Source organism: Schistocerca nitens, chromosome 5, assembly GCF_023898315.1.
Source record: "Schistocerca nitens isolate TAMUIC-IGC-003100 chromosome 5, iqSchNite1.1, whole genome shotgun sequence".
Taxonomy (NCBI): domain Eukaryota; kingdom Metazoa; phylum Arthropoda; class Insecta; order Orthoptera; family Acrididae; genus Schistocerca; species Schistocerca nitens.
Window position 1 is genome coordinate 766155214 of NC_064618.1, and position 72089 is coordinate 766227302.

The 72089-nt window shown below is 40.0% G+C and overlaps 1 protein-coding gene across 1 annotated transcript; it reads left to right on the forward strand.

The window, feature by feature from the left end:
- Positions 1-3269: 3269 nt before the first annotated feature.
- LOC126260942 (3'-5' exoribonuclease 1-like) lies at positions 3270-41207 on the forward strand. The gene is made up of 3 exons (XM_049958450.1): positions 3270-3459; positions 17301-17611; positions 40982-41207. The coding sequence occupies exons 1-3, from the start codon at positions 3433-3435 to the stop codon at positions 41028-41030; spliced, it is 387 nt and encodes a 128-aa protein (XP_049814407.1). The 5' UTR covers positions 3270-3432; the 3' UTR covers positions 41031-41207.
- The last annotated feature ends 30882 nt before the right edge of the window (positions 41208-72089 follow it).

The following is a 72089-nucleotide window of genomic DNA, read 5'->3' on the forward strand; positions in this document are numbered from 1 at the left end:
AAAGGACATGAACAGTTTAGAAGCTTTTGAAATGTGGGCATATAGAAGAATACTTAGAATTAGTTGGGTGTCGAGGATTACTAATCAAGATGTCCTAAGAAGAATGGGAAAGGAAAAAGAATTAATTAAAATTATTAAAGTAAGGAAGCTACAATATTTAGGCCATGTTATTAGGGGAGTAAATTACAAAATATTGCAAATAATACTAGAAGGGAAAATTTGTGGGAAGAGAACGAGGGGTAGAAGACGGACATCCTGGATTGACAATTTAAAAAATTGGTACAACTGTTCAACGTCAGAACTCCTTAGATCAGCCAAATCAAGATCAGAAATTGCCATGATGACAGCCAACCTTCTTAGAGGAGACGGCACATGAAGAAGAAGATGTATGGGGCAGAGGCATTAATTTTTGCAGGTATTCATATGCCGCTGGTGAATAAAAGTACACAGTCATAGCAAACATTTTCACATTTGTTGTGTATCTATTACGCTTTGACGAGAGAGAGGTGTTCACTAAATTGCACACTAATTCCACTTGTGTTCCTTTCTGATGATTGAGGAAGTTATGTAACTTCTCAGGAAGATGCCCCTTCTCCTTCAATGAACTTATGATGTCATCCATGGAAAACACTTACTTCTTCGAAGTTTTTCACGGACACACTTCAGTTTACGTTTTAATTCGTGCACAATGTCTGAGGGGAAAAAAAAAAAATAATGCGTCGCCATGTCTTCCATTTCTACTTTCGACTGTATACCACAAGAGGAAGAGGATGTAGATGAAGACGAAATGGGAGATAAGATACTGCGTGAAGAGTTTGACAGAGCACTGAAAGACCTGAGACGGAACAAGGCCCCGGGAGTAGACAACGTTCCATTAGAACTACTGATGGCCTCGTGAGAGCCAGTCATGACAAAACTCTACCATCTGGTGAGCACGATGTATGAGACAGGCGAAATACCCTCAGACTTCAAGAAGAATATAATAATTCCAATCCCAAAGAAAGCAGGTGTTGACAGATGTGAAAATTACTGAACTATCAGTTTAATAAGTCACAGCTGCAAAATACTAAAGCGAATTCTTTACAGACGAATGGAAAAACTGGTAGAAGCCGACCTCGGGGAAGATCAGTTTGTATTCCGTAGAAATGTTGGAACACGTGAGGCAATACTGACCTTACGACTTATCTTGGAAGAAAGATTAAGAAAAGGCAAACCTACATTTCTAGCATTTGTAGACTTAGAGAAAGCTTTTGACAATGTTGACTGGAATACTCTCTTTCAAATTCTGAAGGTGGCAGGGGTAAAATACAGGGATCGAAAGGCTATTTACAATTTGTACAGAAACCAGATGGCAGTTATAAGAGTCGAGGGGCATGAAAGGGAAGCAGTGGTTGGGAAAGGAGTGAGACAGGGTTGTAGCCTCTCCCCGATGTTATTCAATTTGTATATTGAGCAAGCAGTAAAGGAAACAAAAGAAAAATTCGGAGTAGGTATTAAAATTCATGGAGAAGAAGTAAAAACTTTGAGGTTCGCCGATGACATTGTAATTCTGTCAGAGACAGCAAAGGACGAAGAGCAGTTGAACGGAATGGACAGTGTCTTGAAAGGAGGATATAAGATGAACATCAACAAAAGCAAAACGAGGATAATGGAATGTAGTCAAATTAAGTCGGGTGATGCTGAGGGAATTAGATTAGGAAATGAGACACTTAAAGTAGTAAAGGAGTTTTGCTACTTAGGGAGTAAAATAACCGATGATGGTCGAAGTAGAGAGGATATAAAATGTAGACTGGCAATGGCAAGGAAAGCGTTTCTCAAGAAGAGAAATTTGTTAACATCAATTATAGGTTTAGGTGTCAGGAAGTCGTTTCTGAAAGTATTTGTATGGAGTGTAGCCATGTATGGAAGTGAGACATGGACGATAACTAGTTTGGACAAGAAGAGAATAGAAGCATTCGAAATGTGGTGCTACAGAAGAATGCTGAAGATAAGGTGGGTAGATCACGTAACTAATGAGGAGGTATTGAATAGGATTGGGGAGAAGAGAAGTTTGTGGAACAACTTGACTAGAAGAAGGGATCGGTTGGTAGGACATGTTTTGAGGCATCAAGGGATCACAAATTTAGCATTGGAGGGCAGCGTGGAGGGTAAAAATCGTAGAGGGAGACCAAGAGATCAATACACTAAGCAGATTCAGAAGGATGTAGGTTGCAGTAGGTACTGGGAGATGAAGAAGCTTGCACAGGATAGAGTAGCATGGAGAGCTGCATCAAACCAGTCTCAGGACTGAAGACCACAACAACAACAACAACCACAATCAATTACTGAAGGACCAACTGCACTCTGAAATAAAGAAATAATTTCGTTATATATGGTTGAAATAACTCAAGGCTTGATGAAGAAATATTATAAGAAAACGATGGGGCTGTGGAAACATCCTTATACTAACGTTTTCGACACAATTCGCAGCTTCTGCATTGGCTAAGTGGGACATGCTTTCCACGGAAGAATTCTCATTGACAACATTCTCCACGCAATCAGTAGCGTCTGCAATGGGCAAATCGAGCACGGATTCCATGACAGAACGCTAAAAACAAAAATATGGACCTGTATTACAACATTGCTTAGACCTATGTAGCGTACGAAATAAATTCACAAAAGTAAAAAGCACACACATAGCAAGGAAATTAATTAGCTACCTCAAATGAAGAATCATCGTTGTCACTCAAAATCCTAACAACATGTCGTCGTGGCTGTTTATTTGGTGGCATCAAATGTGTCGGAAAGTCACTGCTTCGGGTTTGAGACGTTTCTTCCACGTTCCAGGGCTCACTACGTAATCATCTTATCGGAAATGGTTTCCGCAAAGAAAACTGCAAGACGTAGGATTAAAATCTTTCCGCTTCACGTAAGTAATCCACGTCTTTAGTAGCTCTGGGTGCTTTAGAGGAAACCTGGTCAAAAACATCGAATTAGCAAACGCACTAAGTCTGTATTTTTATCGCATTGTATCGGTAGTCCTATTACCTGTGAAATGGTAAGTCACTCTCCTTACTCCACCGCTTCGTACAATTGAAAGCGGAACAAGAAATCACCATTTCGATAATCCGTAATTCCTTATACACCGTACAGACCGACAGAAACTTCTTGCCAAATTCGAATATGGCGGGCAATACAGACGACAGTAATCAGCTGGTAGAGCCATCTATCGGTAGGTCCGGTAGTTGAGCATCCCTCATTTCGCTAGCTTTAGACGCCTGTGTGTCGGAAATCGGAGGGAGCGATGAACGGCAAATGTTTACATTGAAATTGAAGTTGATGTAATGTTGTGTACCACGATAACTCCCATTTCGGCCGGGTTGTTATGGTTCAGATTTTGTTGTTGAACAGTGATTGGGTGTTGTGTTCTACATAGTACAACGAGCTGCTGAGATGGCCAATTCTACAAAAGCTTCTAAGGTAGTAGGATGCAATGATTTTTCTTATATTTCACTGTTGAAGCTACCTGTGGTTTTAATAATATAATTTTGGTTAAGAACAGACTACATAAAACTATTAGAAAGCTGGTGCTGTGGAGTGCAGCCACGGTATTTAAACACTTTTGAAAGGTACACAGAAAAGAAACAGAATTGGCTGTGCAGTTCACTTACCTGCAGTACTGTAAAAGGCCAAAACGTTGGAGTGTAAAGTTAATTGAAACCAAGGAAATACACACGTTTTTTTATTAACGCTGCTCGCTGTTGGGTCAGTAATTTGCAGCACTTGAGGGACATAATATGATACAAGGTTATGGTGCTGCAATGTTGTAAATAGTTTATGAACACACCATTGAATTAATATGTAATGCAAAAGACAGTAGGTGCAATGAGAGTTCAAGAGCTGTTTTCTGATATATCATTCTTGTACGTATGATGAACAAGTAAATTTGACTTTGTGTGAGAACTGGCAGTGCACATTGGTTTTAACATAAATGTTGTGTATTTAATTGAATGTGGTCAGATGTAGGCCAGTGTTAATGCTTTGATTGAAAAATGATGGAATACTGGTTTCACTTGTTATTTAGGTGTTTTAAATTTTTTTCCTGGGACTTTTATGAAATCATGTAAGAAAAAGCTACCTTTTCCTGGAACGTGTCAATACATAACTCAAAAAATGCGTATACAAATTTGATAATGACAATTCTTTTGATCAGTAAGTACAGGTTATGCTAACGAAGTGCAAGATATGAACAGTACCTATGCTAGTTACATCATAATACACATAAAGATAATCTTTATAGAGACAGATTCAGTGTATAGAGTTTTTAATAGTTGCACATGAAATGATATGGTCTATTGTGTGATAAGTAATGTATTTTATTGGCGAGACATCAGTTGTTAACTCATATAAATGCCTTAATTTTGTGTAAGTTGTGATTCAAAGTAATATGGCTTCTTCTACTGGGTGAGGATGGAGTGGGTGAGTATTTGGAATGTGATTTTGTACAAACATATTTAAAAATCTGTATTATTATGCAGATGATGTGCATTAGAACAACAGTAATAAAATAACAGCATTAATAGTACATAAAACAGTTAGACTCGCAGTCAAAAATTATAATGAACAACACATGCTAAGCAGTTATTATGACAACCAAAGAGCAACAATAGAATGTCTTCTAGATGGATACGTTAGATTTAAATTCACAGAACATAGTACAAAAGCACAGACAAAAATGTTTTAAAAATCTTGAGGGTTTTTAAAATATTGTGTGGACAGAGGTGTTTTAATTTCAAATTTAAGTTAGAGATCAAATTTGAGGAAATTCTTTGGGATGCTACTGCTAACAAGTATGGCATGTAATGAATATTTTGGTGACTCAGGAGGCTGAGATATAAATCCCCATCCAGTCACCCATGTATATCCATACATTTCAGGCTGAAGAATATTCATAGTTTCAACTGTCAGCTAATTTTCTAAACAGCTCTTCATGAGATATATGGAACTTTTATTAAATTATTTGTCACACATGATTTTCAGCTACTCTTTCATCTGTCAAAAAATACTGTGACCATTCCTGCCACCCTTGTTTGTGTTCAATCGTTTTGCCTTCTTTGTCTGACCTGATCCTGATCCAACACAATGCTGCAATTTCCTGTAAGTGCTTAAAAGCAATATATTTGGTAAACAAACTGCAGTTTGCCAGTATCCTATATACACTACTGGCCATTAAAATTGCTACACCAAGAAGAAATGCAGATGATAAACGGGTATTCATTGGACAAATATATTATACTAGAACTGACATGTGATTACATTTTCATGCAATTTGGGTGCATAGATCCTGAGAAATCAGTACCCAGAACAACCACCTCTGGCCGTAATAACGGCCTTGATACGCCTGGGCATTGAGTCAAACAGAGCTTGGATGGTGTGTACAGGTACAGCTGCGTATGCAGCTTCAACACGATACCACAGTTCATCAAGAGTAGTGATTGGCGTATTGTGACGAGCCAGTTGCTCGGCCACCATTGACCAGACGTTTTCAATTGGTGAGAGATCTGGAGAATGTGCTGGCCTGGGCAGCAGCCAAACATTTTCTGTATCCAGAAAGGCCCTTACAGGACCTGCAACATGCGGTCGTGCATTATCCTGCTGAAATGGAGGGTTTCACAGGGATCGAATGAGGGGTAGAGCTACGGGTCATAACACATCTGAAATGTAACGTCCACTGTTCAAAGTGCCGTTAATGCGAACAAGAAGTGACCGAGACGTGTAACCAATGGCACCCCATACCACCACACTGGGTGATACGCCAAAATGGCGATGACGAATACATGCTTCCAATGTGCATTCACTGCGATGTCACCAAACACGGATGTGACCATCATTATGCTGTAAGTAGAACCTGTATTCATCCGAAAAAATGACGTTTTGCCATTCGTGCACCCAGGTTCGTCGTTGAGTACACTATCGCAGGCACTCCTGTCTGTGATGCAGCGTCAAGGGTAACCGCAGCCATGGTCTCCGAGCTGATAGTCCATGCTGCTGCAAATGTCGTCGAACTGTTTGTGCAGGTGGGTATTGTCTTGCAAATGTCCCCATCTGTTGACTTAGGGATCGAGACCTGGCTGCACGATCCGTTACATCCTTGTGGATAAGATGCCTGTCATCTCAACTGCTAGTGATACGAGGCCGATGGGATCCAGCACGGCGTTCCATATTACCCTCCTGAACCCATCGATTCCATATTCTGCTAACAGCCATTGGATCTCGACCAACACGAGCAGCAGTGTCGCGATATGATAAACCTCAATCGTGATAGGTACAATCTGACCTTTATCAAAGTCGGAAATGTGATGGTACGCATTTCTCCTACTTACACGAGGCATCACAACTATGTTTCACCAGGCAACACCAGTCAACTGCTGTTTGTGTATGAGAAACCGGTTGGAAACTTTCCTCATGTCAGCACGTTGTAGGTGTCGCCACAGGTGCCAACCTTGTGTGAATGCTCTGAAAAGCTAATCATTTGCATATCACAGCATCATCTTCCTGTTGGTTAAATTTTGCATCTGTAGCACGTCATCTTCGTGGTGTAGCAATTTTAATGGCCAGTAGTGTATAAACAAAAACTGCTATTTCGGTTACCTACGCGTGAGCTTATGTGATAATTCCACTTCACTTATCTGTCCATTGTTACAAGTCTGTTTATAAATGCAACTCATTTCGTATACAGTCAGGTGCTATTATATTTGTACATCCTATAAGACATACAACACTGTATTATGAAGTAGTTATGAGTCATTGCTTTTGACTGACGCTTTCTCAAGTTCTAATGGGGTAACACTATTTTTCTAAGGAGATAATATTTCCTTGTAGATAACTGTTTGATATACAAAACTCTGAGATGGCTCGAACTTCTTTCCAATGAATCATTCATATGTAATGGTCCTGTTGCATTTCTCTAACACTGCTTTCGCCTCTGCATTGATAGATGACACTCTATTGGGGATACCATGTTGAATTCTGCATGGTAAGAAATTTTCAGTCTAATTGTGATCCTGGTTAATCAGTCCATAAAAATGTCTCATATGTTATTGATGTCATTGAATCCACCTAGTAACCCTCTGCCCATAAGCATCAAGACATTATTCACGGAAAAGCATGATTAAGGATTAACATGACAGGCATATCCGACATAAAAAATAAAAATGAAAAACACTCAGAAAAATTTAGCATGTAAGCTGCTTAACAACATGTACAAATAATTTTGCAATGTGAATGTAAAATGACTCACTCCACATAACTACAATTTATCGTGCAAAATTATCAGTGGAACTAACTACATACTGGTGGACACAGATAACGTCATTTTGCTCCAGATACATTGATCCCTGAAAACATTCTAGAATTTTAGTGTAAATGGAAATGAGTGCCAGCATGTTTTTAGATGGGTGTGATCTGAAGAATATTATGGTCAAGAGTGGATTTAATCATAAATTTTGTATATAACTTGACAGGCACACTGTCAGGCCCTGGGAGATTTAAACTTTTTTAACACTACTAGTGCTACTTACTGTGTCACTTATACACACATTGATACAGCAGCTGAATGCTGGAAACTATCCTTGATTTTTCTTTGATGGAACAAATAGTGAGATCCATTACATTTTTGGCATACTGCCACATACACTCTATTTTGTCTCCTTATATTTCTGCTGTATAACTTTCAGCCAAAACATTAGGAGAATAAATATAATTTAAGTGTCTGCATTCCTGAAATTTAAAGGAGCAGTCATTCCAAAATGCAATGATTGACGGATCAAGTCAGAATTCAACATTTTGGCCTTTGTTTCTGGTGAACATTGGTCGCTGTCTGGTTGTGAAGTATCCACACACAAATTTCCGTGCTCATAGGGCTTTTGGAGAAGCACCATGATAGTGTTGTATTCCAGTACTTATTGTAGTTTCACACATTGTCCTACTTGTCCTTTTGGTTAATGTTAGGCCTAATCTATATTTATATTTGTGCTACACTTTGTAGCTGTAGTGCAGTAAATATCATTTCTTAAAGAAACTTCCTGGTATTGATTCTATGTCAAAGGGGGTCTGTATTCTGCCAGGTGTATACGTAAGTATGTGGAGTTTAACTGACTCTTCACTTGAGCCACAGTCCCACCACATGTTCTTTGCTCAAACTGAATGATTCTAGTAGCTGCCTGAGAAACGAGGTAGTCTCTACCAAGTCCGTTTTAACAAACATGATGACATTTTTGTAGCCCTGTGTGCCTTGGTGCTCATTGTTGATACAGATTTGTCTTGATCAGTGAGCCAAGTTTCTATGTGAACATACTCAAAACAATATAGTATGAAACATACCTACAGATAGCTATGACCAGTCACTTATTTGGTCACAGCTGTCTGTAGTTATATGTAATTTAATATACAGTCATAGTGTTCAGTGATATCTATGATGGATAAGCTCAATTTGAAGTAGGTCCCTAGATCACCTTGTTTGTTGTTTATGATGAACAGTGTTGTGAACGATCTGTTCTGTGTAGGTTTTTGGAAGCTTTTTTGTACAGTTAATGTGGACATTGGAGTGCTTCAATTATTCCATATATTTTCTGAAGTATAGATTGGCTTTTTAGCTTCTTCTGCTCCCAACCCCCCCATGAACCATGGACCTTGCCGTTGGTGGGGAGGCTTGCGTGCCTCAGCGATACAGATGGCCGTACCGTAGGTGCAACCACAACGGAGGGGTATCTGTTGAGAGGCCAGACAAACATGTGGTTCCTGAAGAGGGGCAGCAGCCTTTTCAGTAGTTGCAGGGGCAACAGTCTGGATGATTGACTTATCTGGCCTTGTAACATTAACCAAAACGGCCTTGCTGTGCTGGTACTGCGAACGGCTGAAAGCAAGGGGAAACTACAGCCGTAATTTTTCCCGAGGACATGCAGCTCTACTGTATGATTAAATGATGATGGCGTCCTCTTGGGTAAAATATTCCGGAGGTAAAATAGTCCCCCATTCGGATCTCCGGGCGGGGACTACTCAAGAGGACGTCGTTATCAGGAGAAAGAAAACCGGCGTTCTACGGATCGGAGCGTGGAATGTCAGATCACTTAATCGGGCAGGTAGGTTAGAAAATTTGAAAAGGGAAATGGATAGGTTAAAGTTAGATATAGTGGGAATTAGTGAAGTTCGGTGGCAGGAGGAACAAGACTTTTGGTCAGGTGATTACAGAGTTATAAATACAAAATCAAATAGGGGTAATGCAGGAGTAGGTTTAATAATGAATAAAAAAATAGGAGTGCGGGTTAGCTACTACAAACAGCATAGTGAACGCATTATTGTGGCCAAGATAGACACAAAGCCCATGCCTACTACAGTAGTGCAAGTTTATATGCCAACTAGCTCTGCAGATGATGAAGAAATAGATGAAATGTATGACGAGATAAAAGAAATTATTCAGGTAGTGAAGGGAGATGAAAATTTAATAGTCATGGGTGACTGGAATTCGTCAGTAGGAAAAGGGAGAGAAGGAAACATAGTAGGTGAATATGGATTGGGGGGAAGGAATGAAAGAGGAAGCCGCCTTGTAGAATTTTGCACAGAGCATAACTTAATCGTAGCTAACACTTGGTTCAAGAATCATGAAAGGAGGCTGTATACATGGAAGAAGCCTGGAGATACTGACAGGTTTCAGATAGATTATATAATGGTAAGACAGAGATTTAGGAACCAGGTTTTAAATTGTAAGACATTTCCAGAGTCAGATGTGGATTCTGACCACAATCTATTGGTTATGAACTGCAGATTGAAACTGAAGAAACTGCAAAAAGGTGGGAATTTAAGGAGATGGGACCTGGATAAACTGAAAGAACCAGAGGTTGTAGAGAGTTTCAGGGAGAGCATAAGGGAACAATTGACAGGAATGGGGGAAAGAAATACAGTAGAAGAAGAATGGGTAGCTCTGAGGGATGAAGTGGTGAAGGCAGCAGACGATATAGTAGGTAAAAAGACGAGGGCTAATAGAAATCCTTGGGTAACAGAAGAAATATTGAATTTATTTGATGAAAGGAGAAAATATAAAAATGCAGTAAATGAAGCAGGCAAAAAGGAATACAAACGTCTCAAAAATGAAATCGACAGGAAGTGCAAAATGGCTAAGCAGGGATGGCTAGAAGACAAATGTAAGGATGTAGAGGCTTGTCTCACTAGGGGTAAGATAGATACTGCCTACAGGAAAATTAAAGAGACCTTTGGAGAGAAGAGAACCACTTGTATGAATATCAAGAGCTCAGATGGCAACCCAGTTCTAAGCAAATAAGGGAAGGCAGAAAGGTGGAAGGAGTATATAGAGGGTTTATACAAGGGCGATGTACTTGAGGAAAATATTATGGAAATGGAAGAGGATGTAGATGAAGACGAAATGGGAGATATTATACTGCGTGAAGAGTTTGACAGAGCGCTGAAAGACCTGAGTCGAAACAAGGCCCCGGGAGTAGACAACATTACATTAGAACTACTGATGGCCCCGGGAGAGCCAGTCATGACAAAACTCTACCATCTGGTGAGCACGATGTATGAGACAGGCGAAATACCCACAGACTTCAAGAAGAATATAATAATTCCAATCCCAAAGAAAGCAGGTGTTGACAGATGTGAAAATTACCGAACTATCAGTTTAATAAGTCACAGCTGCAAAATACTAACGCGAATTCTTTACAGACGAATGGAAAAACTGGTAGAAGCCGACCTCGGGGAAGATCAGTTTGTATTCCGTAGAAATGTTGGAACACGTGAGGCAATACTGACCTTACGACTTATCTTGGAAGAAAGATTAAGAAAAGGCAAACCTACGTTTCTAGCATTTGTAGACTTAGAGAAAGCTTTTGACAATGTTGACTGGAATACTCTCTTTCAAATTCTGAAGGTGGCAGGGGTAAAATACAGGGAGCGAAAGGCTATTTACAATTTGTACAGAAACCAGATGGCAGTTATAAGAGTCGAGGGGCATGAAAGGGAAGCAGTGGTTGGGAAGGGAGTGAGACAGGGTTGTAGGCTCTCCCCGATGTTATTCAATCTGTATATTGAGCAAGCAGTAAAGGAAACAAAAGAAAAATTCGGAGTAGGTATTAAAATTCATGGAGAAGAAGTAAAAACTTTGAGGTTCGCCGATGACATTGTAATTCTGTCAGAGACAGCAAAGGACTTGGAAGAGCAGCTGAACGGAATGGACAGTGTCTTGAAAGGAGGATATAAGATGAACATCAACAAAAGCAAAACAAGGATAATGGAATGTAGTCAAATTAAGTCGGGTGATGCTGAGGGAATTAGATTAGGAAATGAGACACTTAAAGTAGTAAAGGAGTTTTGCTATTTAGGGAGTAAAATAACCGATGATGGTCGAAGTAGAGAGGATATAAAATGTAGACTGGCAATGGCAAGGAAAGCGTTTCTCAAGAAGAGAAATTTGTTAACATCGAGTATAGATTTAGGTGTCAGGAAGTCGTTTCTGAAAGTATTTGTATGGAGTGTAGCTACGTATGGAAGTGAGACATGGACGATAACTAGTTTGGATAAGAAGAGAATAGAAGCTTTCGAAATGTGGTGCTACAGAAGAATGCTGAAGATAAGGTGGGTAGATCACGTAACTAATGAGGAGGTATTGAATAGGATTGGGGAGAAGAGAAGTTTGTGGCACAACTTGACTAGAAGAAGGGATCGGTTGGTAGGACATGTTTTGAGGCACCAAGGGATCACAAATTTAGCATTGGAGGGAAGCGTGGAGGGTAGAAATCGTAGAGGGAGACCAAGAGATCAATACACTAAGCAGATTCATAAGGATGTAGGTTGCAGTAGGTACTGGGAGATGAAGAAGCTTGCACAGGATAGAGTAGCATGGAGAGCTGCATCAAACCAGTCTCAGGACTGAAGACCACAACAACAACAACTGCTCCCAAAACTTTTTCAGCTTTCTGAAGTGGCTGACCTTCCTTCATCAGCTATGTTACTTTGTTTAGGTTTAAACCTTATATCTCTGTTCCAAATAATTGTCTGTTTTACTCTGTTTTTAATTTGTTGCATTGTTATTTGTAACTCTTATAATCATCCTGGACTTCTTTAAACCAGTTATTCTTGGTTTTATTTTTTCGAAAGTAGTTGAATAATTTTTTTGGTAGTCTTGATATATGGCAGAACACTTTGTTAAGTTGATTACTGATCTGATGATTCTTTGCTCTACTTTCTGGAGTTTGTCTGTTGTTAATTTGGTGTTCAACTTAAATAGTGTTTCAGTCGCATATGTTGCTTCAGGTTTAACAATGCTGTTGTAGTACTTGACTTTGGTGTTCACTGAGAGAGGAACCAAAATGCAGAGGTCATTCTGAGTAATCTGCCTGTCTTCATTTATGGTTTTATCGTGTACAACAAGTTGCCAGTCGGAATCTCACAGCCATTAAAAATCCCCAAGTATTTAAACACAAAATGAAAGAATACCTCATTACCCACTCCTCCTACAGTTTATCTGAATATTTGGATTCATGAATGTAAATTCTCCTGTCTAATACTTACATTGCATTGTTCCTGATTTTGCCATTATAAAGACTGCTAATTGTGATCTGTGTAAAGTTAAAATGCTTTGTTTGAAATATTAGATAATAGTACCAGCTGAGTAGTATCAGAGGAGTAGTACTGTCTTTTTCAAAATTCTAACACACATGAATAATATAATATGGGAGTAATTACCTTAATTATTAGTTTGGGTACATTAGCACTTGTCATAATTTGTTTCTAGTATATTTTACAGAAGTAGCCAGCAATTGTTGCTTCTGCCTGTATAACTTGACCCGTTACACATCCCATCATTAGAGGACTGATGGAAAATGGTGTGTGAATGAATGAATGCCACTTCGTGACTGTTTTGTCAGAAATTTACGATCTCCCACTTCTTTGTTCCTCATAAATACAACCAACTATAAACACTACGCCACTTGCAAACACTTTTGACATCCATGCACAACTCCCTATCAATTGAAGCTTAATTTTGGTTGTTTCTCAACACCTTTTGCATTCAAAACCTAAACAACTACACAAATGTTGCAGTTGGCAGTAGTGTCCAATGGGAGCTCTCTTCCCAATGACTGCCAAGCCAAGACTGAGTGTACCAGCAAGGTGTGCATGTGCTTGTTTGGAAATGTGGGAAGCACCATTTGCAACATCACATGGAAATAGCTGTATAACAGTTTTTCTGCATCCGCATCATTTTTGAAGACTTTTGATTTCGGATTACTCTTGTTATTAATTCTGCTACTTGTATGACAGCGTCTGCCTTTGTGACTGAGCAACTTATGAGTCTGACTATCCTGTAGAGAACCTATGTCCAAATCCTGCTACTTCCAGGGATTTTTCCAAGGTGGGAGTATGGGAACAGGGTGCACTCAGCCTCATAATGCCAATTGAGAATTAGCAGCTCCAAGGTGTGGATAGCTGACAATGACCAGGAGAATGGTGTGCTCGCCCCATGTTCCACCACACTACATCCATATGACATCTCATGGCAGAGGAAAGCAAAGTGGCTGTTCGGTATTGAATGGTCCTCTGAACACCAAGGGACTGTACTTAACAAAAGTTACATTCCGTTACTGGGTGCCTCAAACATTTTGTTATTTGCTTTTGATTAATAGCACACAGCAGTGATTGGCTATTGAGCCATGAAAATTTTTCTTGGAAGCTTGTATAAATTTAGCCCATCATCATGAGTGAGGTTCTATGTTTGAAACCATGTAGCTTATGTGAAAGTAAATGTTATCCAATTTTTCTCTTTCTGAGAGCGGTGTTTTTTTGTACCCAAAAAGCCAATTGCTGGCTGCAATTTATTATATTGTGAGGTGTTCATTTAACGATTCTGATTGATTTGCAATGCAGTGAGAAGTCAGAGTATTGTACAAATATGTGGTCTTATGGCAATGTAAATGAATAAAATCTTCTAGGGTGTCAGGCCATCTCAAGTGATTGTATGTCCATGAGCATTTTTCCAAACTCTCCTTGGAAATTTTGTCAGGTAATAAATGTGTGCCATGTGCTTTTACTGATTTCATCCTTATACAGCTGTGGTGTCGGCCGTGATACTACAAGTGCTCTACCCATTGCTATATAAGGTAATGTTTCTGTCCCGTGTCAGCCATGCACACATTAACCTCTATGGCGGCATTCCGTTCTATGAACAGCTGCAAATTGCCTTCTTTATTAATCACTATAGCTTCCTTCATTGTGCTAGCCCAGAAACTATTAGGCCTACATTATTTTTATGTGCAGGTACTTCATGAAATTGCTTGCCATATTTGTTTGTTATTACAACCATTCTTCAGAAGACTTCTCATATGTGGTTCAGTTGTTTTGGCTAGTTTGCATCATTGAGACTGTTTCCGCTCTATGAACCTAGATTCTTAGACCCCTCCGCTTTTGGGCTGAATGGTGGTGCTAAGTGAAAGAATGTAGGTACATGTTCTTATGAGTAGCCTTTCTTTATCCACTGTGGTTGAGACACTGGTTGGGTTTTCAGTGAATCAAGGAGTCAAAGAAGGGTAAGGTAAAATCTTTTTCAATCTCCGTCCATGAAATGAAATGTTTCATCAACTGGTTAAACTACACATTAAGTTTTTAGTCTCTTCCAGTTCAGGAAAATGCTACAGAAAATGAAAAAGGCAAGTGCATAACAATTTTCATTATTAAATTTGTGAGGAGTTCTGACTAATCACTTTTTATTTGTTTGTTAAGGGGAGCTGGAATAATGAAAATGACAAAATTAATGTTTTTTGTTTTTTTTTTTTCATTATAAAATTATTTGGAGTTTTCTGAATAAAACCAATCAAGTTTCACCATTCTAAGTGAATTCTAAATGTGTTTTTTATCGCTGCAAAGTTGACGCACTGCATAAATGGTTGTAGCGACTTGGTGTGTCACCTCTGACAGCGCCGCTCGCTGGACTGCAAGCAGGGTATCTTTGCAGAATTAGACAGTGTTTTGTTTTCCAACGTTGTATGGCTTTATCTCTGTGACAAGTGACTGTTCATATCGGTAAACATAAATGCTATACCGTGTGTGTTGACTTGTGGAGTTTGCTTTGTGTTGTTTAGCTGTTCAATATTGCATATTTGACGAATTTTGCTCATACCTGTTTTATGTATTTGGTTTGTGGATGTCAATATGCCCCATTTCAGCAATCGAGTGTTTAAGAAAAGGCACAATGAGTGGAAGAAGAAATCTTTTGTTGTTTTGAAGGGAGATGCTGCTCAGACTGCTTCACCAACTACTCCAAATGAATGTGATAGAACTTATTCCAGCAAGAAACTTTGTGACAGCAAAGAAAAATTTGAAAACTATGAAAGTGACAGTAATGAAGTGAATGAAATAATTAACATTTCCTTGCTTTCTAATAATGTGAAACATAATGTATTATGCCAAGTTTGCAAAGAAAGAGGACTGGAATTGAAAATAACTTCACACATTGGTTTGGCATGTAAAATGTTATTGAAGTGTAACAAATATGCTGCAGAAGTTTTGTTTTCTAATTCCAGCAGTATTCCTCGTAGTGGTATTAGTGGAAAGAAGGTGTATGATATAAATGTTAGGCTAGTGTATGACTTGCATTGCATTGGCAAGGGGAGTGCTGTAGGGACAATGTTATGTGGAATTATGAACTTGTCAAAAACCACCAACCAAGTTTGGATTTTATGGTGAATTGGTGGGATCTTCTGCTGAAGATATTGCTCAAGCAACAATGAAGAAAGCAGTTCAAGAAGCTGTGACAGATAATGGGAATTGTAGAGATTTAACTGTTGCTTTAGATGGATAATGGCAACGTAGAGGTCATAAATCTCTAAATGGAATTGTGACAGCTACCAGTGGAGACAGTTGCAAAGTATTTTATGTTGCTATTCTCTCAAAACATTGTAGATGTAAGGGCAATACCAAGGACGAACATAGTGAAAGTTGTGGAGCAAATTTTCACGGCACAAGTGGAGCGATGGAAGTAGAGGGGGTGAAAGCAATTTTTTCCAGATCACAGGAGTGGTATAATGTACAACACACTAACTGTGGTATGTACAATACACTAACTATCTAGGAGATGGTGATTCTAAGGGATATAAAGTTGTAGAGGAACTCAAACCTTATGGCACTGAAATTCACATTAAGAAACAGGAGTGCATTGGGCATGCGCAGAAGCGCATGGGGACTCACTTGTGCAAACTAAAGCAGACATTAGGATCCCAGAAGCTTAGTGATGGTAAGACCCTTGGAGGAAGAGGAAGATTGACAGATGAAGCAATTGATAGATTGCTGAGGTATTATGGGTGTGCAATTAGGCAAAATACAAGAAGCGTTGAGCATATGGGGAGAGGAGTATGGGCATTATTTTTTCATACTGCATCAACAAATGAGCACCCACAACATGCACTGTGCCCTCAGGGTGTAACTACCAACCAGGAAAGGAATATGCCCATAAAAACAGTTTGCCAAATGATGTAATTGATGTTATTAAGCCCATATTCAGAGAGTTGTCACAGCCAAGTTTATTGGAAAAGTGTTTACATGGGAATACACAAAATCCAAATGAAAGTGTAAATAATTTAATTTGGATTAGGATTCCCAAAATTGCATTTTGGAGTGTATGATGCAATGGCAACATACAGTGAAGGAAATTTTATCAAATGTGATGTGCTGAAAAAAAAAGGGAAGAAAAGACCAGTGAAAAGGAAACTAACACTGGAAAAAGAAGAGGATGCTGAAAATCCATCATATGAGGCAGGAATGTATTAAAAAACTTTGGAAGCCATTTCCTGTAACTTTAATAAAATTTTCATCTTTGAGGAACATTTTCTCAAAAACTTGTAACAGCATATCAATGAAATTTATACACAATGTTGTTTACTTCTTTTCCTTCATTTTTATAACAAATTGTAAAAAAAAATTGTATAATTCAAGAGTTGTAGACGAAAAAGTGCAATATTTTAGGGAAAAAAATAAACATTTGTTTAAAAAAAAAATTGTAAAACAAAAACCAATAAATATTTCTTAACATGGCATTATAACTTTGTAGAGAAATATTCACTGAACATAGTCCAAATTTCAGAGCAATATGTTTAATTGTTTTAGAAAATATGTTCCTTCTATTTACTAAAATTAATATGGAGGAGATGGATCGTTCCAGCTCCCCTTAAGTACTGGTTTATGAATAATTTTGCTATTAATCTTGTACTGCATAATACTTATCAGTTCGCTGAATTTCAAGAAAGTTTGTTTATTTGCAGGCTAATGATGCTAAAGAGCCCATTCCTAAGACACTGGGAAGCTCTCCTTATAGTGATGCAGTGTATCATGAGCTGTCGAGGTTAAACGGCCAGGTTAATAGAATGAACAAGCAGACACTAATACAGAAAATGAGGAGCCTACGACTGAGCACAGAAGGATCAACAGATGTTCTAAAAAAGCGCCTGAAGAATTATTATAAGAAAAGGAAGCTGGCTACAATCAATGTGACTTCTTCTCATAAACTTTACCCATATTATGTAATTGTAGATTTTGAAGCTACGTGTGAAGAAGTAAATCCACCAGATTATCCGTAAGTTAACAAGTCATCTTCTTTGGCTGTACATTTCATTGTGAACCTTGGCCTCTTAAAACAGTTCTGTCAGTTACTACGATCCAACACTCTAGCAGCCCATTTTTGCAGGCCTCCCATGACTTATCTATCTATCTGGTCTTCAATGAGGTTGATGGACCTCTGGATTTTCATCTTAACATCCTCTTACTTACTTTCTTCCATATCACTCATCAGTGCCAAGTGCCTCACCAATCACAATCTGGATGATTTCATTATTTGTGTGATATGTGGGTATCTAAAGTGTACAGTTCATGATTATACCCTCCTTCACAGCTTGGATCAACAATTATTCGAATTACTTCTCTCTCTCTCTCTCTCTCTCTCTCTCTCTCTCTCTCTCTCTCTCTCTTTTGCTCTCGCTCTCTCTCTCTCTTGCTCTCGCTCTCTCTCTCTCTCTCTCAAAGACATTTAGCATTCCAATATTGTTCGATGTTAATGACCAAGTTCGAGGCATTACAGAAAATAATTTTTTTGGTACGTGGTTTTATTTGAGGTTGGGGAGTGTCAGTCCCAGACATTTAGCCCAGTGTTATTGAGGGTGGTTTGTTCTTGTGGCAGTCATATATTTTGCTTCCTGTTAGTTGCTATGCAATCCCATATTCCTGCTGACTTGCTCAAGACAGAGTTCTTGTATCTATACTATGTCATCAGTATAAGTGAGTATCTGCACTGATTTATAAAAGATAATTCCCCTGTTCGGCAGGTTTGTGTTCCTCGTGACCTCCAAGACAATGTGAAAAATGGAGACACGCCATCATATCTCCTTGCTTTATATCTAGTGGATGAGACTCTATTACTCCCATTTTTATTATACTGTACACCTCAATCATTGTCATTCTCACAAGCCTTAAAAATTTCCCAGGAGTTCTTAGTCCAGTCTGAGCACAGGACAATGGCAGTCTGACCAGGCTATCATATGCTGATGTGTAGTATATGAGGAATTGACGCATGTCAGTCCTGAATTCAATTGTCTTTTCTAAAATTTGCCTTAGGATAAAGCTGTGATCTGATATGATGATTTCCCTGGTAGAAATCCACATTGGAGAACGTCAAATCAAACACCTTTCAGCCGTCTGATTTTCAAACTGTTATTGGGCTACCAGTTTCAGTGATATATTACGCCATCTTCGGGCTCCTGTGTACAGACAACAGTATGAAACAGATAGCAAAAGCGGGTGGTGCAAGTCTTATATACAGTGGTAATGTGTAATAACATTACAATACCAAACTGTACAGGAAGTTACATCAAAGTTACAGATAAATTATGGAGTAAAATAAGATAACAGTTGCACGCTGTATATCATAAACTAGGAGCAAAATATGTATGTCATATAATCGTAAAAAGAACCTACTAAGTGGAGGTCAGTATTGCGTATGATGCATAGGCAATCACAGTGTAATGCTAATGCAATACGTGTGAAACGACTAGTGTAAAACAGTATAGTCGTATCTGATGAATCCACAATGAAGGTGAAACATTTGATTCCATTTTGTCATATACTAATAAAACATAAACCACTTTCTGAGGTGAACCCCTCTATCATCATGTTCCATATACTAACAACTAATAAAACGAGAATATAAAGTTACATCAATATCATTTATCAATTACAGACTCATAAGATGCAACTTATTTAATGAAACATGTTTAATAAACCAAACTATGAATCTATAACAGCAAAAATAATCAATTATTGACAGTATAATGTAAATTGATAGACAAAAAATTTGTTCATTAAGTGTCAGCAGGAGAACAGACACAAAAAGGTTTAACTTTTACAAGCTTTCAGAGCCAATGGCTCCTTTTTCCTTTGCCTTCAACTCTTCTGCCAGAAGAAGGAGCCACTGGCTCTAAAGCTTGTAAAAGTTAAACCTTTGTGTGTGTGTGTGTGTGTGTGTGTGTGTGTGTGTGTGTGTGTGTGTGTGTCCTGCCACCGCTTGGTGAGTAGATTTTTTTATCTATCCATTTACATTAACTATGAATGTAATGTAGTATACTGTAACAAATTCCCACTAAGCAGTAAGTTATTATGAAAGCGATAAGTCTGCTGGTAAGCAGACGTGTGGCTGGATGATATGCAAAACCATAAGCTATGAAGTAAGTTTAAGGAAAAGTACTGCAATACATGTGCATTATATAGAAAGACACTCATTTCAGTCAGAACAACCAGACACGTACCTCTATATATCGTGTAGCCTAGCGCTTAAGGTGGTGAAGACAAAGGATAGTATGACCTTCGACAGAAAAGCCACCAGAACAGGATATACCATACAATGTATAATATGTCAGTTGGTAGCTTTATGAGTAGATGGTTAATTGAGAATGTGGATGTCAAGGAATATACACTGTGTGATCAAAAGTATCCGGACACCTGGCTGTAAATGACTTAAAAGTTCGTGGCGCCCTCCATCGGTAATTCTGGAATTCGGTATGGTATTGGCCCACCCTTAACCTTGTGACAGCTTCCATTCTTGCAGGCATACGTTCAATCAGGTGCTGGAAGGTTTCTTGGGGAACGGCAGCCCATTCTTCACGGAGTGCTGCACTGAGGAGAGGTATTGATGTTGGTCGGTGAGGCCTGGCACGAAGTTGGCATTCCAAAACATCCGAAAGGTGTTTTATAGGATTCAGGTCAGGACTCTATGCAGGCCCGTTCATTACAGGGATGTTTTTGTTGTGTAACCACTCCGCCACAGGCCATGCATTATGAGCAGGTGCTCGATTGTGTCGAAAGATGCAGTCGCCATCCCCAAATTGCTCTTCAACAGTTCGAAGCAAGAAAGTGCTTAAAACATCAATGTAGGCCTATGCTGCGATAGTGCCAAAACAACAAGGGGTGCAAGCCCCCTCCATGAAAAACACGACCACACCATAACACCACAGCTTCCAAATTTTGCTGTTGGCACTACATACCCTGGCAGATGACGTTCACCGTGCATTCACCATACCCACACCCTGCCATCATATTGCCACATTGTGTATTGTGGTTTGTCACTCCACACAACATTTTTCCGCTGTTTGATTGTTCAATGTTTATGCTCCTTACACCATGCGAGGTGTCGTTTGTCATTTACCGGTGTAATGTGTGGCTTATGAGCAGCCACTTGACCATGAAATCCAAATTTTCTCATATCCCAACTAACTGTCATAGTACTTGCAGTGGAGCCTGATGCTGTTAGTAATTCCTGTGTGATGGTGTAGATAGGTGGGAGGTGAGGTACTGACGGAATTAAAGCTGTGAGGGCGGGTCGTGAGTCGTGCTTAGGTAGCTCAATTGGTAGAGCACTTGCCCTGAAAGGGTCCCGAGTTCGAGTCTCACTGCGGCACACAGTTTTAATCTGCCAGCAAGTTTCAAGTCTGGATAGATGTCTGCCTATTACACATTACGACCTCTTCAACTGTTGGTGGTCTCTGTCAGTCAACAGAAGAGGTCAGTCTGTACGCTTTTGTGCTGTATGTGTCCCTTCACGTTTCCACTTCACTATCACATCAGAAACAGTGGACCTAGGGATGTTTATGAGTGCGGAAATCTCGCATACAAACATATGACACAAGTGACACCCAGTCACCTGACCATATTCGAAGTCCGTGAGTTCTGCGGAGCGCCCCATTCTGCTCTCTCACAATGTCTAATGACTACTGAGGTCGCTGATATGGAGTACCTGGCAGTAGGTGGCAGCACAATGCCCCTAATATGAAAAACATACATTTTTGGTGGTGTCCGGATACTATTGATCACATAGTGTACCAGAACACTGCAATCTGAAGAAACACCCCTGTCAACTAATAAAAGTAGAAGTCACATGGAAAAGAACACTCATCATGTACTATGAAAACAATGTAAAGAAGGAAGAACTCACAACACTAACACCATTATGCCAACAAATGTGGTGTAACAACCATCATGGTTACATGTCGGAGAATGAAATTAAGCAATTAGGTCAAGGCAATATTAATTTATGTCTTACAGGGCTTGTGAAAAATCTAGGAAGGTACAATAAACTAACACCATCTGTACTATTTCAAGAATCTAACTGCATGATTGTAGAGCAGTCTAGAAAAATGATGTTACAGACTTTGTAAGGAATATGTGTAAAGAGAGATTCCTGTACATGTTGAAGACCAGTAAAACAATATTGTGTGGTGTTACATGTTTATTGTACGAAATTATTAGCAAGAAGTACAACAGTCAAACAACGGTTATGTATTCCTTGTTGAGCGGTGTCTCATATACAGTACACATGAAACCATTGCACTCAGTACTGAGTCATAACCAGGAAACTATGTTAATGTATTCTAATATACAGGTAAACACAAATGTAAAGTAGAACCCCATTTTAATTATCAATGAACAAAATGATAAAAAATTTAAAACTTACAATCTTTTGTACATTAGTCTACAACCATACTTGGGAAACCAAGCCTGTGTATTTCAAGTAGATCAATCCTGGAATGTACAAACAAGGCTGCTCGAAGGAAAAACACTGACTATTGAAAGTCGAGAAGCAAGGGCATACTCTCACCCAGAAACTGAAACTGCTAGGGACTCAACATGAACAGTTGTGTAAAAAGATAAGAAAATGAGCATATCAGTAAAACATAAGCAGTCTCAGTGCGCCTATCCAGATCAGCATATAAACAATTTTGTCAGCAACTGGTAGGTCAGCTGTGGTATAGAATAGCGGAATCTAGTCAAGAGTGTTAGATCTAACAAGCCGCCCCCCCCCCCTCCCCCAGCACCACCACAACCTTAAGGAGCCCGTAACAGTTGAGGACATGTCATTACTAATCACAGTGGTGCATAACGGATAGAGGGAAGTATTATGTAATAACTCTTGACAGCAGTATGGTCAGTATAATTCAAATATGAAAGGTTAATGGAAGTAGCACATACATTAATGTTAATTATATTACATATAGTTCAAATGAATTAGTGCTATGGCAGCGTATCAGTGGGAACACATGAATAAGTGTGTAACTAAATGATAATTTGTAAATGATAGAGGCAAATACCATGTAGTAGAAAAACGACTACACAGTGAGAGATCGCCACAAATAATTATTTATAGTCAGAACATCCAGCTATTCAAGTATGTCATGTGCAAACATTGCTGCATCCCTAATTGCATGAAATGAGAATTCGAATGCAGTTACCTTACTCATACTGTACTCATCATACTTCTACTGAAGAATGAGGAAGTAGAATTGGAAAAATCAAGACTATGAAAGTACATATTGTCAGTAAAACTGTACTCATTATACTTCTAATGAAGAAAGGAAAGAATAACAAAGAGGCATAATACAAAATCCCAGTACTTTGAAGGTGCATGTTGTCAACAAACTGAGTGATGTATGCTCAAAAGCACTGTAGTAGTTATGCACCAAAACCTTACATTAAAAACATGTGAAAAAGCAACATACGAGTGAAAGCTTGCCCTGACCGAGGTGTAGGAAAATGGAAATGAGCGTATGGCATCGTTGGCTGTGAGGCCCCATCTGGGGAAGTTCGGCCACCAAGTGCAAGTCGTATTTCAGTTGACACCGCATTTGGCAACTTGCGCGCTGGTGATGAGGATGAAATGATGATGAGGACAGCACAACACCCAGTTCCCGAGCGGAGAAAATCTCCAACCCAGCCAGGAATGGAACCCGGGCCCGCTTGCATGGGAGGCGAGAACGTTACCACCCAGCTAAGCAGGTGGCCGAGGTGTAGGAAGATTCCAACTGCGGTTCCAGTCAAAATAGGTGCCAGCAGAGAAAGAGTGGTGATATCTGTAGATTTCTGTCCAAAAAAATGAGACATAGAAAGTAACAAATGAAAGGAGACAACTCGAGTAACTACAAAAGATAGAAAATAACGCATGTACCTACAGTTTAGTATATTATCACTGTATATAAGACCTGCACCACCCCCATTTGTTGTATGTTTCGTACTGTTACCATTTTTTCTGCACACGAAGCAGAAGATGACATAATATATTGCTCAAACTGGTAGCCCAATAAAATAACAGTTTGAAAATTAGATGGCTGAATGTTGTTTGATTTGACATTCTGACTGAATAGCCGAGGTTCCGCAACCATCTCTGAAAAGATGGACATACAGAAATCCACATTGGTACGAGCCAGTCTCTCTTTGAGCAGTTAGGAGGAAACGATCAAACAGTATGCTGGAGAATACTTATCCCAAGTTTATCAGTGTAATTCCTCATTCGTTGTCACACTTCTTCTTTCTTGTGTATAACTTCTCCTTCATTGCAGGGGCATTTCCTCCTCTTCCCATACTGAAATGGGCAGCTTTAAGAGAACCAAGGTAGCAAGTTACATGTTATTGTTGTGGTCTTCGGTCCAGAGACTGGTTTGATGCAGCTCTCCATGCTACTCTATCCTGTGCAAGCCTCTTCATCTCCGAGTAACTTCTGCAACCTACATCCCTCTGAATCTGCTTACTGCATTCATCTCTTGGTCACCCTCTATGATTTTTAACCCCCCCTCCCCCTCCCCACCCGTCACGCTTCCCTCCAGTGCTAACTAAATTGGTGATTCCATGATGCCTCAGATTGTGTCCTACCAACCAATCCCTTCTTGTAGTCAAGTTGTGCCACAAATTACCCTTCTCTCCAGTTCTGTTCAGTACCTTCTATTTAGTTACATGATCTATCCCTCTAATCTTCAGCATTCTTCTGTAGCACCATATTTCAAAAGCTGCAGTTCTCTTTTTGTCTGAACTGTTTATCGTTCATGTTTCACTTTCATATATGGCCACACTTGATATGAATACTTTCTGAAAGGACTTCCTGATACTTAAATCTATACTAGACATTAAAAAATTTCTCTTCATCAGAAATGCTTTTTTGCCATTGCACATTTTATATCCTCCCTACATTTTATATCCTCTCTACTTCGACCATCATCAGTTATTTTGCTTCCCAAATAGCAAAACTAATTTACTCCTTCTAAGAGTCTCACTTTCTAATCCAATTCCCTCAGCATCTCTTGATTTAATTCGACTACATTCCATTATCCTCGTTTTGCTTTTGTTGATGTTCACCTTATATCCTCCTTTCAAGATACTGTCCATTCCATTCAGCTGCTCATCCAAGTTCTTTGTTGCCTCTGACAGAATTACAGTGTCATCAGCAAACTTCGTTTTTATTTCTTCTTGACTTAACTTACTTAATTCCTTTGGCCCCTATGGGGGCATAGGGCATTCAGGAGAACTTGCCATCCGTCTCTGTCTTTGGCCATTTGCCTCAATTCTGCCCAGGTCTTGCCAACTCTTTTTGCTTCCCCTTCCACTGTCCTCCTCCATGTGCCCCTTGGTCTTCCTCTCTTTCTTGTTCCCTGGGGATTCCATTCCAATGCTTTTTTCTCGATGGCTCCATCTGGTTTTCTTAAGGTGGGCCCCAACCATCCCCACTTTCTCTCTCATATCTGGTTTGTTAATCGCCAGAGCTCCTCATTACATATTACAGATCAAAGAAACATTTGCCCTTGAACTACAAAACAGATTCCAGGTCCTCTCTGAAGAAAACTTTATGGAAGAGGGAATTGAAACATGCTGGCAAAAAATCAAAGACAGTTATTTAGATGTGGGAGAAAAAAAATCTTAGGATTTAAGGCACATCAAAGGAAGGAATGGATCCCAGATGCTACGTGGAATGAAATCAGCCACAGGAAAGAACTAAAACTTAAGTTAAATTTTTGTAAGACAAGAGCGCAGAAGAGCGAAGCGCATAAAGAATACATGGAGGCGAACAAAAAAGTGAAACATTGCTACGTCGAGATAAAAGGAAATGGATAGATGAGCAAGCAAAATTAGCAGAAGAGGCAGCAAGACAAGGAAATATGAAAGAGCTCTACAATATTACCAAACGGTTGTCAATGAAGAACTTCAGACATGAAGGACCAGTTAAGAACAAGGATGGGGTGATGCTTACAACTCAACAGGCACAGCTACAGAGATGGGAGGAGCACTTCAAGGAACTGTTAAATTGTGAAGACAACCAAGAGGAACAAGTAAGAGATGCTCCAGAGGAAGTCGAAGAAGATCAAGATATAAATTTGCAGTGCCCCACAATGGACAAAATTAGGATTGCCTTGAAAACACTAAAAAATAAAAGGCTCCAGGCCTAGATAACATAGCACCGGAGCTCCTAAAAGCTGATATTGAAAGTACTGTTAAAATGCTCCATCCTTTGCTGAAGCATATTTGGCTTGAAGAGAAATCTCCAAAGCTGTGGAAAAATGGTTTGGTGGTAAAGCTCCCAAAAAAGGGAAATTTGTCAGACTGTAACAACTGGCTTGGTATTATTTCTTCTCGCTGGGCTTAAATTCCTACTCCAAATTTTTCTTTTATTTTCTTTACTGCTTGCTCAGTATACAGATTGAATAACGTCGGGGTAGGCTACAACCTGTCTCACTCCCTTCTCAACCATTGCTTCCCTTTTTTGTCCCTAAACTCTTCTAACTGCCGTCTGGTTTCTGTACAAATTGTAAATAGCCTTTTACTCCCTGTATTTTACCCCTACCACCTGTGGAACTTGAAAGAGAGTATTCCAGTCAACATTGTCAAAAGCTTTCTGTTGGTCTACAAATGTTATAAATTTAGGTTTGCCTTTCCTTAACCTATGTCGTATGAGAAGTCGTAGGGTCAGTATTGCCTTGCGTGTTCCTACATTTCTCCAGCATCCGAACTGATCTTCCCCGAAGTTGCTTCTACCAGTTTCCATTCTGCTGAAAAGGATTCAGGTTAGTATTTAGGAACCATGACTTATTAAAGTGATAATTCGGTAATTTTCATACCTATCAGCACATGCTTTCTTTATAATTGGGATTATTATAGTCTTCTTGAAGTCTGAAGGTATTTTGCCTGTCTCCTACATCTTGCTCACCAGATGGAAGAGTTTTGTTATGTCTGGCTCTCGTAAGGCTATCAGTAGCTCTAACAGAATGTTGTCTACTTCCGGGGCCTTGTTTCAACGTAAGTCTGTCAGTGCTTTCTCAAATTCTTCTTGCAGTATCATATAGCTCCCTTCTCATCTTCCTCTATGTCCTCTTCCATTTCCATAATATTGCCCTCAAGTAGTTCTTCCTTGTATAGACCCTCTATGTACTTCTTCCACCTTTGTGCTTTCCCTTCTTTGCTTAGGACTGGGTTTCCATCTGATCTCTTGGTATTCATACAGGTGATTTTCTTTTCTCCAAAGGTCCCTTTGATTGTCCTGTAGGCAGTATGTATCTCACCGCTAGTGATATATGCTTCTACATCATTATATTTGTCTTCTAGCCATTCCTGCATAGCCATTTTGCATTTCCTGCCATTCTCATTTTTTAGATGTTTGTATTCCCTTTTGCCTGCTTCATTTATTATGTTTTTCTCCTTTCATCGATTAAATTCATTGTCTCTTGTGTTACCCAAAGATTTCTACAAGCCCTCGTCTTTTTACCTACTTTATCCTCTGCTGCCTTCACTATTTCGTCTCTCATAGTTACCCATTCTTCTTCTTACGGTATTTACTTCCCCTGTTCTTGTCAGTCATCCCCAAATGCTCCCTCTGAAACCCTCTAAACCCCTGGTTCTTCCAGTTTATCCAGGTCCCATCTTCTCAAATTCCTGCTTTTTTGCAGTTTCTTAAGTTTTAATCTACAGTTCATAACCAGTAAACTGTGGTCAGAGTCCACATCTGCCCCTGGAAATGTCTTACAATTTAAAATCTGATTCCTAAATCTCTGTCTAGCCATTATATAATCAATCTGAAACTGTCCTATGTCTCCATGTGTTTTCCATGTATACACCCTTCTCTCATGATTCTTAAACCAAGTGTTAGCTATGATTAAATTATGCTCTGTGCAAAATTCTGCTAGGCGGCTTCCTCTTTCATTCCTTTCCCCCAGTCCCTATTCACCCACTACTTTTCCTCCACTCCCGTTTCCTACATTTCCTCAGTCTCCTCCTCATCTGCAGTGCTAGTTCGCATAAAACTTGTACTACTGTGGTGGGTGTGGGATTCATGTCTATCTTGGCTACAATAATGTGTTCATAGTGGCTTACGTTTCTATTCATTTTACTCATTATTAAACCCACTCCTGCATGACCCCTATTTGATTTTGTATTTATAACCCCGTATTCACCTGACCTGTTCCTCCTGCCACCCAACTTCTCTAATTCGCTACATAATAAGTTTTAAAAGTTTTATTTCTCCCATGCTAAAATTTATTTTTATTTTATCTGAGAAACTTCTGTAGTTCATCTCTTAATCTTTCCTGTCTTTAGAATCCTTTATAAAGTACCTGCTATAAATCCATCTCATAGAAGCAGAATGGTTTTATTTGTTTTAGATGGTATTGGAATGTTAAATTGTTTGTGCCTAACTTAGCAACTTGTCCTGTGCCTGTCCAGGAACTGAAATGGTTGGCAGATGATTTATGTGCTTTCTGTTATGAGTCCTACAAACATCAAGATACAGTAATTCTTTTGCATATGCATCACTCAGTCTTTTTTTTTTTTGTCACGGAATTTGTATAGGCTGCATATAGGCTTCTTCATGATGGTCACTGCACACATGATAAAGTGATTATATAAGTTCTAACAGATTAGATGAACCCTGGCTGATTAGTAGTCGTCAGTCAAAGACAGTTCAACCACTTTTGAAGTGAGATTGTCTTGGCAGAGACAGAACCACTTGAATTTCACATATGAATAAGGCAGCATTGGTGCTGGGGTGGGGGTGGGGGGATGAGGCGATGGTTTGAAGTAGGTATTATGAGAAACAGTTGTTTCACAGTGCCAACACTGGGCTCTCATGACATGGCAAAGTGAGTAGTCTGTCTCCAGCTGATGATTTGTAAAGGCAGCAAATTTCCATAATGAAGCTGACAGTGTTAATTTAAATTTTATTAAAGTACTGACAGCTAAAACATCTCTTGGAATATACAATATTATTAAAAGATAGTTGCTGCTCACCATATAGCGGAAATGCTGAGTCGCAGATAGGCACAACAAAAAAGTGTCATAAAAAGGAAGACTTCGGCTGACAAGACATTTGTCAAAAATAGATCTCTCTCTCTCTCTCTCTTTCTCTCTCTCTCTCTCTCTCTCACACACACACACACACACACACACACACACACGACTGCCGTCTCTGGCAGCTGAAGTGACACTGGGAGCGGCAGCAGCAGCAGCAGCAGCAGCAGCAGCAGTAGTAGTGCCTGTTGGGAGAGGCAACTGGGCGGGTGTGTGGAGGAGGCTGGGGCGGGGAGGGGGAGGAATAGCAGGGTAGGGGTGGGGGATAGTGAAGTGCTGGTGGCGAGCATTGCAGGGATGAGGTGGATAGAGGGTAGGGCAGCTAGGTGCAGTTGGGAGGTTAGATGGAGGCCAGGGGAGAGGTTATGGTGGGGGGGGGGGGGGGTTAGGGGGGTTAGTGGAAAAGGAGAGAATTAAAAAGGCCGGGTGCATTGGTAGAATAGAGGGCTGTGTAGTACTGGATGTTTGAGGACAATGTGTAACAAAGGCTGAGGATACAGTGATTTGCGAATTGTGTTATATATATTCTTAAATACTAGGGGGTATTGTCTGTTGCCAAAACCTCCTCTTTGAATCTAATAAACATTAGAAAATGCCTTTCTTCAATGGAAATTGTCGCACATGAAAAACGGGGTGCTTTGAAGATTATATTCATAGCACAGATATGTAAACTTATTTTTTGCATATCAGAGATTGCTTAAAAGTGATCTCTGCCTCGTGCCTGTCATGTCTATAACACTGTATTTCATGGTGTCTGAAGCTGATATGAGGACTATCCAGGAAGTTACCTCTGTTTTCATGTTGGATGGGAAATAGAAGAGGAACAGAACAGTCATTACACTGACTCACACCGTAAGTCAGTGTGCTTAAGAGGGTGATAGTGACAAAGCGATATTGCTTCTTGTTTGCCTATGATAGCCATTCTAGTTGAGTGTTGCACTTGAAACTCCTCTTGGAAGTATGAACTTTGTTATGTGATACGGATTTTAGAATGCAAAAAATGAAGTGGCCTTGTAAGAAAAGAAATGAGGAGGTTCTCCACAGAACCACCGAGGAAAGGAAATTGTGAAAAACACTCACTAGCAGAAAATAAAGCAGGAGGAGTCAACCTTTTTTACTTGCTGCCCAGTTTCATATTTCTGTTACTAATAAAATTTCCTAGCTGCCCACCAGTTCAACAATAATGGTGAATTACAAAGTAGGGAACTAACTTTATAAAATTTATAAAGCAGAGATACAGCAAGTTAAAGCATATAATACTAATTACTTACAAAATACTTTATCTCCAAATTTTATGAAAACCTTATGAAAATGTTTTTATTGCTGCCTACCATCCACAATGAAAGCATAAACACACACCAGTGGGCAGCAGGGTGAAGGTTCACTACCACTGAGGTAAACGATGATAAGGCATGTTAATACATCCAGGCATAACTGCCGTGGTACTAGATGGAACTGTAAAGGGCAAAAACCAGAGGGGAAATCAGAGGTTGGAATATATCCAACAAAAATAATTGACGACGTTGGGTGTAAGTGCTACCCTGTGGTGAAGAGGGTGTCACAGGAAATGAAGTCATGTCAGGCCTCATCAAACCAGCCTGAATCTTAGTGACTAAATACAATAGCTGTTGATGTTCATCATTTGCACTGGGTATGGACCAGAGAATGAGGGTATTGTGCATCACTGATGTTTGTTTAAGAATGGAAGGGCAAATATGCATGGTGATGATGGCAGTGGCTGCTTGTATGTAACCAGTAGAGACTGGAAAATGTAACATCTATTTTGGTGAAATTTACATCTACGTTTGTTGAAATTTGCATCTTTTTTAAAATGATTGGATGAATGGATTTAAAAGGTTGTCACACTACATGAGTGAAGACAATGCTGTAGTGCTTTGAACTTGATAGTTAAAAAAAGTGCCGATTGAGGAGCTGTTTGACTGGAATGTTTGCTTCTGCAAAAACTTCAACAGTTTTTTTTTCTTCAAAAATGGCCATTGTTTTCGTCTTTTGACTGTGTTTTAAGTTTTCAAAAAAGATTGTTCTGTTGAGACAGTAGCATCCCACCCAAGAACTGAATGCAGCTCTTATTTAACGTGTTCCTCGACATTATATTTCTTTTCCCATCCAATTCGATGATTATAAAATCAGCATAATATTAATGTTGACCGTTCATGGGCACTCATAATCATGCGACTCATACTTGACAATGCTACTGGTAGGACAAGGAACTTAACATAGAAGTACGAGCAAAAATAACTCTGTTCGAATATTAGAGGAAGAATTTTGACGCAGCCGAAATATGTGACTGGTTTTGTTTTCCATTCACTATAGTGCAATGTGTGAACACTATGTGCTGACAGACATACGGGAGCTTAAGCAAACTAGAGTTTTGAGCACCAGAGGCAAGAGGACCAGTGTGGGGAAACAAGCCCCACCTTCCTCTCACGGGGCAGCAGCCTACACTCATGTTTGTGAAAGCAGAGCTGACACAGGAATCACTGATCCCTCCTGGTGTTGTGAGGGCTGTAATTGAAATCTGTGATGGATCAAGAATAGTCTTTTCCTTCATTTTGAAATAAGAAAAGAAAACAATGAGCAAAGCACAAAACAAGGTATTTGGGAATGGCTTCTGTGCATTGCTTGTTGAGATTGGCAGTGTGTTATTAACTAGGTAGTTCAGGACCAACCTGTAGTCATATTTGATGCAACCACTGTTCACAAAGCCCACCACCTAAAACTGTCATGTTAAAAGTATCAGCATTGTACCATCTTTTGAACTTCTGCTAACAAACAAGTGGACGCGTTTGCGTTATATAGTGTTTATTACAAACGATTCAACTGCCCACAACTTGCATGGCAGCAGAGCATCGACTGCACTGATACAATGTCATATTCATGCACTTTTATTTTGCAAACACATTCTTACACACTTCATCATTCCAAATCAGCCTCACCAAATTATGCATAATACCAGTAATCAAAAATATATTACAGTTTCAATATTTATATGCAGAAAGTAAACTTATTTCAAACTATTTCTGATAAAATAGTTCATCTAGATACAATTTGGTATGGAGTAGCATCTGTTAGGTAATTTTGTATTTTGAGACAGAATTTGTTTCTGTATTTGCATTTATAATAAAATATCAATTTTTCATGTCCCTAGTAATTAGCAACATGCTGGTACAGAAAATTAGTGAAAACAATTTTGATAACTAACATCTCATGGTGTCTCAACTGTTATACAACTTTCTGTAGTTATGATATTATAACTAAATAAATAGGATACCACTAGTTCTGTGTACTTTGGATCCTAAACTCCTTTCTTAGAACTGGAAAACAGTAGATCACTTCTTTTCTGGACTCTGTGTTTCATTACCATGCTTACTGAACGGAATTTTTGACAGGTGACATGAGTATCCTAATAGAAGACAAAACAGCAGTTGGCATACTGCTTAGCCCAGAAAATCGAGAGAAGCCACAAAGGTTACGACTACTGGTAGTTTGTATTAATTTTGTAAAGGATGCTAAAGGAATCTTGTTTGTAGACTTTATTGAAAGTGGAATGACAATTAGATATGAAGTTTACTGTGAAACATTAAGAAAACGGTAAAGCCATTTAGAAAAAAGCCACCTTGTCTCTTGGCAACATGTGTTTTGTTTTTACACGACGATGCTCAGCCCCTCTCTGTCCAGTGAACATGAATTTTTGCAACAGTGCAAATGCAACGATTTTTAAAATATGTCCCACAGCATGTTTCTAATTGGTTTTGTCCCCTTTGTACACATGAAAAAGTAGCTCAACTGCCAGTGCTTCAACTTTGATGAAGAACTTAAAGATGGTATCACATGCTGGTTGCAGTCTCATGTGGTAGCATTTCATGCAAAAGGATTTGCAAACCTGTTAAGAGACATGATAAATGTTTAGATCTGAATAGTGTTCATTTAGAGGAGTAATATGAAATTTTAGTTTCAAGATTTTTGTAATAAATTGGCTTTAATTATTCCAATATTTTATTTATAGTCTAACAGAAGTTACTTACTGGATAGCCTTCATACTTGAATTTGCAAGTATGCAATAAGTGGGGATGAGTGATTATCCAGTAGAAGCATGCCACTGGATGCATTCATGATGGTATAAGAGGAGGATATGTGGTAATGGATCAACACTTAATGCTGCGTCTGAAAAATGTGTTTTGGAACTTGAGCAGTCTGTGGAACACCACAGTGCATGAAGCAAATAACAGTTTCTTGCACCCCTTCCCATGTAAGAATTGATGGAACAGCTCTAGCTCACATCATCATTGGAGAAAGGGTTATTCATCAGTGTTGTGTGATCTTTCTTCATTGATGCAGAATTATTGACATTGTTAGAAAAGATTAAAGCAGTGGCTGTTATTTTTTTGAGCTGAAAAATAGTACATGCACTACATTGTGTTGTTAGTGTTGCAAATGGATGAGTCATACGATCATCGGGAAAGGGTCTCAGGGAAGAGGTTTGGAAAAGTTCTGAAAATTTGCTCTTTTTTTTTGTATTGATTACAAATTTCCACTTTGCCACCTTGAAAATGATGATCTTTTTTTTTTTTTTTTTTTTTTTTTTTTTTTTTTTTTTTTTTTTTTTTTTTGGGGGGGGGGGGGGACATCATCGGTATTAAGTTGAGCTGGTCTAAATTCTGTATTGTTTTCTTCAAAATAATTTTCTTTGCACAGGATTTGCGAACAGCTTTGCATTAAAATAATCAGTGATTGAATCCAAACATTTCTTTCACCATTACAGCAAAGTTTGTCATTGTATTCTTACAAAAGTATGGCTCCCAGAAGATGCTTCACATTTTGTGGTTTTGTACAATTTACAGTGAATATTTACATTTTGAGTATCATCCATCACAAGTCTACTTCTGGAGGTTCATGAGCAACACTTTTCTCAGTTTGTATATAATAGCCCAGATTTTAACGCTTGGGTACTCAATGAGCAAAATGCTTTTCACAGGGTGGGAAGCATTATTTGTATCAACCCAAAATGTGTAATTCTCTGAGATAAAAATATTCATTTGAGTAAAATATAACTTCAGTTAATTAACATGGCTGATCCACCATTCAAGCTACTGTTCAATATGTTCTGGCTACCAAACAAAACAACTGCCACTTCCACAAAACTGAACCACCAGCCATTTGTACCACACATCTGCTATATCAGGTTCCCATGCTAACTGCCTACTGCCCACAATTATCTGTGTGTCTCTGGCATCCTGATTTTCTTATATACCCATCTGCCTGGCCTCTGGGATCACAAAACGGTACCAAAATGTGTCCCACAAGTACAACATACATTATTTATGTTGTATCCATGGACCCAACCAACCAACCAACCAACCAACTCGTGCACACACGCCCTGACCATGACATCGCTGGCCACAGTTCCTGTCGCGGCCGTCGGCGTTTCAGTGCGTTACCGCCGACGGAAGAGGTCGCGCCATGGCTGAGCTCGGGTCCGCAACGCCCTCTACCTTTTGCATATAAGGAGGAGCGCTGGCCCCGAGAAGAACAGTCTGTTGTCGATTGTCTATTGCTAGCCTTTCGTGGAGTTTATAGCGGAGCCATTGCAGTGGGATATTTGCTTTTGTATTCGACTAGTCTCAGTACATGGATTACTCTTGGATATTACTTGGACTTGTATTGCTGGTGCACGTTTCGTCAGAAATAAAGATAAGTTATCTCTTCATTCTAGCTGGCCCAGTTCTTGTCATTAATTATTTTTCGGCCAACAGACATAGCTACATCCAAGGTTACTACCCATGCTTTATACAATTTGTGGTGGCTGCCCCAAAAGTACCGCCAAGTACCTTGGGTTAGGGAGCTGTCACAAAAATTTAAATTATTTACAATCCATTAATATAATTTTAGGAGTGAATGTACATTAATGAAACAAGAAAATTAAGCCTAAAGGTTTTATTCTGTGGTGATTGGTACCCGAGATATGTGCTATTAAATATTAGACATATTTATAGTGCAAATGAAATTTGTGTAAATGACAAGATATTCATAAGTGTTAGATGTTGTTTCAAAAGAAAGTTGTCCCCTCTTTGTTATCACATATCTGCGTTTGTGTTATTCTTTATAATTTTTTTTCCTAATATGCATTCTTAATTGTATCATTATCAGTCATCTACTTATGTATGTAAATATAAATCAGTTGCATTTTCTGACCTTGAATTATACTGTTACTTTTCATAACGACACACCACTGTGTTGTGTCAATCTGTATCTTACCTCTATGTGCCTATAAACAAATTAATTCTACTATTCTGTTACCTTATGCAGGTACTAGTAGATGGGAACAATGGCAGGAGGGTGTCCACAATGAGGAAATCAAAGAAAAACTGGAAATGAACTCTATAGATGTAGCAGTCAGGGCGAACAGGCTTAGATGGTGGGGTCATGTTACACGCATGGGAGATGCAAGGTTACCCAAGAGACTCATGGGTTCAGCAGTAGAGGGTAGGAGGAGTTGGGGCAGACCAAGGAGAAGGTACCTGGATTCGGTTAAGAATGATTTTGAAGTAATAGGTTTAACATCAGAAGAGGCACCAATGTTAGCACTGAATAGGGGATCATGGAGGAATTTTATAAGGAGGGCTATGCTCCAGACTGAACGCTGAAAGGCATAATCAGTCTTAAATGATGATGATGATGATGATGATGATGATGTTACCTTGTGTTATGGCACCTGTGTTGGATGGTCCACATAAATTCAATGCAGCTAAATTGCTTGCCCTTAATAAGAGCTGATAAGCAACATCTTGTTTCTCACAGTCAGGTTAATATTAAAGGAAGACATAAATTTTATAAATGCCAGTTCACTTCATACAGCATAGCTTCTGAAGAAATTGTTCCAGAGTAAAGGCCTAGTCAGTAATTCTATCCTTTCACCCTCTTCATATTGGTTTTATTTGCGTATTATTTTTTGCCACATAGTCCTTCAGCGTGAATATTCTCCATCATCTGCCATTCTCCGGAGCTCAGAACAGAATTTACCATCTTTGTATGGAAACAGCTGACAGCAAAATCTGTCAACTTACAAATAAGTACTCTGCATTCATAACACCATTGAATGCAGTGGAAAGGGCAGAATGAAGACTCCTAGTGGCCTGAAGGAACCATTCAGCACCATTTACACTGTTCACAGGATAGCAGAGGGTGTCGAGGAAGTAGACCCTGAGGTTTTCACATCTTCCAGAATAAGATCAGACAGGCACTGTTTTGATTTACCTTGCTGTTTGGTCTCCTCCCTCAAATCAATCAATCAACCAACCAACCAAACAACCATTTTGACTTATAATGTTATCTTCTCTGGCAGATTGTAAACAATTTGCGAGTGAAAGTAACAACTTGACAAATAATGGAAATGTAAAGTTTTTGACATGCATTAAAAAAATAACTTCACTAGCTTTCAAAAAATCCTTTTTCAAGTGAAAGAAACGGGAGGGGGTCATGTTTAATGGCTAGAGAAGTTTGTTTTTATGTGCCTATTGATTCCACTATTCGGGGAGTTGTTACCTTCACTCCAAAGGATGATAACATTACAGGTGATAAATATATCACCTGTAATGTTATCCTCCTTCAAATATATGTAATTTATATCACGTTTTACATTTTATCCCTACAGCTTCTTGTTGGTCTTCACTATCTTTCAGCAACTTTATTTTTTCCATAGGAAAGCAAGTAAACTAGTGTAAGAAGTGGTCCTGTGTGTGTGTGTGTGTGTGTGTGTGTGTGTGTATGTGTGTGTGTGCGTGTGTGCGTGTGTGCCCATGCGCGCCGTGTGTGGCATATTTGGCCAGGAGTTCCCTTTTGAGGAGTTTGGCCACCTGCTGCAAGTCTTTTTATTTGACGCCACTTTGATGACTTGCATGTCAATGATGATGAAATGATAATGAGGATAACTTAACACTCAGTCCCTGAGCGGAGAAAATCTCCAGCCCGATCGAGAATTGAATCCAGGCCCCTCGTATGGCATGCTGCAAAATGAAGCAGTGTTCAAAACATCATAGGTATCAAAATTGTAGAGCATTTGGTTTGTTTTATTTAAAATAACTAGCCAAAACAAAAGTAAATGAGCAAATTTTCAGAATGTCTCCTAGTGGCCTGAAGGAACCATTCAGCACCATTTACACTGTTCACAGGATAGCAGAGGGTGTCGAGGAAGTAGACCCTGAGGTTTTCACATCTTCCAGAATAAGATCAGACAGGCACTGTTTTGATTTACCTTGCTGTTTGGTCTCCTCCCTCAAATCAATCAATCAACCAACCAACCAAACAACCATTTTGACTTATAATGTTATCTTCTCTGGCAGATTGTAAACAATTTGCGAGTGAAAGTAACAACTTGACAAATAATGGAAATGTAAAGTTTTTGACATGCATTAAAAAAATAACTTCACTAGCTTTCAAAAAATCCTTTTTCAAGTGAAAGAAACAGGGGAGGGGGTCATGTTTAATGGCTAGAGAAGTTTGTTTTTATGTGCCTATTGATTCCACTATTCGGGGAGTTGTTACCTTCACTCCAAAGGAGGATAACATTACAGGTGATAAATATATCACCTGTAATGTTATCCTCCTTCAAATATATGTAATTTATATCACGTTTTACATTTTATCCCTACAGCTTCTTGTTGGTCTTCACTATCTTTCAGCAACTTTATTTTTTCCATAGGAAAGCCAGTAAACTGGTGTAAGAAGTGGTCCTGTGTGTGTGTGTGTGTGTGTGTGTGTGTGTGTGTGTGTGTGTATGTGTGTGTGTGCGTGTGTGCGTGTGTGCGTGTGTGCCCATGCGCGCCGTGTGTGGCATATTTGGCCAGGAGTTCCCTTTTGAGGAGTTTGGCCACCTGCTGCAAGTCTTTTTATTTGACGCCACTTTGATGACTTGCATGTCAATGATGATGAAATGATAATGAGGATAACTTAACACTCAGTCCCTGAGCGGAGAAAATCTCCAGCCCGATCGAGAATTGAATCCAGGCCCCTCGTATGGCATGCTGCAAAATGAAGCAGTGTTCAAAACATCATAGGTATCAAAATTGTAGAGCATTTGGTTTGTTTTATTTAAAATAACTAGCCAAAACAAAAGTAAATGAGCAAATTTTCAGAATGTCTCCAAAGTTTCCAGAAAAATATCACCATTTACTTGAAATGTAACAGTTGTGGAGCATACAGATATTTCTGGAAAGCTGAAAGTAAAGAACACACATATACAGAATACTGAACAACATTGGAATAGGGAAGATATGATAAAAGACAAGTCACTGACTGGCCTTAGAACACTGACTACAAATGAAAAGTGGTTGATGATGTCAGGGACAGTGCAAATATAAACAGAAGGCAATAAAATTGTAAATGTAAGGAATAAATGAGTAAGAATGGCGAAAATGCGGAGAAATAGGTGAGAGATGGGGAAAAAGGGAAGAAAACAGAAGAATGTTTTCTGTGAAGATGTGGCAAACTGTTTTGCTGATAAAGATAATAAGAGAAAGAACTAAATTACAGATAGGAAGGAACTAACGTAGTCCTAAAGAAACTGGGGTTGGATAACCATGGAGGAGTGTGATGCGAATTGTAATTATCTCGATGGATAATTATCATATTTTCTGTGTGTTTTTCATATATTTTGCATTAAGGATTCTGCAAGTCACGCATTATTTTTCAGTGATAATTATTTTTTTTTCTTTTTGTCACTCAGATATGTTTTTAGCACCTGGGTTCCATTTTCTGGCAATCTCTGTATATTTCTTAATAAATGACGTCTTATGTATCCTATAATGTACAAATCATATCTATGTTACGTTGAGACAAGGGTTCAGAGGAGGTATTATGTTAGCTATAGAGACAATTTTTCGTGCACTCCAATCCTCATTTGGTCTGAAGTAGGGAGCTGATGGGTTGGCTTTCCCTCATACAAGTGAAGACAGCCCTCAAACAGATTCTCAATACTGAATGTTGGGGTCAGAATCTGCTAGGCTCACTTACGAACTAGAAACCTAATGGTGATTAAGGTATTTTCCCCATTATCATTAATAATGTAAGAAATCAAACCAGGAGACAGCACTTACCAGATAAGCACAGTAGTGGAAAGAAAATGACCAATGGGAATATCTGCATTGGAATTTAAAAAAAAAAAAAAATCAATTTTGAACTTCTTATCTAATCCACTGAAGGACTTCAACATTTAAACAATTTCAGTAGTTGCTTGGAACTCAAGAAAGTCATCTGACAGCCATACTGGGAGCAATATCATCTCTGGGGAGAAGGGGAGGGGTGGGAGTAATTTAGAGTGCTACCTTCAGCAGTTAGAAGTTATTGATAATACAGATTAATAAAGTTGCTTTTGTAATATAGAAAAAATGCAAGAATTCACAGTGTGTTTCCCATGTGCTGTTCGGATTTTTTCAGTTTCTTGTGGTTAGGTGTGAACACATGTGATTTGTCATTGGAGGACTTAAATTAAATAATGGACCCACTAGCTAGATGGAAATAGCACTCATGGAAATACAGACTTGGCATGATAACTAAAGTGAAACTGCATTTGTTTACATGGAAACCATAAGTGTGATTTTCGTGTAACTTTAATATGGTGTCACTTTGAACTGCAATACAGCTTGGAGAAAATTTTTGCAGAAGTGGCAAGGAACCAACTGGAAATGATGCATTAAGATTGATACTGGCCATTTAACATTGGTGTAAGAGAGGTGTTTGTTTTATTCATCCTTGTGGATCAAAGTTATTAAGACATTTAAAAATGTGCTGATATATATTTTCTTACTAATCAGTGGTATAATATGTTGCATAAGGTATTATTTGAAGACCTTTTTGACTTAGGTAATCATTTGTTTATTGTGTTATTTTGTATGGTTCAGTGGCAGTTTTAGCAATGACAGTTTTAGCACTTTTGAAACGATATTTAACTGATGAATGTTACTATGTTTCGAAGACAGTGAAAAAGATCAAATAGGCACCATTGCAAATCTTTTGTGTTCAAAACAGATTGGTGCCTACTGCTACAAAAGTTAAAAAAGTACTGTTAGTACAGTAATCTTCAGTCTAAAAGTGTTCTGCAATTGATTTTATCAGGACAGATACAAGTTGCAATTAGAATGTTTTATTTTTACCGGTTTTACTCTATAATTTTACAAGAGCATCATCAGAAACTCTGGAATTTAAAACAACAAAATGTTACAAAATGGAAATCTTACATTGACAGCACCTGCTCTCTCTAAAAGTTCTGTGTGTGTTTGAGTAATTGTGCCACTTGTTCCTTGTGTAAAAATCCAGTCCTTAGCTGACTGTGTATGACAGGCTGGTGCTCAAACATGTCTGAATAACCAAAAGAAAGAAAATTATTTTGTATCCTTCAGAAGGTAGATTTATGAGAACAAAAACATGCAAGTTATGGCAAATAAAAATGTGGACGAGTTGTATGTGTTGGAATATTTTTTCCCACTAATTGAGTTATTTTGTGCTGTTACTGGTTCTGTCTATGAGGTCTGAGTCTTCTGTGAAGCATCAGTAACATATCTGTTGTTCTATTACTACGTATTGTGCATTACGAATCACTATTTGATCCAGTGTAATTTTGCTGACTGTTCATTGTGATAATGTTACTGTACATTAATAGTTGACATTTGATGATTTTCAAATTTAAAGGCCATATTAAGACTTATAAAACACAATGGGTGATCTATGGATTTGTGACCTGTGAAGAATTTTTTGTGCTTTGTTATTTTGTCCTTTATTGAAGTATTTGGTAGATAATAGTAAGAAACCATCATGAGATTATTCTGATGTTTTTGTTTTTCACAATTTGTGATGTATTTCAAGGAGTAAGTTAATTTGGACGATATAGAACAGGAAGTTTACTCGTACTGGTCTCATATTTCTCAGTATATCTAAATGAAATATACATTTATGGGAATTGGGTAAAATTAGTGCAAGTGTATCACTTTAAATTTATATCATTTATCAGATTTTGATCCTAGACATTTGAATCATAATGCTTTTACCAGTTGAGCTATCTGCCACTACGTCTGTCTTGCAGTTCCTTAGTTATGTTAATGAAGTATGTGTTTTTTCCATCACACTAAAATTTGAGGTTAGAGGTCAAAAAGTCAATGTTGACTTTAGTAATCAGTTAAGTATGTTAACATCTGATTAAAAAGCAGTGCCTCATAGATGTACTTCAACCCTTTCTTTCCATGATTACAGTGGTTTGATTCCTTTTAAATTCACATGTTGGTTAAATTTCCAGGCATGAAATAATAGAGTTCCCAGCAGTACTGGTAAATTCGGAAAAGTAAGAAATTGAGGATTGTTTTCAGTCATATTGTAGACCAACTGTAAAATCAACACTGTCTAAATTTTGCACTGAATTGACGGGAATCACTCAGGAGCAAGTTGACAAAGCTGAAACATTTCCAGAAGTTCTGTCACGTTTTGAAGCTTGGCTGGTGAAACATGGACTTGGAACGAAGTACAAGTATCAGCTATCAATAAAGTGACAAGCGAGACGTGGGCTAAAATTGTAAACAGCACTGCAAGTGCCATCAGAGAGGCGGCCGAAACTGAAGGGGTTGTGGAAGAATGCATCGAAAATTTAATTATACATCTGGGAGAGAGCAGTGACAGAGTAGTGCTGAGGAAGACAATGTCAAATCAGATTCTGACAGTGATGTGAGTGGTGTTTTTCCATTACAGTAACTACAACGTATTCAGGAATGTAAGGAGGGAGTTTGCTATCGATCTACAACCAGATCATCATATTGTGAGTACTTTCTTCAGATTATAACTCTTAATACACTGACCAATTATTCTGTAGCTTGTAGTAGAACAAATTAATAATGCTAATACTTAACAATGGAAACCAAAACTGCTAATGTTCAACAACTTGCGAAAATAGTTTTCATTTCAGTTGTGAAGTTTAACAAATAACTTTATTATGTTTCAGCATCTTAGATACTTGTACTAAATAGCTCTTATCAGTTTTCGAGTTAATATATTTCAAGCATCAACTTTAAATAAATTCACGCGTACCAATACGACTTGTATTTTGTCTCGCTTTTATTTCTGCTGCTAGAGAATGCATGTAGCAGACAGGGCGCCGCATGCTGTGAGCCACGTTCGGCAACAGCGCCGTCTGCCCGCCGGAACTGTCAGTACCAATCACTCGTCTCATGGACTATAGTGAACCTATGTCATATTATAATTAAAGGAAACTTATTACACTAATAAATTGCAAAATGTTTAGTAATGCTTCAATAACATTATTTTATATTTTATTTGCTCAGGATGTCTTACTTTCTCTGGTTTCCTTCCTGTCTACTGATGGAAGAAAAACCATAAATGAGAGCTAGCACTCTTATTATTGTTATTGTTTATACTATATGTTGTTTTGTGTGTTTACCAGAGCTGCTCCAATTTTTCTTATTTCGGCTGTATATGCTTCTCATCTTCTCAAAAAAATCTTCTACTGTTGCTTTGAAATGAAAAATATCCTGTTTTGTTGAAAAGAATACTGGTGTTATTTGATGCACCAGTGTAATCATAAAGAAAAGAGGCTCTTAGTTCTGATAAATTTGTATACACTCTGAGGTGTAATTAATGATGAGGAATGTTGAGTGGAAATTACGTGCTTGTAATTAATTAAAGAGCAGTTATAACATTGTGAAATGCAACAAAAGGATCCGCATGAATACCGATGTGGTATGTGAGAAAGTTTTAGGTAGTCTGGCAAGTTTTGCAGAGAGGGAGTAGTCGGGGAAGGACTGTGGAGAGGGCGGGAAGACAGAGAAAGGTGTTGAGATGCTCCAGGAACTACATTGTGAACATGAATTAATAATGAAATAAAGACAAATGGAAGAGAAGCAGTGTGTATGAAGAAGTGAAGATGGGAATAAGTGCCACATGTGACACGATCAATAAGAAAAGAAATCAAAATTATAAAAGTGAATCTATCTTGTTGTTATTTAGTAAGCTTTGAAAGTGAGATGATATAATTAATAAGGCACAGGAGAAAGATCAAGGGCAAGGTTTAAAGTATCCTTAGTGACAGGATCACTGGGAACATAGAGAAAGATTGGATAGGGAAGGGAATAGGTTGTGCCCTTTTTGGAGGAACCATCCTGGCATTTGCCTTAAATAGGTTAAGTTCCTAAAACATTATGTGGTTAGATATTGCAATGCAATAATATTTGATGTCATTAAAGAGACATCAGTAGATCTGGTTACATTCCCAATGTAAACAAACTGTCGGACGAAATTAGCAGCTTGTAAATTATTTTTTATTATTCACCGATAGTGCTGCTGTCTAGAGGAAAATGAGGACGATATTTTTGTTTCTGTTTGTGTCTTCGATGATGTGGTGGCAGAGTGTGTGTAAGTGTCAGATTACAAACTCAAATGTTCAAGTGCCAGTACTTGATTGGTCCTATAATTTTTGGCCACTTACCTACATCCACATTGATACTCCGGTAGCCACCGTATGAAACCCTGTACCATAACCAACCTGTGGGCCGGGGGTTAGAATAGGCCTGAGGTATTACTGCCTGATGTAAGAGGCGACTAAAAGGAGTCCCTCACATTTTGACCTTTATGTGATGGTCTCCCGTAGGGTTTGACCATTTTTCAAAACTTTCCCAAAGAGCGAGCCAGTTGAGGAAGGGCACCTTACTTGGTGCTTCATAAAGACCTATCGCATCCTTTGTTGACGTGGATCTGCACTTCTGCTCATTCTCCAACTGTAGGGCTAGGTCACCCTCCTTGTTGCATATTTTTCCATCTACTGTGCAGTATCGTTTTCTACGCTGACGATGATAATGGACTTGTTAGCCTGGTTGCACCTGATATCCAGCACGGTAGCCAGTCTGTTGTGGTGGGGCCGGTGTGTACCCTGTTGGTTGTAGCCCCCTGACCACACAGGGATCACTCTGCTGATGCCTGTGCCGTTAACTCCCCGCGTATGCCGAGGAGTAGATGCCCATCACCCTGGGGCATCGGGACTCCCAGCAATGGCCATCCTGCCAGATGGCCTTTGCTGTGGCTGGGTGGCACCCATGGGGAGGGCCCCCGGTCGGAGTGGGTGGCATCAGGCCAGATGACATGTGACGAAGCGTAGTGCATCATCTCTTGCTGGTGGTCAAACACCAGCAGTCTCTAAACGTTCATGGGCTCAATTCAACACACAGGAGTATGACCCCAAATCATTCCCTTCCGTGGCCACACCATGGGAGGAACGTCAGGCTAAGAATGGCAGCGGCTCTTATTTGCCCCGGTACCTTGTATGTTCGAGAGCTTATGGGGATCTTTCATGACAATGTGACATGTGACGAAGCGTAGTGCATCATCTCTTGCTGGTGGTCAAACACCAGCAGTCTGTAAACGTTCATGGGCTCAATTCAACACACAGGAGTATGACCCCAAATCATTCCCTTCCGTGGCCACACCATGGGAGGAACGTCAGGCTAAGAATGGCAGCGGCTCTTATTTGCCCCGGTACCTTGTATGTTCGAGAGCTTATGGGGATCTTTCATGACAATGAAGCCTCAGTTTTATGTTGAACCTATAGAGGACATGTTTGGGGAGGTGGAGGGCTTGTCCAAAATGCGCTCTGGGTCAATCTTGATCAAAACAGCATCTTCTGCCCAGTCACAGGCGTTACTCGCTTGTGACAAGCTGGGGGATGTTTCTGTAAGCATCACGCCCCATAAGAGCTTAAATATGGTCCATGGTATCATATTTCACAGGGACCTTCTTTTGCAGTCTGATGATGAGTTGCGCACCAATTTAGAATGGCGAGGTGTACATTTCGTTTGGCGTGTCCACCGGGGTCCGAGGGATAATCAGATTGCCACCAGTGCCTTCATATTGGCCTTCAAGGGTGATACATTACCGGAGAAGGTCAAGGTGATGGTCTACGGCTGTGATGTAAAGCCCTATATCCCTCCCCCAATGCAGTGCTTTAAATGCTGGAAGTTCGGCCATATGTCTTCCCGCTGTACTTCTAGTGTCACATGTGGAGATTGTGGATGCCCATCACGTCCCAATACTCCATGTGCCCCTCCTCCCATCTGTGTCAACTGCAGAGAGCGCCATTCGCCTTGCTCGCCTGACTGAAGGATGCTCTGGAAAGAAAGGAAAATCATGGAGTACAAGTCCCATGACCGACTGACCTACACTGAGGCTAAGAGGAAATTTGAATGCCTACATCCTGTACGTATGACATCGTCTTACGCCGCCACTGCAACAGTTCTAGCCCCATCAGCTCTGCCAATCCCAGTCACATCTCAGAGCCAGAAGACTACACCTGCCCCCTTGATGGTGGAGGCACTTCCCTCCCTATTGCTCCTGCACCACCTACTTCGGGAGCAACCCCCCCCCCCTCCCCCTCCCTCACCCCCAACAATTGGGGATATCAGTCCCCACTTGTGTGGAGAAGCATAAGGGTTCTTCGGCTCCTCTCACCAAGAAGGGGTCCCTTGGGTCACTCCCTCCCCAGGTTTCTGCTAGTGGGAAAGATGACATCCACCAGTGACTGAAGAGCCCAGAAGCAGCTGGTCGTAGGGCTTCATGCTTGTCCTCAGTCCCGGAGACTGAATCAGTGAAGTCCTCCCAGCCAGGGAAACCCAAGGAGTAGTGGGAGAAATCCAAAAAGAAGATCCCCAAGACTAAGGGAATTGCGGTGGCACTCTCACCACCGCTACCTACAAGTTCTATGTCTGCAGATGAGGTGGAGACTCTGGCGTCCACTGAGGACCTAGATCTTGCCAGACCCTCAGACACAATGGATATAGACTGCTCAGGCAATAAGTCGGTGGCAGCAGGTGACCCTGAGGCATAAACTGCCTCATTGAATGTTCCATGCCTTCCCAGTCTCACGATGACGTCATCCTCCAGTGGAATTGTGGCTGTTTTTTCCACCGCCTGGCTGAGCTACAGCAACTGTTAAGCTTTACACCTGCTTTCTGCATTGCCCTCCAGGAAATCTGTTTCCCGGCAATGCAGACCCCTGCCCTCCGTGGCTATAAGGGATATTACAGGAACTGTAGTGACTATAATGGAGTGTCAGGTGGAGTTTGCGTTTATGTCCTAAACTCAGTCTGTAGTGAAAGTGTGACCCTTCAAACCCCTCTTGAAGCTGTGGCCGTCAGAATAAGGATGACGCAGGAAATAACTGTCTGCAATGTATATCTTCCTCCAGATGGTGCAGTACCCCTGAATGCATTAGCTGCACTGATTGATCAACTCTTAAACCTTTCCTACTTCTAGGAGAGTTTAACACTCATAACCCCTTGTGTAGTGGCACCGTGCTTACTGGCTGAGGCAGAAATGTCGAAACTGTACTGTCTCAGTTCGAACTCTGCCTCTTAAATACTGGGGCCGCCACACATTTCAGTGTAGCTCATGGTAGTTACTCGGCCATTGATTTATCAGTTTGCGGCCCAGGACTTCTCCCATTTATCCACTGGAGAGCACATGATGACCTGTGTGGTAGTGACCACTTCCCCATCTTCTGTCACTGCCCTGGCATCAGGCCCACGGACGTGAGCCCAGATGGGCTTTAAGCAAGGCGGACTGGGGAACTTTCACCTCTGCTGTCACCGTTGAATCTCCTCCACACAGGAACATTGATGTGATGGTTGAGCAGGTGACTGCAACAATCCTTTCTGCTGCAGAAAACGTGATCCCTCATTCTCTAGGGTGCCCGCAGCGAAAGGCAGTCCCTTGGTGGTTGCCGGAAGTCACTGAAAGAATTAAGGAGCATCAGCGAGCTCTACAGTGGTATAAGCGGCACCCTTCCCTGGAGCACCTCATAGCCTTTAAACAGCTCTGTGCCCGCGATCACCAACTTATCAAAAGGCCAGAAGCAGGAGTGTTGGGAGAGATACATCTCGGCCATTGGGTACCATACGTTACCTTCCCAAGTCTGGGCAAGGATCAAACGTGTTTTCGGGTACCAGACTCCAACAGGTGTTCCCAGTGTTAACATAAATGGCGTGTTATCTACCGATGCAAATGTGATTGCTGAGCACTATGCTCGAGCCTCTGTTTGGGAGAATTACCACCAGCCTTTCGCACTCTCAAACGACAGCTGGAAGGGAACGTCCTCTCCTTCACTACACACCACAGTGAATCCTATAATGCCCCATTTACAGAGTGGGAGCTCCTCAGTGTCCTTGCACATTGCCCTGACACTGCTCCTGGGCCAGATCGGATTCACAGTCAGACGATTAAACATCTCTCATCTGACTACGAGCGACATCTCCTCGTCATCTTCAACCGGTTCTGGTGCAATGGTGTCTTTCCATTGCAATGGCAGGAGAGCACCATCATTCTGGTGCTCAAACCCAGTAAAAACCCACTTGATGTGGATAACTATTGGCCCATCAGCCGCACCAACATTCTTTGTAAGCTGCTGGAACATATGGTGTGTCGGCGGTTGGGTTGGGTCCTGGAGTCATGTGGCCTACTGGCTCCATGTCAGGGCGGCTTCCGCCAGGGTTGCTCTACCACTGGCAATCTTGTGTCCCTCGAGTCTGCCATTTGAACATCCTTTTCCATACGCCAACACCTGGTTGCTGTCTTTTTTTTTAATTTACAAAAAGTCTATGAAACAACCTGGCGACATCATATTCTTGCCACATTATATGAGTGTGGTCTCAAAGGCTCGTTCCTGATTTTTATCCAAAATTTCCTGTCGCTTTGTACTTTCTGTGTCCAAGTTGGTGCCTCCCATAGTTCCCCCCACATCCAGGAGAATGGGGCCCTGCAGGGCTCTGTATTGAGTGTATCTCTATTTTTAGTGGCCATTAATGGTCTAGCAGCAACTGTAGGGCCGTCCATCTCACCTTCTCTGTATGCAGACGACTTCTGCACTTCGTACTGCTCCACCAGTACTGGTGTTGGTGAGCGGCATCTACAGGGAGCTATCCACAAGGCGCAGTCATGGGCTCTAGCCTACGGTTTCCAGTTTTTAGCCACAAAGTCGTGTGTTATGCACTATGTCGGCATCATACCATTCATCCGGAACCAGACCTTTACATCAATGACGATACACTCAGTGTAGTGGAGGCACATCGATTCTTAGGACTGGTTTTCAACGCCCGATTGACTTGGCTTCCTCACCTTTGTCAGATTAAGCGAAGTGCTGGCAGTACCTCAGTGCCCTCAGCTGCCTGAGCAACACCAACTGGGGTGCAGATCGCTCTACGCTGCTGCAGCTCTACAGAGCCCTTGTTCAATCCTGCCTTGACTGTGGGAGTCTGGTTTATGGTTTGTTGGTGCCCTCAGTGTTGTGTTTGCTTGTCTCAGTGCACCACTGTGGCGTTTGTCTGGCGACAGAAGCTTTTTGGACGAGTCTGGTGACCAGCATCCTGGTGGGGGCCGGAGTCCCTCCATTGCTGGTTAGGTGTACGCAACTGCTGGTCAGTTATGTTCCACACATTTGTAGTTCTTCTGCGCATTCGAATAACCACCTCCTTTTCCCACCCACGGAGGTTTATTGGCAGCCCAGGTCAGGGCTGCCAATTGCAGTTCATGCCCAATCCCTTCTTTCTGAACTGGAGTCCTTGCCTTTACCACCTATACTTGAGGTCCATTCATGTACACCTCCATGTTGTACACCTAGGCCGTGGCTTCGCCTGGACCTTTCACATGGCCCTAAGGACTCAGTTAACCCTGGCAGCTCTCCGCTGTTACTTCCTCTTGATTCTTGACATGTATAGAGGCCATGAAGTGGTTTACACTGATGGCTTGATGGTTGATGATCACGTCGGCTTTTTGTATGTCCACGAAGGACATACTGAACAGCATTCCTTGCCTGATGGCTGCAGTATTTTCACTGGCAAGCTGGTGGCTATATCTTGTGCTCTTGAGCACATCCATTCATGCTGGGGGAGTTGTTTCTTCTGTGTACTGACTCCTTGAGCAGCCTAAAAGCTTTTGACCAGTGTTACCCTCTTCATCCTTTGGTAGCATCCATCCAGGAGTCCATCTGTTCCCTGGAATGGTCCAGTCATTCAGTGGTGTTTGTCTGGACCCCAGGTCATGTCGGAATATCCCAGGCAATGAACTTGCCGATACGCTGGCCAAACAGGCTTGCAGAAACCGCTTATGGAGATCGGCTTCTCTGCAACTGACCTGCGTTCAGTACTACACTGCAAGGTTTTGCGGCTTTGGGAGATGGAATGGCAGAACCTCAGTATGCACAACAAACTGCGTGCCATTAAGGAGACTACAAATGTGTGGAAGATCTCCACGCGGGCCTCTCGCAGGAACTCAGTGGTTCTCTGTCGGCTCCACATTGGCTACACTTGGGTGACACTTGGCTACCTTCTACTGACAGTGGCCAATATATTGGTGAGCTGTACTTCTTTGGTTGCCCTGTGATAGACTCCTCAGTTACTGGACTTGTTGCCATTAATTTTAGCTGACAAAGCCTCATCGGCTAATTTAGTTTTACGGTTTATACGTGACTGTACGTTTTGTCATTCTATATAAGTTGTCCCTGGTCCCTTTGTGTTCTCCACTCTAATGCTTTTAGACTGGATGTTTTAATCTGTTGCAGAGTGGCTGGCTTTTCCTTTTTATTCTTGTGGTCGGCCAGCCACGGTCATAGGCTCTCTTGTTTTATCCCTTCTACCTGTTTCTTGCTTCTCTTTGTGGTTTTCTTTACCTGTTTTGTCCATAGTAGTGTTGGTTGTCTTTCTTCTGGTTCTTCTGTTCTCCTGTTATTGTGCTGTAAGTCTCCTTTCTTTCCTTCCTTCCCTTGAGTAATTATTTTACTGGGAATAAGGGATCAATGACCCCACAGTTTGGTCCCTTCCCCCCTCCTTTAAACCAGCCAACCACCCTGTACCATTACTAGTAATTTCTAGATAGAGCAAGGGAAAAATGACTGACTGTATACCTCCATATGATCCCTAATGTTATCTTTCTGATCCTCATGCACGTTTTATGTCGACAGCAGTGAAATCAGTCGGCAGTCAGCTTCAAATGCTGGTTCTCTAAATTATGAATGAGAAATTAAAGTCGCATAATGATTCGGAGTCCACAATAAACTCTAGGCCCCACTGTAACTAGCCGATTTCAAGTGGAACTCCTTGTAAAGGGTCAGACAGCATTCAGGATGTTAGATGGTGGCAGTTGCACTCACACCCACCACAACAACACTGCACACTGATGGCAGAGGTGTTGGTGTTACAGTTCATGTGATCTGATATTTTGCTGGTATATTTCTAACTTGTAGATTTTTTAAGGTTGCAAGTTCTCCAGGTTATTCTGACAAGCAGACTTGTTGCCATCTTCAGATGGTTTCTGATGATTGCTGCTGTGCTCAGTCAGCATCCTATTTACACTAGCTGTTACCCATCCTCCCATTACGTCACTCTGCTCCTGTTGTAGTCCGTGTAGCCCTCGTGGTGGGAATGGTGACAACTGACTGCAAACTGTGGCGTCCAGTGTGTCTGCGCTGTCTCTCTCGGGTGCAGACTTCACTGTACAGGAATGGTTTCCTTTTTCTAGGCTCAGTGCAGGATTCAGCACCTGACTAAACTTGTAGGCCACTATTTTTCTTAATTAGCAATCATGGACGCTAATTTCAGTGGCCTCTTTAATCACACAATCCCAGGAGGAGGAAGATTGCCTAAGTATCTTGGTTTTGTTGTAACCTATGGCAGGACCTCTTTTTATGCTATGCTTGATCATGGCTGATTTAATGGTCTGGCACAATTCAGTGTGTTGTCTTATGCTCGTGGAAAGTATCTTCTGCTGTGTGACAGTTTCTCCAATGTATGATTTGTTGCAATGGCAGGTGTTGTCTGGTAGACCCCAGAGATCTTGATCATCCTTCACTGAATAGACTTAGCAGTGTCAAGGTCTTAATGGTTGGCCGAAATACACGTTTAACCTTGTCTCATCCCAAAATCACCTCGTTTCTGTTTCCTCAGGATGTCAAGAAATGGGAGGGCACCTGCCTTTTCCACCGCCATAATAACCTGTATGTTTGAGTCAAACGAGTTGAGGTGATGGGGAAATGCACCAAAGCTGTTCCATCTATGTGGCCAAACAGTGAGCATGTCATCAATGAAACAGTAGAAATAAGTTGATTTTAATTGGGTGTGATATAGTGCCTTCTCTTCAAAATCATCCATGAAAAAAATTCACCACCACCACCAGCAACAGGTGACCCATGGTGATGCTCTCCACCTGTTCATAATAATTTCTATCAAACAGGAAGTATGTTGCGATGAACACAAACTCAAAGAGTGTCATTAGATTGGTCTCGAGTTTTCATGCACTGTGGTGTTGTTAGATGATGTTTCCAGACATTGGTCCTTATCCTTAATTAATTCCTCAATATACTCTCTTTAACCTCTTGAAGTTTGTTCGTACAGTTCAGGTTGACCCTGTATAGTTGGGTAGTGACATGAATAATATGCTGCTTGTCTGGGATATATCTATATTTAAACTAACAAACTCCAATTCAAACTTTGAAAGTACCAATGAAAATCCATACAATGAAGTGGTAAAAAGAAGCTTACATACTGATTGCTGAGATGGTAACAGCTGGAACTGTAAACGAAAATATTAGGCAATCAGTCTGTAATTCAAGAAATGGGTTCCTATGTTGGAAGCTAAAGCCAACTGAGAAAGAGAAGTAAACACTTTTAAATGGCCTGAAAATGTTTTGAAAGGTACCTCATCAAAGAATACATAAATAGTAGGCTGTTGACAACATGTTTGTCAAAACCAGGTAGTTCTTATAGAACAGAAGACAGAAGGGAGAAAGAAAAGTTGTAGCATTTATCTTAAGAATGAGACTAGATGAAAGACACTCACATACAGAATAAGATTGAGTGGAACCAATTCTGTTCCATACCATCCGAGGCTGCAAGGGCTGAATTTCTTTTCCATTTGTTTACTATATTCTCTTCCTTCTGCTCCCTTTCTGTCCCGCATAAAGTTATCCTTGAATCTCAAAGCTTAAGGCAATCAGTGTTTCTGTTTCTCTTACTGCTGCTACTATTTATCTGTAAAGATAGTACAGAGGTTGGAACTTAAATAGTGACAACACTGCTGTGGAGACACTATGCAATTGAATCTACCATTGTCGCTGATAGCACACGTTGTTGACATACCTACCTTACCTCCAAACAAATAGACTTGCCCGTCCCATGGCTCTGGCTTGCGGCCCAATCGAAGGAAAAACAGTCACTTGTGAGAGAGTAGTTCGAAACAGGAGCAACAGAGTTGGATCAAGATTGAATGTGCCAGAGGTTGTACAGCACGACAGTGTCATCTAGGTCTTCAAGAGGTGTGCGGGTAATTGGCATTGCCTTACAGAACAGTGAGCTTGCTCACGAAACCGGATTAGTGAATACGACTGTGCTTCGCATCCTGAAGGAACGCCTGGGCATGCGAAAAATTGCGTCACGACGGGTTCCGCATGACTTGACGGAAATGCAGAAATGGGTGCATTATGATGCTGCTCAGACCCACTTGGAGCGCTATGAGTGCGAAGCAGAGGCTTTCTTATGCCATATTGTAACACTGGATGAGACAGGGGCCACATCGTATGAGCCAAAACTGAAATACCAATCCAACGAATGGCGTCATTACGGGTCGTCGCGAAAGTCGAAAGTGCGTCAGAGCCCCAGTATGGTGAAAGTTATAGTGATTCTCGTGTACGACTGTGATGGTGTTATCCTAATGCATTACGTTCCTCCATGGCAGACTGTCAATGCACAGTATTACTGTTCGTTTTTGGAGCATCAACTGTAACCAGCTTTGCGAAAGAAGCGGCGACACTTTCCACGCAACCCACCCATCATTTTGCACGACAATACATGGGCGAATACAGCGCAAGCTGTGGCTGCTCTGTTCGGTCAGTGGGACTGGGAAGTATTGTACCATCCACAATACTCCCTGGACTTAAGTCCTTGTGAATTTGATTTGATTCTGAAGATGAAGGAAGCACTTCATGGCATTCGCTTCAGAACTGTTCCAGAGATTCGACAGGCAGTAGACTGCTCCATTTGCACCATCAACAGAACAGGTCCTGCTGACAGTATACTATGCCTTCCACATCGCTGGCAACAGGTTCTACACAATGCTGGTGACTACTTTGAAGGACAGTAACAGGTGCAAACGTGTAACTCTTTTTTATCGGTTGTGAATGAATAGTTGGCACTATTTAAGTTCCAACCCTTGTACTTGCAAACTGTCACTGTGTTTAAAAGTTTGTTGTAATGTTGTTGTATGAACACTTAAAAAGTATGAATGTCTACTAGCAATAGTCAGTTGCATTTACATTGATATGATTTATTTGCTTTGTTTTTTAGCTCTCTGGCATACCGTACCCAAGTTTTGGCAAAAAATGGATAAATATTAGAAAGACATTCAGCAATTTCTACAAAAGTAAAAGGGTATGTAACTGAAGCATTATAAATAAGAAATATGTGTTATCTAGGTGGTGTCTCATAGCTCATAGGTATTTAAAAATAGTCATAGTTCACTGCCAAGAGCTGATAATAAATACTTCATTATTATAAGCAGTTTCAGTCTTTAAATGTCTTACATTGCTCGGCGATTGTCTGAAGACTGAAACTGGTCATATTCAAAAAGTGTTTATAACAAGCTTTTGGCACTGGTTTACGACATTTTTCAAATAAATGAGAAAGAAAAGAAGCCAACCCTTTTGGTTTCTTTTTATTTAGATAAAAGTACGAGATAGAAAATTTATTATTTAGTATGAGCAATAGTAACATAATTGTCTTGTACCCAACTTATAAATACTATGAACCATGCTACTGATAAAAGTATGACTTCTGTAGTGGGCGCCACGAAATTAGACACCTCAAGGTCACACATGTTGCCTGCAGTCCAAAGGCACTAAACATTGTGATTTGCCCATCTCATAGCTTTGTTGACATATACACTTGTAACCTCCCCCTCTGTTATCGACCTTAATGACAGTGAAAAATGAAACCGCGTGTACCTAATGGGAATTTTGGAAAAGCAATCGTCACCGAAGATAACCTGTTGGTAAAGAGGGAGGAAAGGGTTACATCTAAATGAAAGGAAAAATGCAAACGAAACTGGTGGAAATTAATTTTGAAATAGGGGTAAAGTTAATAAAGAAAGTAAATGTGCGGCCGTTACGTTAACAATTAACTAGCGGTAATTAGATATTTGAGATTTGGGGGAAATCACGGTCGCCAGTCCTAAGGACAATTACTATAGTAACTGAAAAAGAAAGGTTATTACACATATAATTAGCACTAGAAGCGTGGCAACTGAAGGTTGACACGTGTAGTGTGAAAACTGAAAGTTTGTCAGAAGTAATAAATTTCGCTACACTCTGACTTAATTTAGCAAAAGAATTAATAAAACCGGAAAATCGAAAGTTAATTTAGTGACTGAAGTTAATAGTGAGCTTTCTTTCTGAAGCACATCGAAATTCAGTAAAATACAGTTAGTCTTGGACTACCTCAACAATCATTTCTAAAGCTACTTGAATCTACGCAATTTAGAAAGAAGAGATCTAACTTCGAACTTGAATTAAACGATTCTGAACAATTAACAATAGTAAAATTTAGTACGTACCAAGCTGAGCTGCAGTCACAGGTAAGCTAAAATACGGTAACAAAACTCGCACTCTTAATTTGTGCTTGTGTAATCTAACTATTGTAGCCAGCTATGAATACTTAAAGTGAACTTTGAAATTAAAGCAGTGAAATGGAATTACGCTGGCGTTTGAATTTCAACGACACTCGGGTTCATTTCGGAAAAGGAAGGGACCCTGCTTGGCAATGCAATTGGGACAATGAGCAACAAGGGTTCATGCTAAGTTGCTGTAATTTTGCGAGGCAAATGGAACAATTTGGAAAGCTGAGGTCTGCCATACAATTCTGAAACTTTACGTGCTTCCAGTCTTCCTTGTTGGTTGATTGAAGGTTTGAAGCCGTCGATCGAGGAGGTGGCGACAGTCACTCATTGTCGGCCGTCGCTGTTGCAGAAGCTGGATGTTGGCGCGCCTTCTTCTCGACACGGTCACCATGCGAAACGGGCTCTTGATGTGTGCCAGCTAATGCTTCCCGTCCGCGACACCATGTCAGAAACTATCATCGCGAGTCGAGCGCAATTACGTGCTGCCAAACCCCGAAAGCGCGGCAACTCGTGGGAGCGTCACACAACACACCTGCTCCACTCACTACTCCAGCCAGACTCCAACTGCTCTGCCCGCGCTCCACGCGGCAGAGTTAACACTACCAAAGATCCTACACACTTTGATTCTTCACACGACCTATCGATGTAATCGTTCCCTAGGCATGACCCAGCGTAAAATTACAAATAATATTTACGAAACAAACCAATTATACATCGACATAAATGCATAAATATATATATACAAATAGTAAAACAATTACAATATACGAAGACACAGAAATGTTATATATTCAGGTAACAAAAATAAGGAAAACAAATTTATACTACAATAAATGGAAATAGGAGGATATGCATTTCCGGCGTTACACACTGTGCAGTAGGTCAGCACCAGCTGAGTGTTTAGTGTTTCTGTGCGACAGAAGACTTCAATGCTATTCAAATCTAATGATTTATAACACATAAGTAAGAGAACGAATCATGCAGCCCATATATTGATTTAACTTGCCGTACTATTTTTCTGATACTTTGTCTGATACTTGTAATTTCATTGTGCTTTAATCTGCTGCATTTGTAACGCTAGATAATGGCCTAAGGCCTAAATCTAGAGTGAGAAATAAAAACTGTTCTACAGTCAAATGGTGGTTATATCTTTAAAAAAAAAAAATCATAGTCGGTACGTCAGTCAGGAAAGCAACAACTTCTCAGGAAAGTAACATAAATTAGACTCAGCTTCGATCTCAGTGGCCATTGATACACGTGGTGGCCTAGAACAGATTAGACAATTAATTTCGGGCCCGAATGACAAGACAAGCAGACACTGAACAAATTGCAGTTAAAAGAAATTTTAAAACACATTAGATATGGACTCAGATAATTTCAAACAGAGGCACAAAAGGTAAATGTAACACTTGAGACAGGGTGATCGAGAACCACAGGCAGTCTACCGTAGCAACTTCAACGCGGGAGCACGTGTGTCAATCAAGTAATGAGTACCTTACGTCCTAAGGGCTGAACAGACGACACCAGAAAATGAGCAGCACTCCAACACCCACATCAGCAACCATGCCTCCTCAATCCAGGGTAAGCCGGCTGCGTCGACACTAGACCCAAGTTTCGCCAACCAACACAACTCTTACCGACCACCGGCCGCTTAGACAATCGTGCGCCCGTAAGCTTCGTACACAGCTCACCGTATTTCACATGTGCCTTTTATTTCTCTCTCACTGACAGCTACCGACTGCCTGCCACATGTGATCAACAACCCGCTCCAAGATACTACATCCAAAGAATCAACCAACAGGCGACTGAAACGCCACACAGTGAGTAGACAGGGACGGATCGAGCCAGTAGGCAAAAATGTGAGAACATAGAACAAGCCGACATGGCTCAGGTACGTTCGTATGTGCATACTGCCTGCGACATGTGTTGCAAATAGAGGTAGTGGTAAAGAAGTAATAAATTAAAACATCATACATAATGCGGCAGTTTTTCACGCATGTCTATTTACGTCTATCTCCTGAACTATATAATGTACAATGATATGTTTTTGTAAGTACATTCAGTGGCAGATGTTGATAGTGTGTGTGAAAAGTGTTGGGTATAGAGTTAGTAGAACGAGGTAAGTGCTGTACAATGAGATAATTTTTCTAGTATAGACAATGGGATTGTGAATACCGTCTGCAAAAGGTGTTGCGAATACAGCTAGTAGTAAAGAATTATTACATTTTCATGCTTCATGTGGCCGCTTTACTGCACGAGCAGCGAAAATATAGTAAGCATCAAACATTTTTCCTGTCATCGTTTTGTGGGGGTTGTCAGTGAGAAAAAGTTTCGTAAGGGTTTGAAATTATGTGTAAAGTTTGTTGCAAATATCTAATTGCTTCCACTCTCAAACTCAAGTATGGGTCCAGAATGAGATTTTCACACTGCAGCGGAGTGTGCATTGATATGAAACTTCCTGGCAGATTAAAACTGTTTGCCAGACCGAGACTCGAACTCGGGACCCGAGTTCGAGTCTCGGTCGGGCACACAGTTTTAATCTGCCAGGAAGTTTCATATCAGCGCACACTCCGCTGCAGAGTGAAAATCTCATTCTGGAAACATCCCCCAGGCTGTTGCTAAGCCATGTCTCTGCAATATCCTTTTTTTCAAGAGTGCTAGTTCTGCAAGATTTGCAGGAGAGCTTCTGTAAAGTTTGGAAGGTAGGAGACGTGGTACTGCAGAAATGAATCTGTGAAGACAGGCGTGAGTCGTGCTTGGGTAGCTCAGATGGTAGAGCACTGCGCGCGAAAGGCAAAAGCCCCGAGTTCAAGTCTCGGTCCAGCACACATTTTAATCTGCCAGGAAGTTTAAAGAATGGGTATTCGAGATACATTGAATCAAAAATCAATAATAGACTATATTATAATTAAACAGCAAACGAGGATAAAAATACATGACATAAGAGTATATAGAGGGGTAACTCTTAGCGATCATTATTTGGTAAATTCCAAATATTTATTCCCCTTCAGAGGAAAAAGCACTGAAGAAAATCGAAATTATCCTATAGAAAATATACAAACAGAAATCAAAATTCCTAAATATAATTTGAATAGTTTTGAGAATGAAAGCACAATATTTTCATATCAAAAGAGATTAGACGAAAAACTGGTAGAAACAGAGTTTGATAATACAGAAGATCAATATCATTATATTGTAAATAAACTACATGAAGCCGCCAAGGAAGCTTTAGGAGAAACAGAAGAAACACGTACAAACCATCCATTATACTACTGGAATGAAGAAATTAAAAAGGAAGTGAAATTAAAGAAAGGAAAATATTTAAAATGGTTAAATACCAGAAATCTTCAAGATAAAATAGAGCTTAATGCACAACAAGCGAAAATCCGGAAAAAGGTTGCAGAAGCAAAAAACAAAGTTTGGGAACAGTCATGTCAAAAAATTGAATCCTATATTGGTGGTAAAAGAAACACAGAAGCATGGAAAACTATAAAAAATTTAAGAAGGAATTCCAAAGAAACAACACATATTAAATATATTACTCATGACTCTTGGGAAAAATATTTTAAAAGTTTATTAACAGAAAACAGGGAAGAATACTTGGGAAACCCTGAATATAATGAAATGATAGATCTACAAGCAGAGAATTACATCCGTTTGGAAATAGAGACAGTAAAAACTGCAATAAAATCTTTAAAGAATGGAAGGGCTACAGGCATTGGAGGTATTCCTGCAGAATTATTAAAATTAGGAACAAAGAAATTAATGGAATTGTTAAGAAACCTTTTCGAAAGGTGTTTAAATGGGGAAGATGTCCCAAATGATTTGAAAGTAGGATATATTTCAGTGATACATAAAAAAGGAGCGAAAGATGAGTGTAAAAATTATAGGGGAATAACAGTGACCAATACCTTCAGTAGATTATATGGAAGAATTATTAAATATTTGTTAGAACAAGAATACAAAGAAAAGGAGGCTGAAGAACAAGCAGGTTTTAGAGCTGGAAGATCAACAATTGATCATATCTTTTGCCTACAACAAATTATTGAAAAAAAAATGGTTCAGGCACAACCTATACATTTAGTATTCATAGATATAGAAAAAGCCTATGATAGTGTGCCTTTATCCAGTTTATGGAAAGCTTTAATATCAATAGGAATAAATCCAAGAATAATGAAAGCAATTCAAAATTTATATAAAAATTCTATTTCAAAAATAAAAATTGGTAAATATATATCACATGGATTCCAAGTCACAAAAGGATTACGTCAAGGATGTAGCATCTCACCTACATTGTATAAAATATATACAGAAGTAACTTTACAGAATTGGAAGAAAAAATGTCACGCTATGGGAATACCAATAAATGATAGAACAATATAATCGTTACAATTTGCAGATGACCAACTGATTATAGCCCAAGACTATGAGGACATAGAGTATATGACCAGAAAATTGATTCAAGAATATAAAAAATCAGGTCTAAATGTAAACATGAATAAAACAAAGTACATGGTAATTGGTGGAGTGAATGGAGACTTAATATTAGAAGAAGGGATGGGAACAATAACAGCTACTGAGGAATATAAATATTTAGGTGTGAAAATTACAAATGATGGGAAACAGGACAAAGAAACTAGATCAAGAATAAATTCTGGAAAGACGACAATCTCTTTATTGAATGGAATTCTCTGGGACAAACACATAACAACTGATAACAAAATAAGGATTTTTAAAACAATAGTTAGGAGCATTATTACATATGGTTCAGAAGTGTGGACAACAAAATGGCAACTGAAATCAAAATTATTAGCCACAGAAATGGATTTCTGGAGACGTTCAGCAAGAATATCAAGACGAGAATGAATAAGAAATGAAGTAATCAGAGACAAGATGAAATGTAAAAATTCAATTATTGATTTCATCGAGCACAAACAACTTAAATGGTATGGACACATCAGACGAATGGAACAGGAAAGGCTACCAAAATGCATAATCGACTGGGTACCAATTGGAAGAAGAAAAAGGGGACGACCACCTGATACATGGATACAGGGAGTTCAGTCAGCAATGAGGAAGAACAACATTCCTGAAGATTTATGGACAAATAGAGAAGAGTGGAGAACAATAATTAGTGACTTACTGTAATCTAGAATAGGTGCTGGAAAAATGTACTCACATTGTAAATCCAGAATAGTAATAATTCGAGCGTAGTGGACTACATTACTTTCTCACCCATAGCCTCACTCTTTTGATAGGTAAGTGACTTTTAACCCAACCGCCCTCCCTCCCTCCCCCCCCCCCCCCCCCCCCCAAGATGATTTCCAGGGAGTAAGTGATATGTGTAACAAGTTTGGTTGAAATCGGTCCAGCAGTGGTTTAGGAGGAGATGTGGAACATACAGGTGGTTGTCCCTCCACCTCCCGCCCCCCTCACAGAGATGATTTCCAGACAATAAATGATATGTATGCCAAGTCTGCTACCTAGGTAGTAAAATAACCAATGACGGACGGAGCAAGGAGGACATCAAAAGCAGACTCGCTATGGCAAAAAAGGCATTTCTGGCCAAGAGAGGTCTACTAATATCAAATACCGGCCTTAATTTGAGGAAGAAATTTCTGAGGATGTACGTCTGGAGTACAGCATTGTATGGTAGTGAAACATGGACTGTGGGAAAACCGGAACAGTAGAGAATCGAAGCATTTGAGGTGTGATGCTATAGACGAATGTTGAAAATTAGGTGGACTGATAAGGTAAGGAATGAGGAGGTTCTATGCAGAATCGGAGAGGAAAGGAATATGTGGAAAACACTGATAAGGAGAAGGGATAGGATGATAGGACATCTGCTAAGACATGAGGGAATGACTTCCATGGTACTAGAGGGAGCTGTAGAGGGCAAAAACTGTAGAGGAAGACAGAGATTGGAATACGTCAAGCAAATAATTGAGGACGTAGGTTACAAGTGCTACTCTGAGATGAAGAGGTTAGCACAGGAAAGGAATTCGTGGCGGGCCGCATCAAACCAGTCAGAAGACTGATGGGGGGGGGGAAAAAAAAAAGAAAAGCCAAGTCTGGTTGAATTCAGTTCAGTGACTTAGGAGCAGATGTGGGACATACATACATGCGTACATACATCCATTTTTGTAACATTTTTGTATTTACGTCTTTTGTCGACCAGATGGAGTATTTCTTCTGTTACCTAAGGTTTCTTCACTGTTATCTTTCTTAGACCTATGTCTGACTCTACAATGTCTATGATTTCCCTTCTTAGGTATGTCCACTACTCTTCAACTAAACTGTCTCGTGTGGTACTCATTATCGTGGTATCCAAATCCGAACTTGAAACGTATCTCATCATTGCCCGTTACTTCCACACCCCATTTCTTTCCACACAGACTCCTCTGTAAAATTCCCTTAAAGTACAGTCTACTCTTCATCATTACTATAGGCCTACTTGTTACTACTCAGTATCTGAATTACCTGTTCCATATCTGTGCTGGTGTAAGTTGTTGGCAGCACACCACGTGGCAAAGTGTTGAAATGTGGTTCCTAAGGAACCAAACTGCTGAGATCGTCAGTCCCTAGACTTACACACTACTTTACTAACTTATGCTAAGAACGACACACACACCCATGTCTGAGGGAGGACTCGAACCTCCAGCAGGAGAGGCTGCGCAATCCATGACATTGCGCATCAATCCGCGCGGTCACTCCACGTGGCAAATGCGGCAAAGATGTTGCAAGAAGATCGATAGAGGGCAAATACACACTCGCAAGTAACGTGCCACCAACGCCCTCTCAGCCGCCAATCTTAAGATTGGCATCGCGGACCAGAGTACCCAGTCAGTTCGTCTGTCATCCAGTCGAAGCACAGTGGGAGTACCAGTAGCAGTAACATTTATCTCAGCCTCTAGCTCAGAGTCAGGCAGAACATAGTGACCAGATAGTGTACACAGCAGACTTTTACTTCATCAGCAGTGTGGTTAATGTGGACTATTACAGAGAGCTTGTACCAACACCTGAACTATGTTGAGTTAAGTAGCTTTCTTATTCTTATCAATAAGGAACCCAGTTAATACTTGCGTGCAGTTTTCATTATAGAAAGAATATACCGGCCACCAAACAACATCCTCTCTTTGCTCCCATTATACAAGGACAGTGCCACCATCCTCATACTTTCTCAGTCACTTAATCCTCTCCTTGCGACGTCGGCATGTTTACCTTACAATCGTTGTTGGCGTTGGTTTGTTGTGGAATCTGATGAGAACAACCCCATCACTAAACTGTTCCCAGTAGCTCACTTTCTGCCTCACTTCCTCATTCATAAGGAATCCTACTCCCATTATATCATTTTCTACTGCTGTTGATATTACCCTATATCCGTCTGACCAGAAATATTTACCTTTTTTCCATTTCACCTCACTGATACGCACTACATCTAGATTGAGCTAAGCATTTCTCTTTTCAGATGTAGCTTTCCTACTACGTTTTACTTCTAATGTTTCAAGCTTCGACTCGTATAATGTTATTCCGTCATTAGTTATTCTATATTTCCGTCATTATCACCTCCCCTAGACAGTTCCCTCCCGGAGATGCGAATGGGGGACTAACCCGAAATCTTTTGCACGTAGAGAGATCGTAACATTTTTTTCAGCTACAGGCCACATGATTATGTGTTTCCATTGACTTTTGCATCCTCAGGCCGTTGATCGTTGCACTTTTTGAGGCAGTTTCCGAGCCCAAGGACAAAAGGGTACTCTGAATCTCTCTCCGATCCTCCACGGTCTTTGACACGGCCGTTGGCTGAATGAGGGTGACTTCTTATGCTGGAAGTCTTCGGTTCCCATTGCTGATGATTTTTATTGAAAAGTTAAGCAGTGACTAGTGTCGAATGTAGGATCTTTGACGTTTTGATTACTATTCAAAGACACTCCCCCAAGTGCCTAGACATTTCAGTTTTCGTTTTATTAACAGTTTTCGCTGAGATTACTTGAGTGATGATATGTGCAATTCGTATTTTTATTGTTTAGTAGGAAATTTAGTCTTGGCGGATACAAATAAAAGAGGTGAAAATTTCGTTGATTTCTGCAGTCGAAATGATGTAGTAATTACAAACACATTACAAGAAGTTCCCCTTAGAAGGTACCGGCACTAAATAAAAACGATTTCAGTTAGAGTATATACTAACGAAGCAAAGGCACAGGAATCAGATAAAATCATGTTACAGGTTTCCAGTTCCAGACGTAGTAGTGACCATACAGTTGCGTTAGACAAATGCAAAATTACTTTTAAAAGAACCAAGAGATCTTTCGAAACGAAATGGGTATCGAAGAACTGAAAGAAGAAGCAATAAATATGGCTTCTGAGGAAATAACCAATAAAATAGCTAATGGAAGAGATGAACGAGAGCAGGGGAATAACAACTGAAGCGAAAAATTAGGTTTGAGGGAAAGAGAAACAGGAAACCAGAAAAATTTGTGTGGCAGAAGAAATACTAAGCCTAATCAAGGGAAGGAACAAGCCCAGGAAAGAAAAAAAAAATGTGAATGACTACAAAAGAATTAAAAATCACATCACAACCAAATGAAGAGAAGAAAAAGAGAAATGGAACCAAGCGTGACTGAAGAGACACAAAAAGGGAAACAATACCAGATTTATTGGAAAATGAAGACTTTTCAGTACAAACCTAGAACGAAATCACTTGTAGTTAAAAATAAAGAGGGAATATTAATGCCAGACAGTTATGAGATACGTGATCTATGGGAATAATTCATAGATGAACTGTATTATGAAAAAGACTTCAAGAATGAAAGTAATCTAATTGGAGACATCAGTGAGTGTGAAAGAGAAATGCAAAATCCTGTAATCATGAGAGATCAATTTTAACATGCCCTTTGGAGCTCCTAAGAAGGAAAAGCAACTGGTGTTGATGATATTCCTGCAGAATTGCTGAAAAATCTGGGTATTAACATGGAAGAGCAATTATTCAGAATACTAAATGACTGCTACGAAATAGGAATTATGCGAAGACTTAGCACAAATCAGAACTATTACCGTATTTCAAATAGGAAAGGAAGCTGATTTCACCAATTACAGCACGATATCAATGTTATTTTATGCCTCCAGAAGACTCATTAATATAGTGAAGAGCAGGATAAAAGGAAAAATAGATATCTTGAAGACGATTACTTTGGATTTAGAGAAGGTGAAGAAACAAGAAAAGCTATTTTGGCTTTGTGCTTGCTTTTTGAGAGAAGGATGCATATGAATAGAAGAACGTATCTTACCTTTATTGACTTTGAAAAGAAAAAGCTTTCAACAATATGAACTGGGAGCTATTCTTTAGAACTATGAAAAAATAGAACTTCTCTCGAACAACAGAGGAATGATTATTCAACTACATCAGAACCAAAGCAAAAAAATAAGTATCAGCATCAAAGGGAGAGGCCAAAACTAGAAAAGGAGTTAGACAAGGCTATTCCCTATCCCAACTTTATTTAAAGTGTTCATTGAGGAAGCTGTACTGATCATGAAAGGGAAGACAAAGGGAATAAAAACCAATGGTGAAAGAACACATTGTATTAGATCTGCTGATGACATCGTGGTATTTATAGACTCCGAATATGAAACGAATAGAATGTTGCAAGACCTACCAGATACGCTTAAACTAAGTAAATTAAACTGAACGAACAGAAAACAAAAATAATGGTAGTGCTGAAAAATATGGGAAAAATTAAAACCATTATTAAAACTGTCAACGTCGAATTTGAGCAGCTGAAACAATTTTGTTATCTCTGTAGCATAATCACAGAGGACAATACATGCTTAATGTAAGTGAAGAGAAGGGTACCATTGGCAAAGCAGGCATTTGCAACGAAGAAAAACATTTTAACTAGCAAACATAAGAATGCAGATGTCAGAAAATGCTTTGCAAACTCGGTTGTATGGGGTACATTGTTCAACTGAAGTGAAATTTGAATTGTGGATGGACTGGAAAGGTATCGGCTTGAAGCCGTTGAAATGTTCATACGGCAGAAAATGACGCGAACGAGCTGGACAGAAAGAAAAACCAACTTGGAAGTCTTGAGCGAAGCCAATGAAGAGAAATTATTAAAGCAAATGGAAAACAGAAAATTAAAATTTATTGGACATGTTATCAGACACAACATCTTGATCAACAAAATTCTTGAAGGAAAAGTACAGGGAAAGAAAGGAAGAGGATGAGGGATTTGGAAGGTATCGTGAATAGGATGTGACAGTTATGTGGAACTGACACGAACAGCCAATGGCAGAAGAGATGGGTTGCATCGACAAAGCTTCAGCCTTCAGAATATGTATTTATGCTTTGTTTGGTTACTGATGCAGATTTGTGGCCATCCCCTTAATCATTAAGTCAGCACAATTTTCTAGTCAACTTGCGAGTGAATGAATGAAATGAAATGGAAATGCACCACTATAAGAAGTATAAAAAGCCTTACCTAGACTCTGTAGTTTGAGCAAGTGTGCATTTTCGACTGCAGGTACTAACAAGATGAGAAATGTGACAGTAAATTTGTAATTCGCGTGGCTGGAATGCGAGGAAAAATATGGGCCCGCGTAATGTGATACGATTTCAAACGTTTACGAGCTTTAATTTCCGGTTTTGGAAGTATTAATACGCTTCATCATCAGTTTAAAATCCGCTTGGGTTCACCATAACGTGTTAATTCCACCGGGTTACGGTAATTCAATCTATTCGTTCGTACAAAAATCACGATGATGCAAAAATGATGTGAATTCGATCTTACTAATAGCTGCGCTGTTGGTACATCGCCTGTATGTGTTCATTAACAATACTGGCCGGAACGCTGTAATTGCGATTCGTAATGACGAGCTCGTAAATGAAGTACACGCCTCGTTAGGCTTCTTGGATGAGCGCTGCGGCCTCATCATGAACGATTATGCAGAGGAATTTTCTGGGCTTTTGGCCACGTTATAAAATTGTTTTTTTTAAGCTTTCGCTCTCAGTTGCAGAGGGCAGAACTCCAGGTTAGTGAGCTGTGCATTGGGTACCTATAGCAAGATAGGGCAGCATATACGTATTTTGCGACGAAGCGAAATTTTAACAATATGGAATAATTTGAAACAGAGACTGTTTATGGTGAAGATACTGTTTACTGTTGTAGCTAATTGTTCATATACTAGCGTATTTTAATTCGCAGGCTGAGATTGTGAGTGTTATAACTCGAACAATGTGTAATGAAGTGTCGGGTGGAAAGTACTGGACATCTACGAGGCGTGTTTTTTAAGTAAGTACCGTTTTGAAATTAAAAAAAAGACGTGCTAAGATATCTCATTAATTTTATTTTTACATGAAAGCCTGTACCTTAGTCTACTTTTCTACATAATTTCAGTCAATATTGAGGCACTTGCCACAACGTTGTACCAGTTTTTAAACACCTTCTTCATAGAAGTCTGCCGCCTGACTTGTTAACCACTGCTATGCCACTGTTTTGACTTCGTCATCGTCTTGAGGACACTGACCGCCCAGTTGTTTCTTCAAGTGCAGGAATAGATGGTAGTCACTGGGCGCAAGATCAGGGCTGTGCGGAGGATGATCTAGAGTTTCCCAACGAAAAGATGCGTTGAGATCTTTGGTGTGATTCGCCACATGCGGACGGGCATTGTCTTGAAGCAAAACGATCCCCTTGCTCAACTTCCATGGACTGTAGCTTTGATTCTGGTGTGACGTAGACCACCAATGTTTCATCGCCCGTAACAATTTGGCTTAAGAAATCGTCACCGTCGTTGTGGTACCGCTCAAGGAAAGTCAATGAAATGGTTCAACGTTGGGTTTTGTGCACATTCGTCAACATTTTCGGTACCCAACGTGCACACAATTTTCGGTAATTCAAGTGATCAGTCACAATGCCATACAAAACACTACGAGAAACATTAGGAAAGTCATCCCGCAAGGAGGAAATCGTAAAGCGTCTGTTTTCTCTCACCTTATTGTCCACTTACTGCACCAAACTTTCATTAATGACGGAAGGACGCCCACTCCCTTGCTCATCATACACATTTGTGCGGCCATCTTTAAATGATCTCACCCACTTTCTTACCATTCCATCACTCGTAATGTTTTCTCCGTAAACTGCACAGATCTCACGATGAATATCGATCGCTTTTAGGCCTTCAGCACTAAGAAATCTTATTACAGCCCGTACTTCACAGTCGGCGTGACTCACGATCATCGGAGGCATCTTAAACACTCAGTACACAACGTAAACAAGGAAGAATCAGACTGTAATGGCGTCTGTGCGTAGATTAAGGTACAGGCTTTCATGTAAAAATAAAATTATTGAGATATCTTAGCACGTCTTTTTTTTTTAATTTCAAAAGGGTACTTACTTAAAAAACACGCCTCATAGTATCAAAGTCGTTGGCTTGGTTCAACTCTCAGGCACAGGGTATCCATTTAGTTGGACTCTACAGAAACTCGTCATTGCTGTTTTAATGGAAATGTGCACAAGTAAACTGAGAAAGAGAAAAACGCAGTGAGGCCTCACGTTAGGTAAGACCTTCTACTTTGGTCTAAGGCCACGATGAAACAAAACGTTACAGGAACTGGTGTTAATGTGTTTCTCTAGAAGGGTACCGTTAGTTCATGTCAATGATTTCGTCATTATAATCTATCTTGAATGTTATAATTTATAACAAGACGTCTTAGTCAAACGTCAGAGTTCCGTAGCTCACAACCGCTACGAGTGGTATAATATAGACCATGTCAGTGGACTTACAAATAAAGTACCTCTTTCTCTGTGAGAACGTGGCTAAATATTACCCTTTTACGTAACTGTATTTTTAATTTCACAATAATAAAAAAGTGGTATAAGTTCACCCAGTCACGTACAGACATTGTTGTTGTGCTCTTCAGTCAAGAGAGTTTGATGCAGCTCTCCATGCTACTCTATCCTGCGCAAGATTCTTCATCTCCCAGTACCTACTGCAACCTACATCCTTCTGAATATGCTTGGTGTATTCATCTCTTGGTCTCCCTCTACGATTTTTACCCTCCACGCTGCCCTCCAATACTTAACTGGTGATCCCTTCATGGCTCAGAATATTCCCTACCAACCGATCCCTTCTTCTACCCAAGCTCTGCCACAAATTTATCTTCTCTCCAATTCTATTCAATACCTCCTCATCTAATCTTTAGCATTCTTTTGTAGCACCACATTTCAAAAGCTTCTATTCTCTTCCTGTCTAAAATATTTATCGTCCACGTTTCACTTCCATACATGGCTACACTCCACACAAATACTTTCAGACGACTTCCCGACATTTCAATCTATACTCGATGTTAACAAATTTCTCTTCTTCACAAACGCTTTCCTTGCCATCGCCAGTCTACATTTTATATCTTCTCTACTTCGAACATCATCAGTTATTTTGTTCCCCAAATAGCAAAACTCATTTAATACTTCAAGCGTCTCATTTCCTAAGCTAATTCCCGCAGCACCACCTGATTTAATTCGACTACATTCCATTATCCTCATTTTGCTTTAGTTGATGTTCATCTTATATCCTCCTTTCAAGACACTGTCCATTCCGTTCAGCTCCTTTCCAGATCCTTTGCTGTCTCTGACAGAATTACAGTGTCATCGGCGAACCTCAAAGTTTTTATTTCTTCTCCATGGATTTTAATTCCTACTCCGAATTTTTCTTTCGTTTCCTTTACTGATGCTCAATATACAGATTGAATAACATCAGGGATAGGCTACAACCCTGTCTCACTCCCTTCCCAACCATTGCTTCCCTTTCATGCCCCTCGACTCTTATAACTGCCATCTGGTTTCTCTACAAATTGTAAATAGCCTTTCGCTCCCTGTATTTTACTCCTGCCACCTACAAATTTGAAAGAGAATATTCCAGTCAACATTGTCAAAAGCTTTCTCTAAGGCTACAAATGCTAGAAATGTCGGTTTGACTTTACGTAATCTACTTTCTAAGAGAAGTCGTAGGGTCAGTATTGCCTCACGTGTTCCAACATTTCTACGGAATCCAAACTGATCTTCCCCGAGGTCGGCTTGTACCAGTTTTTCCATTCGTCTGTAAAGAATTCGCGTTAGTATTTTGCAGCCGTGACTTATTAAACTGATAGTTCGGTAATTTTCACATCTGTCAACACCTGCTTTCTTTGGGATTGGAATTATTATATTCTTCTTGATGTCTGAGGGTATTTCGCCTGTCTCATACATCTTGCTCACCAGATGGTAGAGTTTTGTCAGGACTGGCTCTCCCAAGGCTGTCAGTAGTTCTAACGGAATGTTGTCTACTCCCGGGGCCTTGTTTCGACTCAGGTGTTTCAGTGCTCTGTCAAACTCTTCACGCAGTATCTTATCTCCCATTTCGTCTTCATCTACATCCTCTTCCATTTCCATAATATTGTCCTCAAGTACATTGCCCTTGTATAAACCCTCTATATACTCCTTGCACCTTTCTGCTTTCCTTTCTTTGCTTAGAACTGGGTTTCCATCTGAGCTCTTGATGTTGATGCAAGTGGTTCTCTTGTCTCCAAAGGTCTCATTAATTTTCCTGTGTGCAGTATCTATCTTACCCCTAGTGAGATAAGCCTCTACATCCTTACATTTGTCCTCTAGCCATCCCTACTTCGCCATTTTGCACTTCCTGTCTATCTCATTTTTGAGACGTTTGTATTCCTTTCTGCCTGCTTCATTTACTGCAGTTTTATATTTTCTCCTTTCATCAATTAAATTCAATATCTCTTCTGTTACCCAAGGATTTTTATTAGCCCTCGTCTTTTTACCTACCTGATCCTGTGCTACCTTCACTACTTCACCTCTCAAAGCTACCCATTCTTCTTCTACCGTATTTCTTTCCCCCATTCTTGTCAATCGTTCCCTAATGCTCTCCCTGTAGCTCTCTACATCCTCTGGTTCTTTCAGTTTTCCAGGTCCTAGCTCCTCAATTTCCCACCTTTTTGCAGTTTCTTCAGTTTTAATCTACGTTTCATAACCTATGGATTGTGGTCAGAGTCCACATCTGCCCCTGGAAAAGTCTTACAATTTAAAACCTCGTTCCTGAATCTCTGTCTTACCATTATATAATCTATCTGAGACATTCCAGTATATCCAAGCTTCTTCCATGTATACAACCTTCTTTTATGGTTCTTGAACCAAGTTTTAGCTATGGTTAAGTTATTCTCTGTGCAAAATTCTACCAGGTGGCTTCCTTTTTCATTCCTTACTCCCACACCATAATCAACCTACTATGTTTCCTTCTCTTCCTTTTCCTACTATTGAATCCCAGTCACCCAAGACTATTAAATTTTCATCTCCATTCACTATCTGAATAATTTCTTTTATCTCATCATGCATTTCATCAATCTCTTCGTCATCTGCGGAGCTAGTTGGCATATAAGCTTGTACTACTGTGGTAGGCGTGGGCTTCATATCTATCTTTGCCACGATAATGCATTCACTATGATGTTTTTAGTAGCTTACCCGCACTCCTACTTTTTTATTCATTACTAAACCTACTCCTGCATTACCCCTATTTGATTTTGTATTTATAACCATGTATTCACTTAACCGGAAGTTTTGTTCCTCCTGCCATCGAACTTCACTAATTCCCACTATATTTAACTTTAACCTATCCATTTCACTTTTTAAATTTTCTAACCTGCCTGCCCGATAAAGGGATCTGACATTCCACAGTCCGATCCGTAGAACGCCAGTTTTATTTCTCCTGATTTCAATTTACTCCTGAATAGTCCCCGGCCGGAGATCCGAATGAGGGACTATTTTACCTCCGGAACATTTTACCCAAGAGGACGCCATCAACAACCATACAGTAAAGCTGCATGCCCTCGGGAAATATTACGACTGTAGTTTCCCCTTGCTTCAGTCGTTCGAAGTACCAGCACAGGAAGGCCGTTTTGGTTAGTGTTACAAGGCCAGATCAGTCAATCATTGAGACTGTTGCCCCTGCGACTACAGAAAAGGCTGCTGCCCCTCTTCAGGAACCACACGTTTGTCTGGCCTCTTTAAGACTTTAATTTTCTGCTAGTACTTTTATTTGAAAAGATGTGATGAAATGTTTGTTGTTGTTGTGGTCTTCAGTCGTGAGATTGGTTTGATGCACCTCTCCATGCTACTCTATCCTGTGCAAGATTCTTCATCTCCCAGTACGTACTGCAACCTGAATCCTTCTGAATCTGCTTAGTGTATTCATCTCTTGGTCTCCCTCTACGATTTTTACCCTCCAAGCTGCCCTCCAATACTAAATTGGTGATCCCTTGATGCCTCAGAACATGTCCTACCAACCGATCCCTTCTTCTAGTCAAGTTGTGCCACAAACTTCTCTTCTCCGCAATCCTATTCAATATTTCCTCATTAGTTACGTGATCTACCCATCTAATCTTCAGCATTCTTCCGTAGCACCACATTTCGAAAGCTTCTATTCTCTTCTTGTCAAAACTATTTACCGTACACGTTTCACTTCCATACATGGCTAAACTCCATACAAATACTTTCAAAAACGACTTCCTGACATTTAAATCTATACTCGATGTTAACAAATTTCTCTTCTTCAGAAATGCTTTCCTTGCCATTGCCAGTCTACATTTTATATCCTCTCTACTTCGATCATCATCAGTTATTTTGCTCCCCAAATAGGAAAACTCCTTTACTACTTTAAGTGTCTCATTTCCTAATGTAATTCCCTGAGCATCACCCGACTTAATTTGACTATATTCCACTATCCTCGTTTTGCTTTTGTTGATGTTCATGTTATATCCTCCCTTCAAGACACTATCCATTCCGTTCAACTGCTCTTACAAGTCCTTTGCTGTCTCTTACAGAATTACAATGTCATCGGCGAATGAAATGTTTATGATTGCATTTGTTGCTTCTTTCTGTCCACGTGTGGCTAATCTATGCATAGTGCAGAACATTTTTTCTGTTTTATATTTATGAATGTTACAAAAATTTTCAAATTGTGACTTTATCTTCACAGCAAACTTTTAAGAGAATGAGTGTACAACGAAATTCTATTTAAAATGCCTAGTTTTCAAATTGTCACTTTTTCTTCACAGCAGGCTTTTAACAGAATGAACGTATTGTGAGATTTTATTTAGTACGCCTAGTTTAATAAGCAGTTGCTTACATGATGCCGGAGAGTGTAGTCTATATATTGTCCCAATGACTCGTTTCTGTACAATGAATATTTTGTGCCTGTATGTGGAAATGTCCCAGAAAAGTGTCCCAGCGGCATTAATAGTGAACTAGCTTAACGATAACAAATCTTTCGATGTGGCCTTTTTCTGTAGTAAGTGTGTTGTAACGGCTACTGTGGGAGTCAGCACCAACACAATCAAGGATCGAGGAAAGTTGCGATGGCCTGTAGCAGGTGGACTCGCATTCGGGAGGACGACGGTTCAATCCCGCGTCCGGCCATCCTGATTTAGGTTTTCCGTGATTTCCCTCAACCACTCCAGGCAAATGCCGGGATGGTTCCTCTGAAAGGGCACGGCCGACTTCCTTCCCTAATCCGATGAGACCGATTACCTCACTGTCTGGCCTCCTTCCCCAAAAACAACCCAACAACCCAACCCAGTAGCAGGAATCCAAAATGATCTGTACATACCACGTGCTGATTAATATAACACGTTATTTCTGAAAAGAAGTGAGCCA

Bases quoted from the DNA above. Each gene is read 5' to 3' on its own strand.
- LOC126260942 (XM_049958450.1), top strand. From the start codon at position 3,433: ATGGCCAATTCTACAAAAGCTTCTAAG. The intron at 3,460-17,300 runs GTAGTAGGATGC...GTTTATTTGCAG, and splicing joins ATTCTACAAAAGCTTCTAAG to GCTAATGATGCTAAAGAGCC. The intron at 17,612-40,981 runs GTAAGTTAACAA...TTAAATTTCCAG, and splicing joins GTAAATCCACCAGATTATCC to GCATGAAATAATAGAGTTCC.